This window comes from Malania oleifera, chromosome 8 (assembly GCF_029873635.1).
Source record: "Malania oleifera isolate guangnan ecotype guangnan chromosome 8, ASM2987363v1, whole genome shotgun sequence".
NCBI classification, from domain to species: domain Eukaryota; kingdom Viridiplantae; phylum Streptophyta; class Magnoliopsida; order Santalales; family Ximeniaceae; genus Malania; species Malania oleifera.
Window position 1 is genome coordinate 59,638,079 of NC_080424.1, and position 72,089 is coordinate 59,710,167.

At 36.5% G+C, this 72,089-nt stretch overlaps 1 protein-coding gene across 1 annotated transcript; it reads right to left on the reverse strand.

Moving 5' to 3' along the window:
• Positions 1 to 23,565: 23,565 nt before the first annotated feature.
• Positions 23,566 to 45,875, reverse strand: LOC131162381 (uncharacterized). Its single transcript, XM_058118800.1, has 10 exons — positions 45,784 to 45,875; positions 45,617 to 45,665; positions 43,988 to 44,138; positions 43,764 to 43,855; positions 43,610 to 43,652; positions 43,415 to 43,471; positions 43,228 to 43,282; positions 25,402 to 25,487; positions 24,332 to 25,297; positions 23,566 to 24,199 (listed from the first exon to the last, which is right to left on the reverse strand). Exons 3-10 carry the CDS (start codon positions 44,129 to 44,131, stop codon positions 24,083 to 24,085), a joined length of 1,560 nt encoding a protein of 519 aa, XP_057974783.1. The 5' UTR covers positions 44,132 to 44,138; positions 45,617 to 45,665; positions 45,784 to 45,875; the 3' UTR covers positions 23,566 to 24,082.
• Positions 45,876 to 72,089: the final 26,214 nt, after the last annotated feature.

The following is a 72,089-nucleotide window of genomic DNA, read 5'->3' on the forward strand; positions in this document are numbered from 1 at the left end:
ACGATAAAGCTTGACATATACCAGTATACCTTGCTCATCTTTGTCTAGTTTTGTGGAAGAGTTCATAGGTGTTTCTAGAATTTTACCATCTTTCCTATTGAATTTCTTAAGCAAGTCTCTTAACATATTTTGATTGGCAAATAAACATCCAATGTTTGGCTTGTTTCATCTGGAGTCCAAGGAAGAAATTTAGTTCACCCATTATGCTCATTTCAAATTTGTTTTGCATGCATTTGGCAAACTCATCACACAATTCATCATTTGTAGCTCCAAAGATAATATCACCAACATATATTTGTACAAGGAGCATGTGATCATTTTTAGATTTAATGAAAAGTATAGTGTCAACCTTTTCTCTGGTAAATCCATTTTCTAGAAGAAAACCATTGAACCTCTCATACCAAGCTTTAGGAGCTTGTTTCAATCCATACAAGGCTTTAGATAATCGATATACATGATTAGGATATTTATGGTTTTCAAATCTTGGGGGTTATTCTACATAGACCTCCTCATTTATGTAACCATTTAAAAAGGCACTTTTAACATCCATTTGATATAATTTAAAGTCTTTAAAAGTGGCATATGCAAGTAACATGCGAATGACTTCCATCCTAGCCACGGGAGCATATGTTTTCTCAAAGTCTATACCTTCCTCCTGATTATACCCCTGGGCTACTAACCTAGCTTTGTTTCTAATCACTACTCCATTTTCATCCTTTTTGTTTCTATAGACCCATTTGGTTCCAATAATTGTGTGATCTTCAAGTCAGGGAACTAAGGTCCAAACTTTGCTTCTCTTAAATTGATTCAGTTCTTCCTACATAGACATAACCCATGATTCATCCTCTATGGATTCATTTATATTTTTAAGTTCTTCCTAAGATAAGAATGCAAAATGACTCAACAAATTTCTCAAAAAAGAACGTGTAGCAACTCCAAGTGAGGGTTCACCTATGATTTTTTCTAAATGATGGTTCCTAACAAATTTTCAGTCTCTAGGTAGTTCCTGAACCTCACTTTCAACTTTACTATCCTCAATTGATTTATCTTTAATCTTTGAATTCTTATCTACATTATTCTCAATGGAAAGCTTCTCTAATCCTGTTTTAATTTCAATATCATCTTCATCAGATCTTCTAAAAAAAAGGATTAGACTCATCAAAGACTACATGGATAGACTCAATAATAGTCAATGTTCTTTTATTAAATACCTTGTAGGCCCTGTTGTCAAGTGAATAGCCTAGAAAAGTTCCTTCATCAGATTTCGAGTCAAACTTTCCTAGGTGTTCATTGTCCCTAAGCACAAAGCAATTACAGCCAAAGACATGAAAATAGGAGATGTTTGGTTATGGTCATTCCATAATTCATAGGGAGTTTTATTAAGAGAGGGCCTAATTAAAACTCTGTTCATTACGTAACAAGCAATGCTCACTGCTTCAGCTCAGAAATATTTGGGTAATTTATGTTTGTTTAGCATTGTTCTATCCATTTCTTGTAAGGACCTATTCTTTCTTTCAACGTCATTTTGCTATGGAGTCCTAGGTGCTGAGAAATTATGAGATATACCCTCTATGTCACAATAGTTTTCTATACCCTCATTTTTAAATTTTGTTCCCCTATCACTTCTAATGTGTGTTATTTTGTACCCCTTTTCATTTTGGATTTTTCAACAAAGTCTAGTAAATTGTTCACAAGTTTCATCTTTATGTGTAAGAAATAATACCCATGTGAACCTAGAATAATCATCCACAATTACAAATGCATATAATTTCCCTCCTAAACTCTGAACTTAATTGGGACCGAATAAATCTAAGTGCAACATTTGAAGTGGCCTAGTAGTAGAAATGATTTTCTTTTTCTTGAAACTAGATCTCGTTTTCTTATCCATTTGACATGCATCGTAGATTTTATCTTTCACAAATGGTGTTTTTGGTAAGCCTTTAACTAAATCCTTTTTGACTAGTTTCGACAGTAAATCCATACTAGCAAGCCCTAGTCGCCTATGCCACAACCAACTTGCCTCATTTATAGCAGAAAAACATGTCACACGTTGAGAGGCTAAGTTATCAAAGCTGGTGGTATATACATTATCATGACGATCAACAGTAAATAGAATTTTGTTATCAGATTTATTCTCAACAATGCATTTTTCATGTTCAAAAGACAACCTATAACCTTTATCACACAATTGACTTATACTCAGTAGGTTATGTTTTAGACCATCAACTAATAACACATTATCAATAACTAAGGAAGGTTCCTTACCAACCTTACCTACACCGATGATCTTGCCCTTGGAATTGTCTTCGAAGGTTACAAATCCTCCTTCTTTAGGTGCGATAGAGGCGAACTTAGCCTTGTCACTCGTCATGCGCCGTGAGCACCCGCTGTCCATGTACCACTTGTCCTTGGAGGAAGATGATCTCAGGCACACCTACAACAAATATTTAGGTAACTAATTCTAGTACCTAAATTTTCTTGGTTCCGTGGGGATTAGTACTTGATTCACCCTCGACTCTCCACACTTTCTTAATTTTCACATCTCTATTTTTAAATGGACAGTCAAATTGAATGTGGCCTTTTCTCTTACATTTGAAACATGTTACATGCCACAATGAGTTTTTAGGAAGGATGCGCAATTTTGATTCACGAACAAAATGTCCTAAATAAATATTTTTCTGCCTCTTTTTTTCAATTCCATTAAAACCGAGGCCTTCTTTATCAAGAGAATTTCTTTGGGCGCCGAGAAGTTTTTCAAAATTGTTTTGGCACTCTGTAAATTTATAGATAATTTTGGAGCTATCCTCCAATTTTATTTCAAGCTCTGCAATTTTATTTTTCTTTCAATGAAGCAGAATGAAAGTGCTTTCCAATTTCAGACAGTTTTGACCAATTTTTACATTTATTTTCCAAGATCTCATTCTTCTAAGTCATTTTATCAAGCTGTTTACAAACATAAAAAATATTCAAGTTGCAGTTCTTTATATGTAGGCATGATATCGTCATCGAAATCATTATTAGAATAATAGGATGATAAAGAGCAAGATGATTGTACCTCATCACTGTGTGCCATCAAGCACAAGTTAGGAACCTTAGTGTCGCTGGAGTCAGTGTCTGAATCACTACTGTTATGTTCATCCCAAGATGTGTCAGCTTTCATTGCTTTCTTTTTCGCATCCTTCTTCAATTGAGGACATTTTGGTCAAATATGGCCGACTTTGTTGCAGTTGTAGCATATAAGAGGATCTGATTTTTCCTTTTTCCTGCTTGACTCACCCTTTTCAGATGTTGAGCCTCAAAACTTTCTAGATAGTCTTCCGTTCTTTCTAAAGAACTTGCTGAATTTTTGGGTAAGCATAGCAATTGTGATGACCTACTTAATTTCCACATTTTTTTTTTCATAATATAATAAAATCCGGCCGATCATAATCCACCTGGACCCGTGGGTACCAGGGATACATCAGAACACATAACAGAAGCCTAAGCAGTAGGAAACATGCAATCATAATATCATAAATACAAAATCATCCATCACAATACCAGAGTTACTACAATCACTGTATTTATATACACACAGTACACAATCCAAAAGATATCTTAGGGTCATCCCACAAAATACATCCGACCCTATCAAAACACTTACCCTTCTGGAAGGGCAAATCAATAGTACTAGATCAGCGGGGCTTTACCCGCTCTCCTATCAGGGGCTTCTGAAATGTTTATAAAATTTTGGGATGAGACACCTCTCAATAAGGGAAATAAACTAATACTAGTATATGGAAACACGAGTGTTCCGTGTTATACATATACCATATAGAAACATATTTAGTAAAATGTCATGTCATATCTAGAAAAGACATATATATCAACATAGCATGACAGAACATACTGCATTTTCATAACCATATTTCATCTCATAAAATATAATACAAAAACATTCCTGATAGGTTAGCTAGTTGTTGTCATGCATTACCCCCACATGACTAGGTTGTGTGACCCGAAGGCGGGACCTGACAATGGTTGGCCGACCACTGCCAAGTCAAAAGTACAGTCTATAAGTTTGATGGGTCTGCCAGACCTGTCCGTACACCAGGGGCACTCACCCACTTCTTAAAAACCAAATCGACCATCCAATCTCACACCACTCCGTATAGTGGCGTTAACACAAATATCATGATCATGATCACCATGGACACATAGCAATGGTACCGTGCAAGTGCTAGCCTAGACCAAGCCAACCAGGTTCTAATATCATATAACATATACTGAAACTAAGATACATGGATATCTCATATCATTAATTATCAAATCAATCATATCATTTTGCATATATACGTATATCATGAAAATCATCGGCCCGTACGCTGGTATTTCACATTTTACCATAACTCCGCTCATATGCCGGCAAATCATATCTATAGCTCAGCCCGTACGCTGGCAAATCACATCCATAGCTCAGCCCGTACGTCAGAAAATCATATACATAGCTCAGCCTGTACGCTGGCAAATCATATCCATAGCTCGGCCCGTACGCTGGCAAATCATATCCATAGCTCGGCCCGTACGCCGGCAAATCATATACATAGCACGGCCTGTACGCCGGCAAAATATACACATAGCTTGGCTCGTATGCCGACAAATATATCAAAATCTTGGCCCATACGCCGGTTTTCCATTATAAAAATCCGTATCATTAACACATTCCCAGAAAACAGTTTTTCATTATAATTTCTACTTATGCCACACGAAATAGGTTTTTCATATATCTAACTATTGACCCTATGGGTTATACCCTGTTTTGATTATGAAAAATACTCTAGTATTTAATGGTTTGATGAGTTTGTGTGCAGGATCGATCAAACGTATCCTATGGTGCACGCACACGACACATGAAGTGAAGACCTGAAGACCCTATTTATGTTGTATTGTAATTTAATCATTTATTTGGGTCTATAATAGTAATTAGGAGAACATGGTCTGTAATAATTAATGTCTTACCTGCATGGTAGGATCGATAAGCTCAAGACCATAGATGGACCTTAAGGAACACCCTTTAGTCGACCGACACCGAACTTTTTCGGTGTCTTCAAATTGGACTTCAAGTGCCCCTAGGACACACACACTTTCACATATATTTTTTAGGCACTTCAATAGGGCTTATATGTTTTGAAAAGGGACCGAAATGCACACACGATGCACTTTCGGTCGACCAGCCAAGCCAGTTCATTTTGGCCTGGTCGACCGAGACACCCTGGGTCAAAGTTTGACCACCCGGTCGACCAGCAAAGGTAGTTCAAAAGACCCTGGTCGACCGAAACTCCCTTGGGTCAAAGTTTGACCACCCGGTCGACCAATAAAGGTAGTTCAAAAGGCCCTGGTCGACCGAAACTGGTAGTTCAAAAGGCCCTGGTTGACCGAAACCCTTCTAAGTCAAAATTTGACCATCTGGTCGACCGAACCCTTACAGTTCATTTGACCCCGGTCGATCGAACCATTTGGGAGTCAACATTTTGACCTCCTGATTGACCGACCACTTTTGTACTCCAACTACCTGGTCGACCGGAGGGTCCTTAGGAGAAATCCCAGTGGTCTGGTCGACCGAACCAACCAGTTCAAATTGGCCTGGTCGACCGAACCTCGGTAAAATTGGAAAATCACCTTTGGAAAGGCACTTTCGGTCGACCGACCATTTAGTTCAAAATCTTCCTGGTCGACCGAACCATATAAGACCTGGTCGACCGAAACATTTATGGTCGACCGGACCTCTCGGGTTGCCCCTTAATTTTTACCGTGGTTAATATTTTTAAATGGGGTTAACTTGGTTAAAATATAATAAAACTTTTCAAATAATTCCATATGTGTCCTTAACGGTTATATTTTAGGGGTAGTCTATATATACCCCCTCATTTGGAATAATTAGTAAGAGAATAGCAAATATAATTAGCCAAAATCCTCTCAATCTCAAAAAGCCCATATTTCATATTCAAGCTTTAAACTCCTACTCTTACTCATTTATTTTGCAAATACCTCCTTGTAAGAGTACTCTTGTGCTTATCTCACCTAACTTAAACTCTCTTTTGGTTGTTTTATTTGTGATCTATATTTTATAGAGAGTAAGCTACAAGTTCTCCTAGGGGGCTTCATAAATAAGCCTTCCATAGGAAGACTTCCTTGGGCTTCTGAGTTTTGCATTTTCATTGCGATACTCAAGAATTCATATTGAGTTTTGGTTGCGAAAAATATTTTACAAATCGTTTTTCAAATATCTCTTGTGATTTATCTTGAGAAAAATATTTTGAGATATTTGCTTGTGTGCTGAAGATCTTTGTTACTATACTTTTTGATTGAGAATATCTTCTTAATACAAAGATCAAATAAATAGTTTTGCAGACCATCTTTGAATATTTCTTATGGTTTATATTGAGAAATATTATTTGTTGAGATATTTGAAGTGTGCTTGTGATCTTTGTTTGTGCATTGTGACTGAAATATTATTTTGACACAAAGATCATACCATTTACACTCTCACGCACTGATTGTTATATTTGCATAAACGTTTGAGAGTAAACACTTAGACTACATCGAGCTTATCAAATCCTATCTTTTGGTAGTGTATTGATTATACTGTGCGTAACTGGGTACATATCTACTTTACACAAAAGCACAATCACTGTACCATTTGATTGTATTTCAAATCTATTGTATTTCCAGGCACGGGCCTGAAGAGGGAGACTAGCCCTAGAATAGTACCGGATTGGCTTAGACCCGGTTACGAAAGTTAGGTGCGTCGTCCTGTTAAGGCGTGTAGGTTGAGGTCAGCCCCTCTAATTGACTTGGTTAAGGTTGAGGTCAGCCCTGTATTAATTTGACCTGGTTGTAAATGGTGTTGCTCCACCCTTAAGTGAGCTATTAGTGAAATCCTCTGGCTTGCGAGTTAGAGGCGAGGACGTAGGCACTGTTGGCCGAACCTCGATAACATATCATGTGTGTTCATTTACATTTCCGCAATTTACTTACTGCATGTGTATGTTATATTGTGAATGATTAGGTTTACATTTGCATAAACAAACCCTAGGTTAAGTAATACTGTTTATCTGGTTTAACCTGGGTGATAAAATTTTAAATATCCAATTCACCCCCCCTCTTGGGATTGCACCAAAGCTAACACTAACATACCATCATTTTCAACAGTATTTCCTAAATATAAATCATATATAAATATGTTTATTTTTCCTGAAATCAAATGCTGTAACAATATACATATTTTCACAAAATTACTAGCTTAATTTATCCCCTTACCTGATTCCTAAAAAGCCCCTAAAACAAACAGCCCCACACCCGTAGAGTTCCCCGTTCAACACCCTAAAAACAACATTCCCTAGAACTAAAGTTCAATTTTTATATGTGTATTACGCTTTCTGCAACTGTCAAATAACCAAATACTGAGTAGAAAGCCTTGCCCTAGATTTTGGATGGTTTCCAACTCAACCCCACCGACGATCCGTTCCGACAGACTTGCAAAGAACTTTCCTAGGAGCGTCGTGGTGGCTTCAGATCGTCAAACTGGTGGAAATCCGGCCCAAACACTTAAAGAGAAGGAGGAGAAATCAAAGGATGAGAGAGAGAGAGAGAGAGAGAGAGACTCTGTGCAAAAAATGAACTGAAAAATCACATTTAACCCTATTTATACTGCGGGATTCGTCGACGAGCCACGTCACCTCGTCGACGAGTCCTGTTGAAAGTTCGTCGATGAACTTCAACCCTCGTCGACGAATTTTAGGCTTCCAAAAATCCTCTATCGATATCTTCTCGTCGATGAGATGGAACTTCATTGATGAGATCCTGAAGAACCCTCGTCCATGAAGCCCCTGTGTTCATCGACGAGGCTAGGAAAATTTCTCAAGATTATCCCATCCAAAATGCAACGTCGTCGATTGCCTCCTTCTGTTCTTGTTTCCAATTCCCTTTATTTTATTATTTAAATACCATTATTCTTTGGGTCGTTACAAGCATATCCTCTCCTGACTCTAGTTCAATGTATTCACTAGAACTATTAGTGGATGTTTTCAAAGCAGTTACTTTCCTTACTTTATTATGCTCATTCAATCTATCATTAATAGCCATCTCGTATGTAATGAGTGAGCCTATTAGTTCATCTAGATTCATTGCCTTTAGTCTCTACCCTTGGCTATAGCAATAGTCTTTACTTCCCAAATTGGTGGTAGTCCCCTAAGAACTTTTCTAATCATCTCATATGTGGGATAGGTTTTGCCGAGCGCATATAGTGAGTTAGTGATGTGCGTGAAACGAGTGTACATGCTCTGTATAGATTCATTAGAGTTCATCCTAAAGGCCTCATACTCACTAGCTAACATGTCAATCCTAATGTCCTTTACATCTTTAGTGTCCTCTTACGTAACTTCTAATTAGTCCCATATTTCCTTGGCAATGGTGCATGACATAACTTTGTTAAACTCATTAACATCAAGAGCGAAGTACAAAACATTCATGGTAATTGCATTAACATTAAGAACTTTCATGTCATCATCAGTGTATTCATCTTCCGTTTTAGGTACACTAATTGTAGAGACTCGAAGAATTATAGCAATTAAATAATAAAGGAAAATAGAGAAAAAGGATTTCCCAAAGGGAGCTCAACGGGGTCTCGCCAACGAGTATCCTTCTTAAGCACATCGATGAGGACATGTGTCTCGTTGACAAAGAGATACCGAGAGGGTGATTTCAGGGCCTGAAGTTCGTCGACGAAGGGTATGAGTTCATCGACGAGGGATTGTGGCTCGTCGATGAGGCCACGTGGACAACTCTCTATAAATAGGCCAAAACGCATTTTTGGCGAGCAAAACCGCATGTAGACTCTCTCTCTATAAAATTCATCTCGCTCACCTTCTCTCTTTGATTTTGGTTTCGATTCTAGCCGGATTAACAATCAGAAGCTGCCACGTTACTCCTGAGAAGATTCTCTACATTACTGCCAGATTAGAATTTTGATTTGGAGCACTTGGGCACCATCCCAAAATCAAGGTGAGTAGGTTATTTTGGTATTTTCAGAATTACCAGCTTTTTCTGAGCTAAGATTCTTTGTTAAATAGGTATATACTGGTGTTTTGTGGGGAAAATGTAAATTTTAGGGAGTTGAGCTGGGAACACCATAGGTCCGGTAAGGGGAATAAATTATAGCAGTCTTTTTAAGGAAATTATGGGTTGAGAAATATGTGAAAATGGTATATGATATTTTGCCTGAAATTTATTTACGATATAAGTATCAGATGAAATTTGTGTGGCATATGAATTATATTGTGAAATGTTTAAATTGAGTTAAATGAATTACCCTGTGAAATATGTGATATTGAAATGTGTATGCTATGAGATTTGAACTGTGGGAAAATGATGAAAGTGAAATATGCAAGAAATGTATTTTCTGAGAAAATGAGGAAAGGTGAAATATGAAAATGTATTTTCTGGAGTGGTTTTCTATTTATCATACACTTAGTTGATTGTTTCCAAAAGAAAGTAGTACTCAGAGATCCAAATAGAGTGACGGTTTCTTTCCAACTAACAAGCTCTCATGTTTGATATCTTGAATGCTTGTGGAAGGATGAAATTTGGCACATATTTGGGGTTTGTAACAGCAATGAAAGAAAATACCCAAGTTAATGAAACCCAAACTTCTTTACCCTTAGGTGATGAATTTCTAGATATTTTTCAGATGATTTATCAGGGCTACCTTCAAAGGGAGATTGAATTTAATATTGATTTGGTGTTGGAGCCTATGTCAGCTGCTTCATATAGAATGACATTAACTGAATTAAGGCAACCTAGGGTGCAACTAGAAGATATCTTTGACAAGGAAAGGAAAAAAATTTGAATGGAGTGAAGAACGTGGATGAGAGTTTTAGTAATTAAAACACCAATTAACAATAGTTCCAACAGTAACTCTTCCAAACAATGTGGATCGTTATGTTATATTTATAGATGCTTCCTTGAATTGATTGGGATGTGTATTGATGAAAGAGGAAAAGGTGGTTGCCTATGGATCATGACACTTAAAGCTTTAAATACCTCGCTATTGAGAAGGAATTTTATTTTGGAGCTAGAAATTGATAAAAGAGTGGTTACTAGGGATCCTAACTGTATTGCAATTTGGTTACTGAACTTTGTAGGTACCATTTTTGTTTTTAAAAAAAGACCCAGAATATATTATCTGTTAAGAGAGAAAGAGTATGTCGGTGTTAGATCTTTGGGGAACTGAAAATGAGGAGGTCATTATATTTTCCATCATGTATATTGCAACATACCATTGGCAGGAAATGAGGAGGTCATTATATTGTTTTATATGTAAACATGACCTAAGAAATGATGAAATCATTTTACTATTTATTATGTAAATTTATGTAAATGGGACTCTTTGTTGAGCCAGAGTTATGTTTAACAAATTTCGAGGACGAAATTTTTATAAGGGGGGAATGTAACGACCGCAAAAATAATATGTGAGTAAGTGTGATCCTATATATATATAATTTAATTTATTAATTAATTATTATTAATTAAATAATATAATATTATATAATAATATATTAATATAATATAATATTTTATATATATATATATATTCCTGAAGGATCTTCCTGATCCTTCTGGAATTAATTACCTGAGTAACCCCCCCTTTCACGAATTTCCTCTCTCTCTCTCTCTCTCCTCAACTCCTTCTCTCTCCTCAATTTTTCGGCGAAACCTGTGCTGATTGAAGAATGAAAAATATCTCTAAGTTCAAATTTCTGTCACAAACATTTTAACTGGAGTGGATTCGTCGTTGGGTCGTCGTAAGCACCACTCCAGGACTAAGGTAAGGAGAATAAATTACGTCAATTATTTTTAAAGATTAACCAATTAAATTGGAAAATAAGAATATATGGATATCAGGTTGGTTGTTATTTCAAAATCTAACCGGTTAAATAGGAGTATGTGAGCTTAGGGATGTTATAATAGTTGTTATTCCAAAGTTGAACCAATTAAACTAAAGTATATAAATACAGGGCTTTGTGCTCTGAACGCTGCAAGCATCGTTTTGGGATCCCTGCAGGCATATCTTCAGTAAACAGGTAAGGGGAATAAATTATGTCAGACATTTTAGAAATTAACTGATTAATTTAAAGCATGAGAATATGAAAATATTGTATATGATTTTCTGACTTATCAGGTATATGAAAATAGTGGTTTAGAATTATCATATATTTTTCTGGGCAATTGTTATATTATGAAATATTACTTAAAATTTGTGTGGCATGAGAAATGGTTTTGTTACTGTACAATAAACATGTGGGAATATTAAATGATGAAATGCGATTTATACTGCTTTATGGGAAATATTGAAAATATGATAAATATTGTGAAATGATGAAATATGATTTTATATTAAAATATATGATGACGGTTTTATACCGAAATACAGACATGATATTTTTGATACTAAAATATGTGATGACGGTATTATAACGGGGAATGAAATGATAGAAATGACAGTTTTTATACTGAGATGTGGAAATGAGAACCCTGATAGACCAGTGATGTACATGAGAGCACGATACCGTTGCTAGTGAATGAGTTAGTGCAACCACACTACTTGAGGAGAGTGTTGGTATTGGAAGTCAAATGAGCCTGCGGAAAGATATTGACCGCCTCTGGGTCCGGACCAGGCTGCAGTAGGCCAATCGTACTACAGATGCATACAGTTTGACTTAGCCTAGTAGGCCAACCATGGTTTAAGTCCCGCCTCCAGGCCGCACAACTCGGTCATGTGGGGTTATTACATGACGGTGATATAAGAATGTCCACTCAGATTGGTTCCTCATTACAAACATGATGATTCTACATTAATAGACATGTTGTGTTTCGTACACAGAGAAACTTATTGAGTACGAGCATTTTTTTTTTTTTAGAAAAATATATGATTGCAAATGTATATATATATGATTATGAGCACAATTTTCATGATTTCTCAGTTAAATTAATTATTAAATGAATGTGTTATAATACATTAAAATTCATGTTGCCACACACTGACATTAATTTATTCCTTCTTACTGGGAGATGTCTCACTCCATGATTATTCAATATTTTTCAGATGTCATATGGAGTATAACAGTGATCAGAGTAGCGCAGTGAAGCGTGGGTGGGATAGAAGGTTTTATTTAGAATAGATCTTTATTAAATTATGTTTTTGATGTATTTAGGATTTCAGGGGTGTTAATCATGATATTGAAAATGATATTGCCATATTGGGTTAATTAGTACTTTGGTAATTTGTATTTGAGGTCTTCCGTTGTATGAAAATATTAATACAGGTGGTATTAGAGTAGTGAAAATTTTGGGTCGTTATATGCCACATCTTGTCTCTAACTAGAGCTTTGGTTAAGGGGTTCATCTTCTTACATATCCAACATTTGTATCACCATTATTAATACGAGATTCTCACAATGTTGTGTTTTTTTCCCTTGACCAATTTGATTGTCTATTATGAAATGGTGGAGCCGCACCCCTTGACCACTTAAAAATAAAACATTTTGTTAAAAATAGTATAGTTTTAGAAAAAAAAAATCTCTTTATTTTAATAAAGATAGTATTGTAATCACATATGAGAAGTGATAGGAACCTTGGCTCGAATCCTTAAGCCACTACCTCTAACTTGAATTGCACAAACTTGAGGCACATATCACTATGCTTCCTTGTCATAATCAATAAATGGAAATGCATGAAATATTTCAATAATATATTTGGACTTGGAATGGAAACTTAAATTGTTTTATCCATGTATTGGACAAGAAATCAAATTTGTAGTATTTAAGACATTTGATGAAGAAGGCAACATAAGTATAGCAGGCTTTGCCTAAACTCCAATGAGGTATTGTTTTTTCTCCCTCTTCAAGCCTCACACTTTTGCCCTATAAAAGGTATCTCGCAAGGTTGAAGCCAAAACCATCCACAATCAAGATCTCCCCAATTTATGCCCAATATGGAATCATGATAGGCTCTCTCATGTGATATCTAATGTCCTTGTTAGAGTAACTTGCACTTCTATGTGGGACCTACATCTTCATAGAGGATCCATTCATATGGTAGTATTCTTAGGGTGTTTTGATGCAAAATGTAGTAGTCTTAGCCTAACTTCAGTGAAGTGCTATCCACTTTGACCCACTAGACCTAATGATTTTACCCCACAAAGACACATTACAAGGTTGTAGCCCAAATGGTCCTCATACTCCAAGATCTCTCTAATACATACTTGGTGTGCGATCATGACTATCAGATGGAGAGCGTGTCACAATGTCACATCAGTCGTGTGCTAGGGAATTTTGCCCATATAAGGATAATTTAGTTTACAATCTTGTGAGATGTCTTTTATGGGATGAAACCTTTAGGCCTAATGGGATAAAATGGATAATACTTCACTAGAGTCGGGTTTAAGACCATTAAAAAAAGGTTATGCACATTCACATAAATTTCACACATCATTACAGGTCTTAACCTCACAAATTCATATCCAATAATTTCTATAATATGCTTTTCTAGAAATCCAAAACTTTATATGATTGCATATAACAATACAACATATTTTTCCACATTACCTCTAGAAGCAAGCATGATTTGACAAGATAATAAAGAATGCATGATCAAGAGCCTTATGCATGCTTCTAGTCTCATTATTCATTCTAGGAACATCAATAAAAAAAAGTTCCAGAATTAGAAATATGCCATACTCAAGAAACATGCTTTTGTGGATTCATTTGCAATATGTATGATGATGGAAGCATTAACATACAATTAACTGAGAATCCTAGATACGGATTAATCATTTGCACATGACTAATATCAATTGAACATTATGAATTCAAGAACGAAATAGCATACATCATAAATTGAATATGCAAGAATGAGAAGTGCTTAAGTCCCCTTGGTTCTTCTCTCCTCTTCTATTTGATCTCTCTATTTGCTTCTTTAATCTCTCTTTTGACAATTAATTTACTTTAATTTGATGCACTTTCCTATCCTTAATGGTGTAATATATGGGTCATGGGGGATCGACGTTCGTACACCTCAACTAATAATGGCAATTAATAGGAAATGGTGATGAGAAATGAATCCATTAAATCATCGAAGTTGCAGCTAACTTGCTATTTATGTACATGTGATTAGATCACCTCCTCATTACCATTTGATTAGTCTATAGGATAAATCTAGGTCCAAAGAGTTAGTATTCTCAATTTGTACTATTAGAGTGAAGTTCAGGAGTGCAATTATGCTAGGGAAACGTATTATGCCTACATACCTCTTCAACGAACAATACCTAATTAGCTGATGATTAGATCAAGTTGAATCAAAATGACATTCAGTTAACTCCTATTATTGAAATTACTAGCCATTTTAGTATTGAATACCCATCCATTAGGAAGTCCTTTCAAGATTACAAAGTTTAATTCACCTCAATAAATCTCAAAAGGGTGCAATTGTGCCACTTTTGAACTGTATTAAGCTTTTCTGATGATTTAAATAAAATGACAATAAGAGGAAAAGAAAAAATCGTGAGTCTTTCTTTTAGCTCTTTTAACTAAAATTCAAACCTTTTGTTTTTGTTTCTATTTTTATTTTTAACAACAATAACAATAATAGCAAGTCTTAGAATATAATTTCCCCCCCTTTTTTTTTTCTTTCGTTAACAACAATAACAATCATAGTAATCTACAACTATATAAAACTACCTTTGGAAAAAAAGTTATTATCCTCCCTTGATCGATAGCAAAAAGAAGCAGACCATTCTTGAGGTTTCAAAATTCCACAAATCCTCCCGAATTTTAGCAAACAATTATGTGTCATTGGCTTATCTTTTGTCAAAAAATAGGAAGCTTGCATCTTTTGGTCAGACGTAAATAGGGCTCTATGAAAATTTTGAAACCTCATATGAGATTTGCATCTTTTTGAAAAATTTCAAGGAGATTCATGGAAGTTTTGGAATTTCAAAGAAGGTAAGCACCTTTCCAAATAACTTCTTGACATTTTCAAATTTCTTTAGATTTTAAAATGAAAAAAAATCAAAAAAGAAACTAAAATACAAGAAAATAGATTTATCAATCAAGCTAAGTCAAACAGACCCAAATAGACCAAGTTAAATTGGGCCAAGTCAACCCAATTATGCATGTCATAGGTTCCTCCTTCACTCCCCAATGTAGAATGTGTGTGTGTGTGTGTGTGTGTGTGTGTGTGAGAGAGAGAGAGAGAGAGAGAGAGGTACTTCATCAAAAGGAATTTTTGGCAATGGTCGCAATGGCACAGTAGCAGTGACATGGAAGAGGTGGCACGATGGCAATGATTGTTAACACCGGAGGAGTCCATTCATGTGCTTGATACACATGGGTGAGCACCAACTTGACCCAAAGGCTCAAGCTCACCCATGGGCTCCTCCGGTCCTAACAAGTGGTATCAGAGCCGACAGTTCGTAACTCTGGTGTGCAACATTGTGAAAAGTCGAGACGTGAAGTTAATTCTCTTGACGTGCTAATAGTTGGAGGACCAAGTGTGTGACTGAAGCCAATAAGGATCATCTAGGCTAGGGATGGATCAGAATAGGGTCAAGACGTGGGAGGTAAGATTGGTTCGGAGGCACATGGAATGCAATCTGAGACACGTAAGGCGCCAGTGGTAAGGCCCACTTGAGCAACTGTTGGGGAATTGAGCTTGACCCCATAAGGGAGATGGTTTCCATTCAAGGGGGAGCAGTTGGAACTCACAAGTGAGGGAGAAACTGTTGAGAATTCCACTTGTGAGTTTGTCCCACATTGAAAAATTTGAGTGGCTTGTGGGTGCTTATATACATGGTTGGGCCCAAAACCCTATAAGCTTAAGCTTTTAGGTCAAGTTGGTGTTCACCCATATGTATCAAGCTCACCCATGAGCTCCTCCGGTCATAACAATGATAATGGAAAGTGACTCTTGGGTAAAGGATTGGCAAGGGAGTATAAATATAGTTTGGAAGCAGTAGAAAATGGGATGCAAAGAATGGTATGAAAAATGGAATTCATTGAAAAAAAAAATGGTGAAAATATGGACTTAAGCAAGAGGAAGAAACACACATGGTGTGGACTAATATGTATACTTTGAGAAAATTTTGGTTTTGAAAATGATGATGCCATTTTATGTGTTGCCCATGCACAAGTGCATGCATGTGAATTTATTCTGTTCTTGATTTTTTTTCAAAAAAAAAATTTACTTTATCTTTTGAAAAGAAATTTTAACTCATGCATAATAAAATTACTAATGATTTCAAAATATATTCAAAGAGGCTTAAAAAATTCAAGAAAAACCCTAAAAATTGAAAAATTTTAGTTTTTCATGCGACAATCCTCGAACCACACTAGACCACCCTACAACACTAGAGGATAGAAAAAAGAAGGAATGCTATTAAAAAAAAAAAACACACAAGTAGAAAAGTGAAATAGATAGGAAAAACTCCTATTTATAAATTTTCCCTAGTCAAAATATGATATTAACAGCTGCCCCTCTTAACATGGTTACTACACATAATGTTAAAAAGTCCTCTTCCTTATATTTATGTTGTAAGAAATATATAATGACATGAATAATTATTTTGGATGAAGGGATAATTTAGCAAAGACATAAGATTATGCATGCATAGATGGGGCACAAAATGTGAATCAAGAAAGAGAGAACTGTAAGATCTAAACTTCACAAGGTTAAATGACAAAAGAAAACCATTTATGAGGATCCAATCAACTACAAGTTAAAAATAAAAACCGTTGGTATGATCCAATTAACTACATGAAGTTGGAGGAAAGAGGACCATCATTAAGGATCTAATCAATAACATTGAGGTTAAGCAATGAAAATTGTTGGTATAATCTAATAAATGGAACAACAAGGAGAGCATTGCTAGGGATAATCAACTACACGAGGTTGAAGGGAAGGAGATCATCAATAATATTGAGGTTAACGAATGAAAAAAAAAAACTGTAGGATTTAAACAACTATATCAAGTACATTTCTTACCAAAAAAAAATTTCTAAAAAAAATCTATATCAAGTGTTGTAATTGGTGTGATCCCAAGAGGGGGGTGAATTGGGTTTTAAAAATATTTTGGTTAAATTAAATATTTACGCCAATTCATCACATATCATATCACATTTTAATTATAATCGTGTATGTAAATTAATAAAACAATAAATGCAGACATACACATGAAACATATCTCATTTAAAATAGAGGTATGCATGCAAATAATTATAACAATAAATGAAAGCATACACATGCGGAAATCGAAGTGCAAAAATATAAATGAGATAGAAAGAGAGCGACACAAGATTTGTTATCAAGGTTCATCCAAACCAGCCTACGTCCCCACCTTAGACATAGCCCCGAAGGATTCCACTATCCCTGTTCACTTAAACGGGCGAAGCAGGAGCCGTTTACAACCTTTCCTTACGGGGCAAGGTAAACCCCAAGTCAGATTACAAGGTTGACCCCAACATACACACCTCTCCTTATGGAGCGAGGAATACCTCAGCTCAATTACCTGGCTGAGCCGAACTGGTCTCCCTTATAGGGCGGAGACTCCCTATTTCAATTACGGGCTAAACCCAACCGGTCTCTCTTACAGGGCAGAGACTCCCCAATTCAATTTACGGGTTGAACCCAACTGGTCTCCCTTACAGAGCAGAGACTCCCCAGTTCAATTAATGGGCTGAACCCAACCGGTATATTAAAACATTTCTGTACATAAAATATGCTTCTGAATACAAGTACATATGTACTACGTTAAAGCTCTAAAACATGCACTCTAATAAGACATGAAATGATGCTCGTAAGGGTGCTTGTCAAATAATATTTGCACAAATAAAATATATGGATATTAAAGGATTATTATGTTCTTCAACAAAGATTTTTGCAAATAAAAGTATTTGGAGATTCTGGAGTTTAAGTTCAAGAAAATATTTGCGCTATAAATAATTTCTCTCATAATATTTATCAAGAAAATAATCTGGAGAAACCCAAGTAATACTCTCAAAATGATTTTCAAAAGATAAATAATAAGTGAAAGTATATGCATGTAAATACAAATAAAACACCCAAAATAAAATACTCTCTTCAAAAATGATTTTGAAATAAATAAGTGAAAGAGAGTTGAGAGAGATTTGTTTAAAAGATTTTGCCCCAAAAGAATAATTTTAGCAGTAAAAATTGATTTGGGGGAACTTTGATTAACAAAGGTTTAGAGAGAATTTGGAGTTAATCAAAGTTCCTAATATGAGGTTATGAGGGGGTATTTATAGATTTTTCAAAAATTATGAGCGTTAGGGAAACAACCGGTATTTTTAAATTTTTTTAATTAAAAATTAATAACGTTTTAGCGCTGAAAATTTGAAATACCTGAGAGGTTCGGTCGACCCATATGAGGTTCGATCGACCGTACTAGGCAAGCTTGGTTGATCGAGCACAGGACCAGTCGGCTGTCCTCTCATAGTTGATTCAAATTTTCGAACTGGTTCAATTGACCAATGGGAAGGTCGGTCGATTGGCCAAAAGGGGATTCGAGCCCTTCAAGGGTTCGGTCGACCATCGATGTTTTGAACTAAAGATGCCGATTGGTCGTGGGCATTGGAAAGCAAAGATACATGCGATACATGCGTTAGTCAACTAGGGAGGATACATTCAAAAGAGCGTCGGTTGGCCGAGCCAAGTCAACTGTTGACTCCGGGTTGGTTCAGTCGACTAAGCTGATTAAAGCTCGAATTGTTCGGTCGACCAAGGGCATTAAAATTGATATTTTCTCCAAAAATCCAACGTCGGTCGACCGAAAGCTGTTCCAAAACCTTTGTTTGATTTTAGTTTTTATGAAAAGGGTTTTTGGTTAAACTCTAAGTGCCCTAAGGTCAGTCTATGGTCATTCTGAGTATTTCAACCATATCATGCAGATGCATGCATTATTACAGATCAAATAACAAAAATTAAATGCATATACAACTTAAATTAAGTGTCTTTTTCTTTTGCTCTCCTGGTGTCATGGAAAGCGCCTGAGGTTGTGGCCGTTTACGTCCCTTCTGGCTTCCATGTACTTTACCTCATATGTGTGCTGAATCATGAACCTGTTCAAAAATGCTAAATACACACATGAGATACAAGTACTTTGTCAGCATCAAAACAGGGATCGGACTAAAAAAGTTAACATCAAGTACATAAGAATAGAAATAAAACCATTAATAATATCCAATCAATAATTTATTTTTGGAGAAAAGAGGACCGTCATTGAGGATAATTGTAACGACCTGCTTAGATATTCATATAATAAAAGCAGAATAAATAGGATAGTCAACCCGAACCCGTGGGTAGTGGGGACACCTTTCATACACAACGGAACCTAGGCAGCAGTAAATGTAAATCACATTCATCAACCAATAATTACATAATACCAGAGTCTACTATATTCTCATAGATACTATATTTATATATACAATCTCCAAATATCAAAATAAATCTAGGATTTTATAACAAAAATCTCCTAATCCTATATCAGAACTTACCCTTCTAGCAAGGAAGCTCAACTCACTCAGCGGCAACCTTGACTAGCCGGTCTCTACGGGTTTCCTGAAATAGTTTAAACTTAGGGTGAGACACCTCTCAGTAAGGGTAGATAAATTAAAATCAGCTGTGTGGTAACATGAATATTTATGTTGTAATACATATACCGTACATTTCACATAGCATAAAGCATAAATCGTAATATGGTTAGATAAACATATAATTTCATACTTCCAAGTTATCATACTAATCATGTGTTATCTAATATAATCTATAATACTGAAAACTACTCAGGATGTATAACTAACTGATGTCATGTATTACCCCCCATGACGGGTTGTGCAGCTCGAAAGCGGGACCCGACAATGGCTGGCCGACCACTACCGAGTCAAAAATTTCTGTAAGTATGATAGGACCGCCACACCCTGGTCTGGACTGCTAGGTGGACGTCTACACTCTACACTAAAAGTCACATTGACTATCCATCTCTCACCCCCTCATGGGGTGGTTAGCACCAATCTGATCATAGATATCTGATCTATAAGCTACAGTACTGTGCTCCTGAAACTGAACTAAACTAACATCCAGGTTCTGATAACATATAGCACATAAACATATACTATTTATCGTAAATCAAATAATAACAAGTTCTGAATCTTATATTAACATAATAATTACGGCCTCGCGCCGAAAAATATGAATAAATACAGCCTTGCGCCAAAAACATGAATAAATACGGCCTTGTGCCGAATAACATGAGCAAATACGGTCTCGCGCCAAACATCAATTACGGTCTTGCGCCGAACATATCATTTATTCTGAAATCATAATTTACTGTGCTTATCATATTATTCTCGAAAATATTTGTAAACATGCTTATTTTGTAAATTTAACTTGACATGGTATAATATATATATATATATATATATATATAAAATAATATTCACGCCACACGAATTGAATGAAATCATATATTCTGTTCTGAAATCACATTTCCTGTACAATTGTAATATTTTCCCAAACTTACATTTTCTCAATTATACTTATATATAATCACATGCTTTCTGAAAATTACTCTATTATTAAATAATAGTAATTTCAATGGAAAATAACTATTTTAATTTATCCCCTTACCTGGCAACTAAAAAGCTCTTCTATAATATTGGTCTTACACCGGTAGGAAACCCTAAGCAGTACCCTGAAAATGATAATTCTCAGAACTAAACTTCAAAATTTATTTGAGTACATCATTTCCTTTAACTGTGGAAAGACTAAATTTCGAAGAAAAAGCCTTACCTCAACTCAAGGATGAATTTCAACGGAGTTCCACCGACGATCCGCTCCGGCAGATATGTAGAGAACTTCTCCAGGAGCGTCGTGGTGGCTTCAGATCTCGAATCGGTAGAAATCTGACCCAAAATCGAAGAGAGAAGGGTCAAGAACTGAAGGGAGGAGAGAGAGAGAGTTCTGCACCAAAAATTATGCTTAAAAATGAAGTTCGGGCTATTTATACACTAGCCTTCTTCATCAAGAAGGCTCCTCATCGACGAACTCTGTTCTTCGTCGACGAAATTCAAAGTTGCCCAAATACCCCTCTGGGTATCTTCTCATCGACAAAGCTCACCCTCGTCAACAAGACCCTATGTTATCCTCGTCGATGAATCCCCTGTATTCGTCGACGAGTCCTTGATCTAAATTCCTTGGTTATTACTCCCAAAGTGCAATGTCGTCGACGAATGCTCCTTCTGTTTCTGTTTCCATTTCTCTCCCTCTTTATTATTTAAATACCATTATTATTCGGGTCATTACAATAATCAACTAAATTGAGGTTAAGCAATGAATTGCTAGTAGGATCAAATTAACAAGATTGGGAACTAAAAGAAGATCAACCACGATATATATAGTACATATTTGAAATAGAGAACCATAAGTGGGGATCAAATTAAGTACACTGAGATTAGAGGTGAATTGTTCTAGGTTTTCAATTAACCACATAGGGATTGAAAGAAAATCATTTGTAGGATCGAGTCACCTACACAAAATTAAGAGAGAATTATCAATGAGGATGTGATCAACTATATCGAGACTAAGAGTGAATTGCTAAAAGGATCAAACCAATTTCACAAATATTTACAAGAAAACCATAATTGACATGATTCAATCAATTACACAAAGTTAAGTGATAAAAACATTAGTAAGGATCCAATCAATTGTGATGGGATTAAGGAATGGAAACCACCTGTAGGATCCAATCAACTACAAAAGGATTAAAAGAGAACCACCAATAGTCACTTATACGAGGTTGGGAAAGAGAATCATGAATGAGGATACAATCAACTGCAATGAGATTAAGGGACGAAGAGGGCAAAATCCAATTAACTACACAAGGATTAGAAGAGAACCATTGATAGGATCTAATCAACTACATGAGGCTAAAAAAGAGAATCACCAATGATGATCCAATCAAATGAATTGAGGTTAAAGGATAAATTATAGGTAGGATCTAATCAACTCTACAAGGATTAGAAGAGAACAAACAGTAAGGTCCAATCAACTACATACTATTAAAAAAAAAAAGAACCATCAATGAGGATCTAATCAATTACCCTGAGATTAGGGGATAAATTGTTAATAGGATCTAATCAATTGCATAGGGTAGGGAAAAAAAACATCCATGGGGATAAGAACAACTACATCAGTGTAATAGAGAGATAAAAAAAATTACCACTGGTAGGGATTGGAGTTTAGGGTAAGAAACTCTAGCTAGTGGGGACTAAATCCACTTAACTAGGGTTGAAGATAGGAATCAATGGCAAGGACTGAATCAAATTAGTATGTTTGCTACTGATTTATTTATTTGTTTTACTTGCCTTTGACAATTTTTCTATATTAACAAAAGTTTCTCTGATATGGGATAGCAGTTGACTAAATAGTAAATTACAAAAATCGATAATTTTTTTCATTACAACACCCAAGTTATTTGAACACTAAATTAAGATTAAGAATTTGTTACAACTAAATAAATTCATACTCATGTCGTATGACATTCGATTAAACGTGGCAAATTGGATTACTCAATCTCTCGTCATTAGGATTGAAGTCTCATTCCCTTTCCTCGGGGAAATTTTGATTAAACCAACATTGCAATCCTTACAAGTATAAATTATGTCAACTTTCAAGGTCCTTGTCTCATTTTGTTAGACTATTCAACATATTTTGCTCCATTTTGGTGGGATTTTGTTGGACAATGTAAACTACATTGGCATGCTTGGTTATTTTTATCAACTCCCAAATCTTTTAGTGGATGGAGTTTTTTATTTTCAACTACTTAGCAAAGCATCGTTGGCTAAGCAAGATTGGGGCATAGCCACCTCCTTGTCTACTTTTGCTGGAAGTGCCAAATCTAGTATCACCATATTCTGCTCATGGGTTTGGATAAGTGTAATTTATGTTAAGAGTTTCATATGAGCTGATACCACTCCATTGGGAAATGAATATTGACTCCCAAGTTCTAGTTTTTTTTAGTGCAAATTAGTCAATAGTGTTTGGATTCAAACATCCTGCTTCTGGTGGCATTATCAATTCTACCACTGATACATGGAATTTTAAGCTAATTTCTTCTTTATTTACTTAATAGATTGTTCATCATTGGCTACTGAGTTCCTACGAATTTCAAGGACCGTCTAATTTGAAAGACTAATTTATTACCCCATACATGTGGTGTTGCATCGCTAATATCTTATTAATATTACTCTTTGCTCCACTTATTTCCAATTTGGCAATTTACCCATTTAAATTGTGATCCAACTTCATTTAAGGAAACATTTTCTTTTTTAAAATAACTCAATATTCCAGTCTCTTGAAATTTATATTTTGTTGAGTTATTAAATGACACTATTTCTACTAAAACACCCTGGTGTTTGTAAGTGCACACAAAATTAGGTCAACTGAATAATCCAAGAGTTAATATAGAAAAACATGGTGCAATATTATAATGAATTCCATCTATATCCGGAATGGAAGTCCATGCTCCCAAACAGGTTGCTTTGGATAAATTGCATCAACTTTATACAAATTTGCTCCAAATCCAACAGGCTGAAATCAGTGTTTCGTGCGCATGTGAGAGAATTCTGGAGGCACAAACGTCCAGTTGAAACTTCTCCTTAAATGAAACAGTTAACCATATACATCTTGAAAAGAAAAGAAAAAAGTTAAAAAGAAAGCTGAGCACAAGATTGGACAGAATTCCTGATAAAGGTCAGCTTCTTGTAATGCCCCTGGCACATGACCCTCGCAACAGCAATGCCAAGCCCTGATCCAATGCCAGCATTGGACAAACAAAATAGGCAAGGATTCAAAAAAGAAATGAAAATTGCAAGGGTCTGAAAGATCTGTACCATGCAAATTAGCTGAAAGTTTCAAAAAAAAAAAAAAAGAAGTGAGAGAGATGCTTTCTAGGGATGCATATAGTGAAATTTGGCTAAATGTCTCCGTTTCTGTGGAATGGAGACCCTGAAGGTGCAATCAGGCCAAGGCTCTGCATGACTCTCATTCTCCGTGCAGTGGGTTCTTGAGATTTTCCTGATAGAGTTGTCACCTGAATGGGATGTTTCAATTTTACAGGTCAATATATCGTACTGCGTACAGGTTTCACAACAAAAATGATGCAAACAGTTGCTTAAAAACAAATAGAAAAAAAAGAAAAAGAACAAGCCATGCATATACTCACAGAGGTTGGGCTACTTCTCTCACATTCTATCTGCATTTTATCTTGCTTAGGGATTTTTCTTTTTGCTTCATTCCTAGAGACCTCGGGGCTATTTTGCTTGAGCTCATTTTGCTTTCCATCTCTTTTAGAGGTTTTCCCCTTTGCTTCCTCAATGCTTCGGCTATTTCGCTTGGTTTTCTTCTTCGCCTGGGTTTTGTTTATATCCTCCTCAATCTTTGGGTTACTTGGCTTACGTTTCTTCTGTGACCCGTCTTGCCCCGAAATTTTATTTTTCACTTCTGCATCGGCTTTTTGGCTTTTTGCCTTGCATTTATTCAGCACTGAATCTGATGCAGGGGCTTTTTTTTTGGCTGCCTTCCCAAGACTTGGGTGATCCCGCTTGGGTTTCTTTTCCATCCCATGCTCGGATTTGTTGTCCTCTGTTTGCTCATCAACATTTCCTCTATTTCTCTTTAAAACTCGCCTAGAAGTTTTGCTTTTCCTTTCCTCTTCTGTATCTCGGCTATTTTTCTTGGGCTTTTTCAACACCCTATCTCGATCAGAGGTTTTCCCTTTCAATACCTCATTGTCACCTAGATCACTTGACTTCAGTTTCTTCTGCACCCCATCCCGCTTAGATATTTTTCTTTTTTGATCCTCCTTTTTTGGTCCATTTGCTTGGAGTCTCTTCTGCTTCTGGTTTTGTCTGGAACTTCCATTTTCTGTTTCCTTTTTACCACTCGAGTCTTTTGGCTTGAGTCTCTTTTGCACTTTAAATTCTTTGGGTGTTTTTTTACCCTCTTTCTGGGCTCTTTTGGAAGACAGCCTTCCATTCTCTACTACTTGCGGAGCATTAGCAGCAAGTTTCCTTGAAGAAACAATTGTCTCAGAAACATTGCCCTCACCATTTTTAGCAAGGGAATTGATTTTCCATGCACTGGCTTCTCCAATCTGTACAGCTTTATGTCTTCCAGAGGCACCACCTGTCTGAAAACAGTTTTATATGTATTCCCTCTATAGTCAAAGACAAAATTATTAACAGGTACAAGCAGTTAAACTAAAGAGTTCTAAATAATCAGAACCAAACTCACTGAATTTGAGGCTTTTAATTTCTTCTCTTTCCCAACTCTATTTTGCTTCAACTTTTCACCATTAGAAGCCCCAACACTGGCTTTTTCTGCCCAAAGTAATATTTGAAAAAATATTAGAATTTTTGCACAAACTCTACAATTTATTAACGTTGTGTTGGGGGCATAGAATTCAGGCTTTCGATTTGGATTTGGATGGATTTGAACAAAATTCAATTCAATTTATATTACATTTTGTCCAAAATCCACACAAATCCAAATCCAAGACCTTTCCCAAACATAAGGCATGGTCATTACAAAATACAACTAGGATGCAAATAGTAGTAATAACTCGAGTTTAAACCTGTACATACAGGTACACAAATGCTCATTTTATTAGGTTCATTTCATACAAGCCGCTGCATTTGGCAATGGCCAAAACTATTAGACACAGAACATAACTAAATGTACTTAAGTTCTATAATATATATTGCAAACAATTATTAAAATAGTGAAGAAAATAGTAACTATATCATTATTTCTTAATAAAATAGCATAACTCAATTTTCTATACACAACTACAGTAAGGGGTGTGGAATTAGTAGGTTCAAACAATTTGGTCAATTAACTGAATTAACCAAAAAAATTCGGTTAACTATACATCATAACCGAACCAACCGATTTAGCCTTCTTACCCAACCCTTACCTGACCAAACTGAATTTTCGATTAATTCGGTTAACCGAATTTAACCAAACCAAATTACAATTAATTATGGGGAAAAAAATATGATTGTATGAAGTAGGGGTGAGCACAACGGACTGACGCAGTGGTCGCTGAAGTTTGGATTTTCTTGCGGAAGTTGGCTGGTTGGTGTGGTCGCTGACTCACTGGAGGGCGGCAATTGGTGTGGAGGCTCGCTAGAGCTGGATGGCTGGATGCTGGAGGGTGGAGGGCTTGGAGGCTCAAAGTATCGAAGACTCGATGGAGTGGTGGATGCTGGACGGCTGGACTGGAGGGTGGAAACCTGGAGGCTGGACTGCTGAAGGCTGGAAATTGGAAATTTGGAATGGCCGAATGAGAAGTTGGGAACCCTAATTCCCAAAGGCCAAGTGTGGAATTGTGGATTGTGGAATCTGTGGGGTGCAGAGTGACGGGTATTAACTGGGTTGGGTAAGCAAGTAACCTGTAACCGGTTAAGTTAACTGGGTTATTAGTTGAACTCTTAAAATGTTAACTATTAAACAGTAATTAAAGTATATATAAATTATATAATTTATATTTAATTATTAATTAATTATATAATTCAGATAAATCGGTTAACCAAAATTTAATTTCCCCATAACCGAACCAAAAACCAAAAAACAAAAAACCAATTTTACCCAAATATAAAACTGAACCGATTGAATTTGGTCCGTTATTTTGGTTAATTCGGTTTTCACCAAATTATGCAAACCCTAACTGCAGTACTTCGTATTTTTCCAAGAGTTTCAAGCAAATAAATAGCAGGGCAATCAATATGGAGACATGTTAAACACACGCATGAGGTCTGCCCAGAGTCATTTCCAATTTGAGCAAGAATTTTGTCCCACTGAAAATAAAAATAATTAGCCTATAACTATTTTCCAACCCCATTCTTTTATTAAAGCAACCATGGGACAAACTCCTTGTTGAAGAGTGCAGCATGGATAAGAAAATAGACCAAAAGCAGGAACATGTCTCTTCATACCTTTTTGCTGAAGATCCGTATAGCATTTCAATTTTATTTTGTTTTTTGCTTTGACTATAAATCTATGTTCAACTAATTAAATTTCCATATGACAATCTTGAATATCATACAAAAGAGACCTCACTTCTAGATGCCAAAACAATTTGACATTTTGACCAGTGGTAAAATAAAAATAAAAATAAAACAAATCCCCATTTTAAGCAGGTGACTTCAGCTAAACCACCATCCCCCAACACTTCACTTCCCTTGCATTTGTGGGGGATTTGGGGAAGGCAGGCAGAGAAAGGGGGAAGAAACTAAAAACCTCAGCCATCTAACAATATATTGTCATCGTACCTAGCAGCCATGTATGATTCTGCTTCAACAACAACCAAACCAAGCTGTACATTGAGTAGGTGATGTTGACTAAATAAACTTTAAAAACAGTCTTGTCGCACTGGGTGAGGTGGGCTATATGAATCCTTTCTACTAAACATTGAACTATTGGGTTATTTCCTTCCATGTGGAGGAAAGCCCAAGTGGGTTTTATTAAAGCCCAAAGCCTAACCCTTTAGTATGATAACCTAAAGGAAGTCATAAAAAAATAAGAGATGAGTGATTAGCCACAGCTTTCCTAAGAGAGAGAAAAACATAGGTTTTTTCTCATACTGCCCAGATTTCATCAAGACTCTGATCCCGCTTCGTCCGTAGTCCGAACAAGCTGAAATTTAGAGGAGAGGTTCACGACTCAAGGAGCTACAATCTGAACGGTGGAGATTGGATTTTGAGCTTGGGAGTTGGGATTTGTGCCCATGAATAGTAACCGTGATTTTGGTATATTCTCTCTAATTCTCTTTGTATTTACCAAGATTGATAATATCTTGATAAGATATATTTGTAACCTCTAATTGCGATTAGAGAAGACTTTGTGTACCCATTATTTGGTTGATAGTGGAGATTTCAACTAGACTAGGTCCCGTGGTTTTTTTTCCTCACACTGGGGAAGTTTTCCACGTAAAAAATTGCTTACGTTCTTGTGGCTTGGTGTGATTGATTTTTTTTTTTTTTTTTCATCACGTATAAAAATAGAGATACACTATATTTGCATGCATACAAGGAAAAGAATTATTCCGTTATAGTTGTTTGTTGATATCTTTCCCAACAAAGTGGTATCAAAGCCAGGTTGAACAATTGTCAGGTTGGCAGTTTGAGTTATGGAAACAAATACGAGTAGAATGATTAATCTCAATGATTCAAATTATCATATATGGAAAGAAAAAATGGAGGATCTTCTTTATGAGAAAGATTATTACCTACCAGTGTTTAATGCTGAAAAACTAGAAAAAACGTCTAATGTGGAATGGACTTTGTTACATCGACATGTGTGTGGGTATATCAGATAATGGGTAGATGATAATCCATATTAGTAGAGAGACAAATGCACGTTCTCTATGGAGTAAGCTTGAACAGCTATATGCTAGAAAGACTAGAAATAATAAGTTGTTTCTGATTAAAAAAATGACAGCTTTGAGGTACCAGGACGGGACTCCTTTATCTAATCACCTGAATACATTCCAAGGAATTATTAATCAATTCACCAGAATGGGTATTAAGTTTGAAGATGAGATACAAGGGTTACGGTTGCTTGGTTCATTACCGGACTCGTGGGAGAGGCACAAAACTTCATTGTCTAACTCCGCTCCAGAAGGTATAATCACAATGGATATGGCTAAGAGTTGTTTACTAAATGAAGAGATGAGAAGAAAAACATAGGGATCCTCTTCACAGTCAAAGATCTTGGTTACATAAAAGAGGGGGAGAAGTAAGAGCAGAGGTCCAAAGAACAGAGATGACAGCAGAAGCAGGTCCAACAAGTTTGCAAATGTTGAGTGTCATCACTGTGGGAAAAAAGGACACATCAAGAAATATTACGGACAATTGAAGAAAGAAAACAAGAATGAGAAAGGGAAGAGAACGAAGAATAGAGATGACAAAGATGGTGATGATAGAGTTGCTACCACCACTCCTGTAAACTTCCTCATTGTTTATGATAATGAGATGATAAATGTTGCATACCATGAGACCAGTTGGGTGATTGACAGTGGTGCCTCCATTCATGCTACATCTCGGAAGGATTTATTTACATCCTATAGATCTGGTGACTTTGGAACAATAAAGATGGGCAATGATGGCTTGGTTAAAGTCATTGGAATTGAGGATGTGTATCTGAAAACAAATAATGGCACGAGCTTAGTTCTCAAAGATGTGAAGCATATTCCTGACATTTGTTTGAATTTGATTTCTACAAGTAAACTTGATGACAAAGGGTATTGCAGCACTTTCTCTAAGGGTGCTATGGTTGTGGCTTGAGGCATAAAGCACTCTGCACTGTACGTTCTGCAAGCAAAGATCTCCAACAACATCTTAATGCAATGGAGGATAATGGTACAACAGAGTTGTGGCACAAGAGACTGGCTCACATGAGTGAGAAAGGATTAGCTCTACTAGGGAATAAAAGTCTACTATGTGGACTGAAAAGTACACTTCTGAAAAGGTGTACTCTTTGTTTGTTAGGGAAGCAAAGCAGAGTTTCCTTCAAGAATTCCCCTCATTCGAAAAAGTCAGAGATACTGGATTTGGTACATTCAGATGTGTGTGGCCCCTTGAAGATGATACACTTGGTGGTTCCAGATACTTTGTGACCTTCATAGATGATCATTCAAGGAAGTTGTGGGTATATACCTTGAATTCAAAAAACCAAGTGTTGACCGAGTTCAAGCAATTTCAAGCCCTAGTTGAGAGAGACTACGAAGAAACTAAGGTGCATCCGAACTGATAACGGTGGAAGGTATTTTGGTCGATTCGATGAGTATTGCAGACAGCAAGGTATTCGGCATCAAAAGACAACTCCGAAAACTCCTCAGTTAAATGGCATAGCAGAAAGAATGAACAAAACACTGGTTGAGAGAGTGAGATGTTTGCTTTCAAAAACTCAATTGCCAAAATCCTTTTGGGGGGAGGCATTGAGCATTGTTGCTCATGTGTTGAATCTTACACAGCATTTGTGCATATTCCAAAAGATGAAAGATCCAAACTTGATGAGAAAATGCGACAGTGCATATTCCTTGGCTACAATCAAGATGAGTTTGGATACAAGCTTTATGATCCAGTTGAGAAGAAAATTGTGAGAAGCAGAGATGTCGTGTTTGTACATATCATACGATTCATGATATTGAGAAGACAGAGAAACCTATGTCTCAACAGGGTGACAATTTGACTGATGTGGATCCAGTTCTTTTGAAGAATTTTCCATCTCAGGTTGAGAATGATGTTCAGGGTGACCACCAGGGTAGAGGTGATGTCAATGTTCCCTAACAGGTTCAGGGAGATGTTGAGACTAACGAGCAGTTGACAGTGCTAGAGATTCCACTAGAGATTCCATCCAGGAGGTCTGCCAGAGACCAACATCCTTCCACTCAATATTCAACAAAACAGTGTGTGTTATCGATTGACGGGGGAGAGCCCAAGTGTTTTGCAGAAGCCATGGAAGATGAATAGAAGACAGAGTGGGTTGAGGCCATGCAAGATGAGATGCAGTCATTGCATGATACCACACCTTTGAGTTAGTGAAGCTACCTAAAGGAAAAAGAGCTTTGGAGAACAAGTGGATTTACGAGAAGAAGCCAAATGAGTTCTCTTCACGGCCATGATACAAAGCTAGATTGGTTGTAAAAGGGTTCAGACAGAGAAAAGGTATTGACTTTGATGAGATCTTCTCTCCAATTGTAAATATGTCATCGATCCGTACAGTACTCGGCTTAGCAGCTAGTCTTGACTTGGAAATTGAGCAGATGGATGTGAAAACTACCTTCCTTCATGGTGATTTGAAGGAAGAGATTTATATGAAGCAGCTAGAGAGTTTCAGAGTGAAAGGGAAAGAGGATTATGTGTGCAAGCTAGAGAAAAGCCTAATGGTTTGAAACAAGCACTGAGACAGTGCTATAAGAAGTTTTAGTATGTAATGGGGGAGCAAGCCTACAAGAAGACAACTTCATATCACTGTGTATTTGTTCAAAAATTCTCTGATGATGATTTTATTTTTTTACTGCTTTATGTGGATGACATGCTCATTGTTAGCTGGAATGCTTCAAGGATTGACCAGTTGAAGAAACAATTGAGTAAGTCATTTGCTATGAAGGATTTGGGACCAACAAAGAAAATTCTTGACATAAGAATCAGCCGTTACAAGAGTGCCAAGAAGTTATATTTGTCCCAGGAGTACATTGAGAAAGCACTTCATAGGCTCAATATGGACAATGCTACAGTGGTTAGTTCTCCTCTTGCTACCCACTTTAGACTGAGTACAAAGGAATGTCCTTCTACAGATATGGAAAATGAAGACATGGAAAGAGTTCCTCCTCTTGCTACCCACTTTAGACTGAGTACAAAGGAATGTCCTTCTACAGATAAGGATCCTTACGCCTCAATAGTAGGAAATTTGATGTATGCAATGGTTTGCACAAGACCAGATATAACCTATGCAGTTGGTGTAGTTAGCCGATTCTTGTCAAATCTGGGAAGAGAGCATTGGAATGCACTGAAGTGGATCATGAGATATCTTCGAGGCACTTCCAGTTTGAGACTTGGTTTGGGAAACGGACAACCATTGTTAGTTGGCTACACAAATGCAGATATGGTAGGGGAAGTGGATACTCGTAAGTCTACTTCAGGTTATTTGACTTTTGCAGGTGGGATTGTAGCTTGGCAATCGAGACTTAGGAAATGTATTGCTCTTTCTACGACAAAGGCAGAGTTCATTGCAGCAACGAAAAAGACTAAAGAGTTGCTATGGGCAAAGAAGTTCTTGAGAGAACTTGGTTTCAAGTAGCAGAGGTATGCGTTGTTTTGTGATAGCCAGGGTGTTATTCATCTTGTTAAGAATTCCAGTTTCCATGCAAGATCGAAGCACATTGATATACGATACCATTGGATCAGAGATGCGTTGAATGATAAGTTACTGGAACTTGAGAAGATTCACACTGATGATAATGGTTTTGATATGTTGACAAAGACACTACCAAGGAAGAAGCTTAAAGTTTGTTGTTTGATCGCCGGGATGGCGATTCCCTCCACATAGTCGAAAAGGAGGAGATTTGTTGGGTTATTTCCTTCCAAGTAGAGGAAAGCCCAAGTGGGTTTTATTAAAGCCCAAAGCCCAGCCTATGAGTGTGATAACCTAAAGGAAGTCAAAAAAGAGAAGAGAGGAGTGATTAGCCGCAACTTTCCCAAGAGAGAGAGAAAAAAACGTAGGTTTTTTCTCATACTGCCCAAATTTCATCCAGACTCTGATCTCGCTTCGTCCGTGGTTCGATCGAGTTGAAGTTTGGAGGAGAGGTTCATGACTCAAGAAGCTACAATCTGAGTGGTGGAGATCGGATTTTGAGCTTGAGAGTTAGGATTTGTGCCCGTGAACAGTAACCGCAATTTTTTTATATTCTCTCCAATTCTCTTTATATTTTCCAAGATTGATGATATCTTGATGAGATATATTTGTGGCCTCCAATTTCGATTAGAGAAGACTTTGTGTACCCATTATTTGGTTGATAGTGGAGATTTCAACTGGACTAGGTCCTTTGGTTTTTCTTCCTCACACTGGAGAAGTTTTCCACGTAAAAAATTGCTTGTGTTCTTGTGGCTTGGTGTGATTGATAATTTTCTTATTATTTTCAGCACGTATAAAAGTAGAGATACACTATATTTGTTTGCATATAGAGAGAAAAATTATTCCGCTATGGTTGTTTGTTGATATCTCTCCCAACCTGAACTGCTACCAAATCTTTCATTACTACTGAAGCCCAAGTTATTCTAGGTCTTACCTTTCCCCTTCTACAATCTCTAGCACCAATTAAACCATTCTCTCACTCAAGAGAGTTATCTTATCTGCCTTACCCTATAACAAGTGCTACTACAAATTTCTTTTTAGTGCTACACCACTCATCCATCTCACAATTCTCATTTCATGTACATTTTTTTATATATAATTTGTTAGGGGTCCAACATTCCCATTCATGCAACAAAGCTGGTCTTACAACCATCCTATAAAATTTTCCTTCTAACCATTTATAAATCTATTTCAATTACTCACACTCATAACTGTCATTATTATAATTATTTAATCTTTAATAAATTTTAAGGAAAGAAAGAAATAAGAGAGCCTTCAAAGATACAACTACTCCGATTCAGGCTTGCAAAGACCAATGGATTTCTGTTGTCTCCACCTAGCTTAGTAGTTAAATTGTTCATGAACATAATGTAATCCTTGATGTTTGCAACACTATAAAGAGTGGTCAATGTTTTGTACCACAGGTTGGCATCCCCTTGATGCCTTGCTAATATAATTTTCTCTTTACTGATAAAAAAAAAATTTTGTAAGTATATGCAACAAAGAAAACCAAATTTCAACAAGCTCCTCTTTCTAAAAGTAACTTTACAGGTTGATATAAGAAAAATGTAAAGTTGAATCCATCTTATCCAAATGCACTTTGGAACTTATATATATATATATATAAAAGAAATGAGCCAGTTATGGATATAATGCAACTTGTTAAGCAAGCAATCCACCTTATAGCATCCACTACTTCATTATTCAAAACAACCGCCTTTCTATGATTACACCTTACATAGCATCCACTCTACTTCATTATTCAACCAAGCATCACCATACTCCAAAAGCAAGCAATGTATTGTCCAAAACTTTATTCAATCTATCTGCCAATACCTTAGCTAAAATCCTTTGCACCTTCATCATCAGACCAAAGGACCTAAAATCCTCACTTTAGATAATTTACGGAGTTATCCTTCTTGCGAACCAATATAATGAAGGTTAAATTAACACTTTTAATCACTAACCCATTAGCACAAAACTCTCTAAAAACCTCTATGGATCATCCTTGGTAATATCCCAGCAAACCTAAAAGAAATCTGAAGCAACTGCATATGTGCCCAAAGTCTTCTCCATTTCCATATTTAAAAATCCGTCACCTCATCTCCTCCTCAAAAGGTCTTTCTAGCCACTTTACCCTCTTCACAAAAATGAGAGACTGATCAAAGCTTTCCACCATAACTAGACAAACATATTCCTATGAGTATACTTCTTGAAAAAGGAGGAAATCTCATAAACAATCAAATCTGAATTCCTATCCAACTTCTCCACCCTCTTCATTCACCAACTCTTACATGAAGTTATATTAGTGACTATGAAACAACCTAGTATTACAAGAACTAAAATGTGGCCTGACACTTCAAAAGAAATAGACTTTTAATGCTCAGCTAGACAGCATCCATCTAAAGCCCCCATCCTCACAAGAGCTAAAACATGGTCTGCCACTTTCTTTATAGAATTAGACTTTTGATGCTCAATTAGACAACATTCCTCTAAAGCCTTATCCCTCAAAATTCAGTGATGTTCCCATATTGTTACTGCACAACAACAACAAGCCTTACATCCCACTAGGTGGGGTTAGCTACATGAATCCTTTCTTAAGTCACAACGGTTCGTGGTGGCGCTCCAGCAACATGAATCCTATTCCCCTAAAAAACCATTCCCTAAACTAAAAGCTGCCACTCCAACATCTAGTTGATCCCACAAGATCCCTTCGATCTATCTAGAAGAAGACTCACATTGTCATTAGATTTATAACCAAATGTCATTGAGGTTAGCGTTGCATAAAGTCACAGGACATAGGCCAGATGTTTTTACACAGCAAGCAATCACAACAACCCTTTTTTTTTAATTATATAGGAAGATGTATTAAATGAGCAATCATAAAAAAATTAAACAAATAGAAATAACAAAAAATAAAATAATTAAAAAGGGCCTTACTCACAAGCCACATAAGAAACCCACTTATAGCTCATTAAACACTTCAAATTTGCTAATTCATGGTTTCCCTTCTTCAATTTCCTTTTACTTCCATCCAAGCGAGCTTTGTTACCTCCAAGACCAGAAAACCACAAACATATCTCATCCATCAATTGTTATGGGGCTGTTTGGTATCACTATCAAAAATAAGAGAAACAAAAACCAAAAACCAGAAACAAAAACTAAAAACTAAAAGCCAACAACCCGTTTGGTTAACATTTATAAAACTAATACAAATTAAAAACATACTTAAAAAATGCTCATTTTCATCTTTAAATAAAAATATTATAAAAATATAATTAAAATAATAAAATTACAAATAATACACATTAAAAAAATTACTATAATAAAAATAAATTTTATTATAATTATTTTACATAATTGTTCTACTTTCATAATTTAATTCACAATAAAAATTTTATTGGATATGACAATTAAAAAATAGGAAAAGTACTTTGTAATTGGCTTTACTATTATCTTTTGAAATTTATGTATATTTTCTTTTAATTATATTTAAATTCATATGATCATTTAATTTTGATTTTAACTTAAAAGTGTATCAAAATGAATAATCTAATCCAAAAAAATTATTTCTGAATATTAAAATTTCTAACAATAGGTTGCCAAAACAATTGAAAACCATTAAATTTGGTTTTTAGTTTTTTGGCAAACAGCTGAAAATTGATAACAAAAACAAAAAACTGACAACAGAAACAAACGCATTTTTGCAATATGTTTTTTCGTGGAGGAGAAACAGAAACAAAAAACAAAAAACAGCAACGATACCAAACAGGCCTAAGCTTCTAAGTCCTTCCAATCAACCTCAAAAACTGGAGTGGACAAAACCCCATCCTTACACCGTTGCTCCATACCCAACCCATCCTCAATTATAAAAACACCCTATAAACCCGCCATATAAGATGGTGGCAAATAAGATGAATCCACAAGTAAAATCATATTCAAAATCATAGCCAAAATGAACTGAATCTCATTCAAAAGCAAACTGCCTTGTTCCACAAGTTCACTAATATCTGCCAATAGAAGGCCATAAAATATGCCTTGTTACTAGCTATTAATCTAGGTTGTATATACTTTCATAAATAGGAGAGGAGATTTAGCTTACCATGTACAGCTTCCTAACACTCTATGTAAATTAGTTGGCTTACCATATATAACTTCCTAAGATCACTCCATGTAATTAACATGTACAGATTTAAGTTACCTTGTATAACTGGCAGTCTTGCCAATATAATGAAAGACCTCAAAATAGAGGACAATTTGAACCATTCTATTATGGTATCAATGCCATTCTCTAAGAAATCTCAGTCCTAGTTTTCTCAGTCATAGCCTCAGTTTTTATCGAGAAATCAGATAATGTTTGTATCAAATTCACTGGCAAAAATTATGCTGCTTGAGAGTTTCAATTATAGACCTTTCTCAAGGGTAAAGAGTGTTGGGGACATATAGATGGCAGCAGCAATGGGGGATCTACTGCGAAAAGGTCTACGGCCGACAAGGCAGCTTGGGATGCCAAAGATAATCAAATCATGTTCTAGATTCTTGGTTCTATGGAGCCACTATGATTCTGATCAAGTCCTAATCTCAGCATTGTTCAAGACTCTTGCAACCGTCACAGTTGTTGTCTTCGTCGTCTTTGTCTTCGTCAAAATTGTCGTCTTCTTCGTCATCTTCATCTTCAAACTCTCACACGGCAACGGCATAATTTCCGTACAAACAAATTGATGCTTATGGATAACCCGCATCAATTTGAGGGGGGATGTCAATAGAAGGCCATAAATTATGCCTTGTTAATAGCTATTAATCTAGGTTGTATATGCTTTCATAAATAGGAGAGGAGATTTAGCTTACCATGTATAGCTTCCTAAAGTCACTCTATATAAATTAGCTGGCTTACCATATATAGCTTCCTAAGATCACTTTGTGTAATTAACATGTACATATTTAAGTTTCCTTGTATAACTGGCAGTCTTGCCTATATAATGAAAGACCTTCTCAAAAGAGAGGACAATTTGAACCATTCTGTTAATATCAACACTATCTTCATCCAACACGTCATCCTATTTGTCCTTCTCCTTGCCCTTGCTACTCCTCACAATTGTATCTCCCTTTTGAATATTATGGGAATTCAAAACACATAAATTACTTTCAGCATTGTTTAACATTTTTTACATTTTCTCATAAAAATTATTTGGCTCATTTACTCGGAACACATAAAACTTTCTCAAAATTCCTTCCATTACAAGAAGGATTATTCCCCTCATCAGCGGCAGCCAACCTCTGCAAATCATCCATATCACCTTCGTGACCCTTGGTACTCGCCCCTCTTCAACTAACACTGAGGGGCAAGATCAAACCCTCATCCTAGCAGCAAGCCTCCAGAACCAAAAGCACAGATGAAATAGTCGACTTCCCAAGGCTAACAAAGTTGCAACTACCACTGGTTAGATGCTGCCTGGATTCACCCTATCTATCCCCCTGTGCTGCACAGTGGAAGACTTGGAATCCCTTTCATGCAAGAAGGTGTAAAACCTGTTCTGCGAAAAGCGGGGAATAGAATTCTGAGCCTGGCAAGGAAGCCCATGTAGATCTAAAATTCTGAGCTTCAAGGGAAAGCTAGCTTTTATTCAAGATCAGCTGGGCTGCGAATTGGGCAAAGTCACCACTTAACATTTGGTCTTTTGTTCCATTCACTCAATCAGCCCAAGTCCTCCAATCCTAGATTACCAAATTGATAATCAGGCACCCCAACCCACTCCCTCCCATCCTCACTGCATTCCCATCCCCCAGCTAAACCCTGTTGCCTCTGTCATCAAAGCCTTAGTCCCACGCAGAGATTCTCGCTGACGATGGACAATCAGGCTTTTGCTGCAACAGCATCTGCTCCTTCGTCTGTGTCTGCTGCTTTGCCTGTTGCAGCATCTGCAGCGTTGCCTGTTGCTGCTGTGTCTGCATCACACAACCACATTTATCATAGATCCCATTCTTCTCCGCCAACACAGTGACGGTCTCTGTAAATCTTCACCGAGCACCATCCTTTCCATTTGGGAAAGCCATCACTGTCAAGCAGAATTCTTGCATGCATTTTCCCCATCCATCCCCCCTTTTGGTCCACTAGGAATGAACACTGAAAAACTTCCCTTTTTTATAGCACACTGAAAAATGTTGTCCTCTCCATCCCAGCCCTGTCTACATGAACTCCCAAGTTTAGTTAGTTGAATCGCCAACCAATACTTCACACTATCTAATGTAGTGCTTAAGAAGCCTCTTCCCAGCCTGCAAAATTCAAAGGTAAACCATTGGAGAACCATTTTTCCGCTTCCAAATGAAGCCTCGCCTATCAAATACACGTCGGATTGCACTCAAGTACAAACAGAAAATCTCCCTTACCTACTTTATCCATTCTCAATTGAAGGTTTTCTCTTCGATTTGGATGTATTGATAGCAATTCCCTCCTTTCATATTCTATGGCAGCCATGATGCCAAGGAGCAGTAATGAGAGAAGAGAGAGGAGAGCTTCGAATCAAACCTTGTGAAACCAATCCTAGAACATAATTCAAACCACATTGCTAACATATTTGTGCATTATTCGCGCATTTTTCAGCCCTCACCTTTTTACCAAAGCATGCACAACCATGCCCAAATTGAAGAATAACCAAGCAATCCTTTAAAACAGAAGATTTAATGTATTTTGTCTAACTTTGTTCAATGTAGAAGACATTCGTCAATAGGAAAAAGATTGTCATATCAATTTAAGATTTAGTGCATTGTGGAAAGAAGAAACATATTTCTTATGCTTCATCACTACTTGGACTAAAAAATTTAGAAATACAATTAAAACAAACGAGTAATGAATTAGAGATAGAAGTACATAAAATGAGCCTATATGCATGAAATATTTTTAAAATCATACTAGAACTGAAGCAGTCTCACAAAGTCACAGCCATGCACAATGACGTGGAGATTGAGAATGGAATTATCTACCCATCCTTTTGGAAAATACAACTAAACAAGCAAGGGCATGTATGAGGGTATTACATTGGCACATTAATTGATGGGGGCACATGATTTTGGTCACTGCAGATTACATAATGTAACAAGAAATTATGATTTTGGTATTCCTTAGTTCCAATGTTCACCACCTAGGAGGAGGGGGAGTGCTAAGAGTGGTGGGAGTCATGGGATAGGGACACAACATACATGGAATCACCCACCAACGAAATCGTGAGACACCCAAAAATTGATAGGGTGCGATTCATATTTTTGGAGACTTTGGAATGTTGAATTCATCCCAATAATATGTGCCATGAGCCTATGACAATCTTCATATCCAGTACCACAAAATTATTATGCTCCACATAATGCATATCACGGTCCCTATAGACCAAGTCATTACATAAGCCAACTCCACTCCCAACCAATATAGTTATGGATATGATCCAAGATATCGTTAAGAAGGAGAATCCGCACCTCGTTCATCACTTGGACGTCACCACCAATGGATTTTTGGGAGAAGCAGAGGATGATATAAATATGGGATTATTTAGTCATGCTAATCTACAGGAATAGGAGATGATTCTCAATCTCAAACACAAAGTGATCATAGAGATTTATATCTCTGGTTCACACTAGCCAATTTTAATAGTATTTCTAAAATTTGTGTCAATACAAAATTTGTGTCAATACATAAGAAATATAACTTTTTTGCAGACAGTGCACAAAAATTAATATTAAATTACTATGCCCATTAAAAAGTGTTTGTAGGTTGAATAAATTATCCACAATAAATTAAGTAGTATGTTTTAGAAAAAATCACATGATTATTCTTCAATTTAGGCATGGTTGAGCATTCTTAAAAAAATTAATGGCCACTGGGAGCACCTTTCACTGCATAATTTTCACTTTTGGTGCATCCTTCAACAATTGTGACCATCATACAACACTGCCCAAAACTGCATTTTTTAAACCATGGTATCATTGCATCAAAGCATTAGGTCTTCATTTTAGGCATGGTTGTGCGAAAACACTCACTGTTGCACACTTTCCAAAGCTCAACATCCAAACAACCAAAACTTTATGTAGAGTTAGGAGGGACAAAATCAAACCATTCCAACCCTGGTCATTTCTCTTTGATGAGTGTGGCATGTAGTTCAAGGGTTTACAGCTAAATGATAGAGCATAAACCCTAGTTCTAAGGTTTGTCTAAAGCGAGTTTCTTTCATCCGACTTCAGCTTCTTTTGAATGTGATTCCAAGCATGGTTCTAAATAGCCATAATTTTTCTTAAGCATGCACAACCTCGTCTATGTATTGGTCAAAATTGTCCAGCCCTTCTTTATAAGGTTTAAAATGTATTTTGAATCCCTTGAGTTACTAACATTGTTCCCTAGATGTAATAAATTTTATATTGGATTTTAAAATGTTGTTGACAAAAAAGGTAAGTTAGAAATCGCACAAATATGATAAGGGAGGGGCAGCTGACATGGTTTGAGCACCTATAACATAGGTCAAATAGTGCACGAGTGAGTGAGCTACTTCCTATCAGTGGCAATAGAAGGGACAGGGGTAGACCTAGAATAACTTGGAATGACATAATAACAATTTAATGCCAAAAAATTATTGGAGGAAACTGCCCTAGATCATGTAAACTGTAAATTAGCAGAAATGATTCAAGTAGCCAACCCCACCTAGTGGTATTAAAGATTCAGTTTGTTGTTGTTGTTGTACTTTTCATTATTTTATGTGTCCATAATCAACATATGACATTGATTAATCATATATGTGATAAATAAAAAATAATGAAAAAATGGATTACGCTTGCAAGGCATGTAAAGCACAAGAATAAATCAAACAAGTTTAATTGTTTTATCCGTTAAAGTCGTAAAAATCAAATAATTTAATATTAACAAGTTATATTATATAAATTATGCCATAAAATTACTGTATTATAATTATAATCATCAAAAAATAATTTATTAACTTGAAGATGAAAACTAGAAAACAAAAGAAAATTGAAGTTGAACAATATCGAAAATAAATATCAGCTTATGAACATTAACAAAATAAAATAAATTTAATCAACAAAAAGTTGTTAATATTTAATTTCTCAATAATGAATCAATCTATTGTGAATACTATGAAAAGAAAATAATTCTGTATTGTTGTCATCCTCCTTAGAAATTTCTCCTCTCCCTCCTCTTGACATTGTTCACATAGCCAATTGTGAATGATTTACAAAAGTAAAATGAGAGAAAATGAGAAAGACAAATAGAGAAATAATAATAACTGTGTCATAATAGTTTTGTAGGAAATGGTCCCATACAGCCCAGTAGCAGCCATTACGGCTGTGATTTCTACTCCCGCTTCTATTTAAAGTGAGCTTTTGACTGTTAGGCAGCTAAATTTATGGTGTTTATCTATGACTTGGTTTTTGGTTGCCATGTGTGCATTTGTGCAGCCATTCAGGTGTTACTGGTTGGAGCCTGCTGCTGTTAAATAAGGCTATGTGTGCTCCGCTGGAGTTTGTTTAAGGTTAATCTGTTAGGTTGTGAGCCAACAATGTACATCAAGCTTTAACAGAGTTCTTGTATTCTTTTCTTGCTTTATTGGCTATTGACTAGCTAGTTGTGGACTCTATGCAGTGTAATTGCGCTATTTCTTGGTGTGTAATTTCTGTTTAGTAATCCGTTTAGTGCTTGTAGATTGTTTTCTTGAAATAAGGATGGGACGTTCTAGTAAGTAATCATTTAGTTGTTGATTGGCTGACTTTCTGTGACTTAAGGTTCCTGTTTTGTTGTCTTGATGATTTGATTTGGTGGAAGTTTTGGGTGATGAGTTGATTGAGTGCAATCTTTCAAAATGCGCAGGCAAAGATGAAGGGCAAAAGCCTTAAGGCATTAAAGCATAAGCTTTTTTGAGAATTTTATTTTTTATATCTACACAAAATAAATTAACTATATATTTTTTAAATAAGGAAAATTAAAATATATATACATTTTTCAAAAAGTCTAATATGAATCACGCACTTGTTGGTTATTCTAAGCATACTATTATAAAACGATACAAATAAATCATGTTAAGAGAAAACCATAATATTACAAAGTTGAAATTGTGTTCAAGATCCATTAGGCAACCTTCAAAAGTTTTGGAAAGATTCAAGTTCAAGAGTTTTAGAGATCACTGAGATTAGAAATTCCTTAATCCTTTCTTACATACATCTGATTAAATTTCACTAACCTAATTTAAAAGCATGTTTGACTTAAAATGCACAAATTCAAAATACATATGCCGCAACCATGAAAGAACAAAAGGCACAACTTTTATGCAAAATCATCATAGTATACTATTCGAACATTTATTTTTGTAAATAGAAAATAAACCTTATTCAGAGAAAGAGAATATACAAGGAGTATAAGACATTATCCTAAGAAAAAAACAAAAATGCAAAAGAAAACCAGAACTAATTACAATTGAAAAATTAAACTCCACTCTTGGACAACATTTGTAAAATCTACAACCATGTCAAAACATTGATATGGTCAAAATGTCAAAAATCCAAATTCAAGTGTAAGGCAGGGGGACTTTGGTCAACCCATCAATCCACATTGATCAAAATATGATAAGAACGCTCAATGTTTTCTGTTATGGAATAAACATGTAGTGAAAGGAAAAGGGGGCAAAGGCCAAGGAAGAAATATAAAAGGAGAACAACGTGACGTGCACCATTCTAAACACAATACAATTTCAATGAAAACAAATATACCATCATTGAAAGACGTAGATATACATATATTACACACACATACACAAATAATTTTCTATAAGCCTTTCAGGCATCATCCAAAATAGGCCAAAAATAAAGAAAACAAAAAGCAGCCAAATCTCTCAGGCTACCAAACAATGACTAAACATTATCCACCAATATTTTAACCTATACATACAAAGCCTATTTAGGGTCAACCAGTTTCTTCATAATCCCATCTTACTGCATTCCCCTTATATAAATTATACAACTATGGAATTTTTGCTACATTTGTTTTCTGTAAATTTCCTTCACATGCAATTAATTTATTCCCAATATGTATAATCAAACACAACAACAACAACAAGCCTTAAGTCCCACTACGTGGGGTCTGCTACATGAATTTTTTTTTCCAATTCACCTATAACATAAATATAAAAAACTTTTATAAAAGAATTGACTAACCTTTAGATCTTGATCCTTGTCCCTTTGGTGTACTAGGTTTGAAGTGACGAATAACCTATAATCACAATAAAGTAAGAGGAGAAATTATCAACTACAGGTAACTAATCATCTATTTCCTAAAAGATGCAAATCTACCATGATAATAGCTTAGGTAGTAGAAATAAAGCAAACAAGGGTGAAAATTTACCTGATCCAGAGTTGTCTGAAAAATTTCCCTGTAACAACTGTTATTCTTCTTCAGCACCTGAGAATTCAAATTTACAGCATCATTAGACACAGAGTGAAGATCATACTGATAAATGGCTGGAGGAAAAAGTTTCAAAGAATATGTGTAAAATAAAGTCAAAGCAACACAGAAACTATTGTATGCATTAAAACTTGCATTCTCAAACTCAGAACGACATTCGATCGGATCTGCATATAAACTGCAAGAAAGAAATAGGCATACTTATATTAGATTTTGTACAGTTCTATACTTTATAATTGAACAAACAGATGAAAGCAAAGCAGTTGAGCAAGGGCAAAAGGCCACTGACTATTTATAACTTCCATAAAGTCGAACAAGAACTTCACCCACAGATCTATTACCAGGTTTATTGCTTCCGCTCACAGCATTCTCGTCAACAACCTACTAAACAAAGAACAAAGCTGCTTTCACAATATTTTAATAATCAAATACAATCTGTTGGTATGCAAACCCGTCATTCATGTTTCGAAATCCACAAGGTAACAGAAACTTGCAATTTGGACTTTAACACACCTGTGCAGGCCACCACAAACTATCATTAATCTTTACCCATATTAAGTCCCCTAAAACGACTTTGTGTTCTGATTGATTGGCTGGCCCTTTCTCCACATCTCCCTTGCCAACTTGACTTTTACTTGAAAGGCGTTTGCCTTTCATTGTTTATCTGTGCTTTGTATAATAAAAGATCTCAGACAAGCATAAAAAATAGTACAAAAAATCACATAGATAAAACAAGAAATCATATATTCCATTACAGTTCAGTTGTTTATGTTGTCCAAAGATGAGGTGAAAAGGCAACAATGCTTCTTTTCTAAGGCAGCTGAATGGATAATTTCTAGTCTTTTTAGACATAAATCAACTTTCCACTGCTCAGCAAGTGACTTCCACCAGATAACAGAGTTCTCTGGCAATTTTGTTTAAACACTGCTCAACTAAATATTTGAAAAGGATGATTTTATTTTTTCAGGATATTGAATACAGTTAAAAAAATACTTTTGTCATGGAAAAGTTATTAATATAAGGGAAAAAATGGTAAAAAGATCCCATATAGTTCAACTAAACTGGTTAGCAAATCATTGCAGTTGAGTTTAAGAATTTTAAGCTCATAAAAGCAAAGAACAACTCGTATTAAGCCAGCCATTCAATGTGAAACTGAAGTACAAGAAACCATAGGAGGAATACACATACACACACATAGAATGGCCTTATTTGTAATAGAAATAACTCCAAATGCCAAATAATGTTCATAAATAGTATTCCCAACATTGGATTAGCGGCTAATAAATAGTTTCATGATTTCAACAAACCAATATAACTCAAAATAATAACAAATAAACTAATACAATTAAGAAGAACGCATTTAAGCTATGAGTCTGCTAGGGACAACAGTTCAGAGCTTTCCAAGCAGTGACTTTCACAACAAAAACAGTGCCATAAAAAGCAAGAAAATCACATTGCAAGATAAAACTGTGCAATCCCTAAGCTTTTGCCTAAGTAAAATTTCATAATAGCATAGCAAAAAATAAAAATGGCATTGCTTATAGTACCCACATTCACTCTTTGGCCAGGAAGGCAGTAGCAGCAAACACAACAGGTGGAAAATAGTATATTACCAAACTTCCTAGTACATTATTAAAGGAAAAAAAAAATCTTAATACCAACAAAACCTTTTCTTCAGCTTTTGTTTTTCGAAGGTATCAAAATGCATAAAGACTGCATTTACGATGATTTATGACTCTGGTGATATCAAAAGAAGTGACGATACAGTTTTATGCACGGCAAAATCACAATCAAAAGATCTATTGTGGCTTCCTTCTTGAATCCAGCAGTAAATGTGACAAGAAGAAGAAGAAGAGCCTCGCTGTTCGTAGCAAAATAAATACCCAGCACGGAAAAATAGAAAAGTGACGCTCTAGTTTTTTTTTTTTTTTTGACGAGCGAACATTTTTCGAAGCAGTAGCAACTTTTTTTCACAAGAAGCAAGAACATCTCAAAACCCATGCAGCTCTAGATTATCGACGCAAACCCACAAATGCCCTAAAGTCAGCAAATGAAAGCAACAAAAGTATCCATCTGTGCATCAAAACCGAAATCAGCATCGACCAAAAAGAAATAACAACAGGAGGAAGCAATTGGTCTTACATGCAGGGAGGAAAAGAGGAGGTCGAGGGCTTCACCGAGACCCAGAAATCTGCAGAAAGAGGGCAGGAAGGAGAGATAAGACACGAGAGAGGAAAGAGAGGAGCGAGCGGAGAATCATTTAAGAGTAGAGAGTACAGCAAAGATTAAATAAATTTAAATTGACGAACAGTGGGAGGAGTGAGGAGTGAGTGGAGAAAGAGCTCTCAGCTTTTTTCGGTCCTTTGTCTCGATTGCCGATGCCGCAGCGGCTCTGTCCGATTTGAAGCATCTCTTATTATTTCGCCTTTTTAAAGTTTAAAATGTTGAAGGTGTGTTTGGCAATGGTAGGATGGATTTTGAGTTTCAAATTTAAATTTATATTTTTAAAATTAAATTTTGTCCTTTATTTAAATTAGTTTATTATGAATCTGTAAAATTTTATTATTGATTGGAAGAAATAATTATAGGAAAAATAAATAAGAATATAAGCTTGTTTTTAGTTTGTTTAGGGCATTAGTTATGAAAAAAAGTTGTATGAATGCTTTATTAGGCATTTAAAAAGTTGAGGTTTTTTATATTATTGTCAAAAATTATAAACATAAAATTTAGAAATAAATATCAAAAATGAAAAATTATTAATTTTTTTAATTAAGATTTGTAAAATTAAAATAAATCAAAAATTTAGCTATAAAATGTTCATTTTCATCTTTAAATTAAGTAATACTATACATATAAATGTAGTGACTCTAAAAAAATATTAAAAATTAAAAAATTAAAAATTAATTAATTAATAATTATTATTATTAATTAAATAATATAATGTTCACAAGAGTCGGGAGCCCCTTGACCATCCTAAGGAAAGCAACCAATCTAAGATCACATCTCCAACATAGGCCTTCTCATGGCCACTCAAACGAAGAATTCGGGTCTTTCAACCAATACTTTACCAAAGGAGATCAATGGGGACCGTACAACCTTTCTGATGTATAGGATCCTCTTTAAAGACAAGCACAGAGCATACTTGGTGTCATATCATGATCATCAGAGGTACCAATTACAGTTTCGTTAAACCTGAAGTTTGCCTTGCGCCAACACTGTGACTCGACAGGTTACGGGTATCCACTGTAAAGTAATCCCTCATAATATCATGGAAGATATTACAAGCTCATAGAAGTGGAAGATAGAAGCTCTTTGGACAAATAGTTTTTAGGGAAAGAGAGAACTTAGAAAACCATGGATAAAACACACAAAATTTTTATTTCTCAATATGTTCTAGCTCTAAGTCCAAGTCTAAGTCTAAGTCTAAGTCTAAGTATAAGTTTGTCTTACAAACGGGAAGATAATCCCTTATATAGAGGTCTAAGACCTCAAAGCTTACACGCAAAGCAAACATCTTACAGACATCTGAAAGTAACATAAAGTTGAGAGGGACATAAAGCAGCAACTACTTTTGACTTATTGACACAAAAAGAGACAACTGGAAAAAAGTGACAGCACATGGGCGGCTACATTTGTACGGGAGTGACCCACCACCTTTCAATCAAGTTGAAACTTTTGACCTTATCAACCAAACTTATTACATAAGCAAACATAAAGCGGCCCACCATTGTGGACTTTAAAGGCAAGCATCTTCCTAATAATTCATAAAGTAGGAAACATGTGGGGCTATATGCGATGTGATGGTGAGCGATTGAGGTTGATGTAATCCTCATCCGTGATTTCTCTATGGATTGGATGGTGGTAAGTTGGTGGATCAAACGGATAGTCATCGATCTCCATTGGATCATGTGAGTCCTGTAGAGCATCTTCGTAGGACAGTGGCTTAGGAGTTGGAATAACATCAGGGATGACATGAAGGATTTCATAACAGAACTTGAAATCATTCATCTCACAGAGATATTTGAGCAATGGTAGCTTGTATCTTGGCCACGAATTGGGGAAGTCATATAGGGTATCCCACTCATAGGACTGGTTCTAGGACCAAAGGAGATTTCTGTTGGAGTTGTAGAAATATGGTCTATGTAGGATGAAGATATTGTGGATGGTGGATGCAAGCTGTGGGTCGAGCTTCCAAACATTGTGGTTTCTCATGAGAGTGGTCAACTTCTTTCTCCAAGTGAGAAGAGGGTCGAACCATTGTAGGAAATTCCAAAGCAAGGAATCATGATTGGCTGGATCATGGAGGTGTGCGTAGACTTCTTGTAGAGGTATAAATACAACATGGACCTGTAAAACAGAAATATACCATATATATCATATATCATTAGTATTAAAATATGATGGTTTGATGATGTAAGGATTGAGATAAGGATAAGATGGAAAGATGGGGTGGTGTCCAAACTTATCAGCATAAGACCAGATGTGGGTCAGGGCAAAGGATATCAATTGAGCTGGGTTCAGTGTTTCTGAAAGGAATTCAGGCGGGAAAGTCATCTGAGTGTAAGCGCTTAGATGAAGGATATTTGTGGAAGGAAGAAGGAGGAGGAATAGGCCATGGGGATCAAAGGGATGGCCTGGTATTTTGAGACAAGAAGGGTAGTTTTCCGAGGGCGAGACAGCATATCAGCAAGAACATTGTGATTGCCTTTTATATGCTTCACAGAGAAGTCATACTGGAAAACCAATCTTTCAGTCTGAGAATCTGTGGATCATGGAGAATCTTGTTCCGGAATTCAAACATCTTGGGGAAGGATGAATTGTCCATTTCAATTGTAAAATGCTTTGATCTAACATAAAAGTCAAATTTCTGAATTCCATTTTTTACTCCAATAATCTCTTTGAATACAGTATGATAATGCTTTTGGGAATCTTTGAATTCTCTCCTAGCGTGTCCACAATAGGATTTCTTATTGTCCTTTTCTTCAAGAAGTAAGGCACCCCAATAATGGTCACTAGCGTCTGACTGTTGGATAAGATTTCCTGTGGACGGAATAGTCAGAGGCGGTGGATCCTTTGCAACTTTCTTGAGATGTCTGACAGCTTGTGACTGGTCAGGGCCCCATGGGGGCGGTGTCTTTTTCAAAAGTTGTGACAAGGCACTCGTAAAACGACTTGCATGTGGGATAAAATCTCTGATGTAATTAATGATGCCGAGAAATTGCTGGATTTCCTTGACAGAGAGATTATCATCAGGGAATTGTAATAATTGTTCAGCAAGATGAGGATCTGGACAGATGGTCCCATGAGATATTTTCATTCCTAAGAAATCAATCTCGTCTTGCCCAATCATATTTTTCTTTTCTGATAGCATTATCCCAAACTGTGATGCCAACTTGTGAAAATGTTCAAGAGGGTGATGATGATCTGCATGACTCTTAGAAAATAATAAGATATCATCAATGTAAATCAAGGTACTGTGAAAAATAGGATTGAAAATTCTGGTCATTGCCTTTTGAAATAGTGATGGTGCAATCTTCAGCCCGAAGGGTAAAACAGTCCATTGGAACTATTCATTTGGAATACAGAAGGCTATTTTGAATCTGTCATCCAGATGGATTCCAAGTTGCCAAAAAACTCCTTTTAGATCAAATTTGGAAAATATAATTGCTTCAGCAAGATGGATGAATTGTGTTATGGCCTTTGGAATAGAGAATTTATCATCCCTAATGAACGCATTTAATGGCTTGTAATCAATAACCAATCTTTTCTTTCCTCTGATCTTTTCTGATTTTTTTCAACATTAAACGCTTGGCATGCCCAAGAGGAACTGGTTGGCTTAATTAAACCTTATTGTAATAAAGAATGACATTCTTCCCTGACAAACTTAAGGTCTGATGGAGACATTCCCGGATGGGTGGCTTTGGTAGGACTGATATCTTCATTGAGCTTGAAGGGGATGTGAATGAAAAAGTGTGGGTTTTTCAAGAGGGGAAGGTTATGGATGAACTGATCATGACTTTCAACACATAATTTCAACAATTGTCTTTGAATGGGAAGGAAGTCAAAGGAGGAATGGGAAAGAGAATAGATCCTGTTTATCAGGGTAAAGGCTTTGAATTCTCTTTTGCACCGAATTCCTGTGGGAAGAATTCTCAGGGATTTTGAAAGACAGTAAACTGAAATTAGGAATAGCTTTCCAAGAGGGGGGGGTGAATTGGCTTTTAAAAATTTCTTTTGAAAGGTTTTAACTTCTTTTAATATTTAACCAATTCTTTGACTTGTTTATCTATTTTGTCAATCAAACAAGAACTTGGTTTCTTTTAAATAATCAACAAGACAACTAATAAAACATTCAATCTTCAACCACAGTTTGTTTGCCAAATATAAGTTCATTGCAGCACTGTTAGATTGATGGAAGATTCAAGATTCAGTACTTTCTGAAGTATAGACACAGTTCACTCAATCTCAAGCTTTATACCATTCAATCACAATATATTTATAGTATATGTAACTTTTAGCTTTTGTATTCTGTTCAACCCTGTGGTGAATGTGAGTTTGAACAAATCCTGGTATATATGAAATTGCTTCTTTAATATGATGTTCAATATAAAATCCAATTACTCTTTCCAAACTTTAGAATTCAAATAAACTCTTAAGTTAATTTATCTTTGGGATGTTTAATCAAGTAGTGTACTCCCATATGGTTTCCGCAAAGTATGGTTTAAACAACGTACTCCCTTTTGGTTTTCGCAACCCCAAATCAAAATTAAACCTTAAGTTTGTTTGATTTCCAAATATACATATTTTTTATGATTTTCAAATTTAAACCATCCACACAATTGAAATAAGTATTGAAAATTAAGAGTAAGGGAAAGAGAGAGTGAGACGGAGATTTTTACGAGGTTCGGCTTATACTCAACCTACATCATCGCCTTTGGTAAACCACCAAAGGATTACTAAACCTGTTCCTTTAACGGGTAGAACAATACCTTTACAACACTCCTTGGGTAAGGCTAGAGCCCGCCTTCTCCAAACGATATCCCCTCGTCCGATCACTCCTTACTAGGCTAGAGCCCGCCTCTCTAAGCAATATCCCCTTGCTTAGCCAACGATCTAAACAATCTTTGGAATCGTCAATCTACAAGAAATAAATCAAATGGATATATACAAGAAACTTGCTCCTTAAAGAGCTAGTTAGTACAGCAATTACAGCACAACTAATATACTTCAAAGTAAATTCAGAATATAAAATTCAGAATTGAAGCTCTAGAATTGTTTTCACCGTAGAGTTCTTTCAATAGATAAAAGAATTAGCAATTGAAGTACAAGATTGGTGAGATGATCAACAAGACTTCTCTTAACTTCGTGCAAGGATGTGAGCAATTAAAGCACTTTCAGAATTTCAGAATATGTGAGAAAGTAAGACAGCAGATATGATTTCTTAATGCTCTTCGTGTATTGAAATCAATGTGTCTTGGGGGTATTTATAGATGTAGAAAAGTTCCTTGCTTGTTCCCCAAGAATACTTAGAGTTGTTTCCAAATATTAAAATTATTTAAGTTTCCAAAAATTTGAATTTCAAAGATTATATCCGTTGGAAAATTTAAACATGCCGCGAGCTAGACGTTTGTCAAACTCTGGCAGTCGTCTGTCCATATGATAAAACTTAAAAACTCATGGATAGAGAGGTGGCAATCGTCTGTCCCTTGACTGGTAGTGTTTGTCACCAGAATATAGTTATAATAGTTACACACAGAGAGGTGGCAGTCGTCTGTCCTTAAGTGGGCAGTCGTCTGTCTATGAACACTTTAAATTTTTTCAATATACATAGAGTGGTGGACAGTCGTCTGGCAGATCACTCTCAGACTTCTTACCTGGCACTGGCAGTCGTCTGCCAAAACCTTGACAATCGTCTATCAGTCTTCTGTCTTCAGTTAAGCTTCACTAAATTGGCCAGTCATCTGTCCATTAACAGACAGTCGTCTGTCCATTAACAAACAGTCATCTGTCCAGGTAGTTTTTCTTCTTTAAGCCTTTTTTGATCTCTCTCTCTCTCTCTTTTATTTGAGTTTATTTTGGAATATTAACTTGTTTAACTTTAAAAAAAAAAACATGTTCCAAGGCTTAAGCTATGGTCTCTAAGTCTCTTTTTGCCTAATGAGCTTCAAAATGAACATTTCATATTTGAATAAACTTGAAATACTTACAAAGACTTTGACCTAAGCTATTTTGACATTTTCTTGGCTTTAAGGTCTCTTGATCTTCTTTATTGAACTTTTGATCTTCCAGACTTCTCTGAGCTTTTAATTTGGATCACATGTTGAATTTTGGCTTTTTATTATTGAATCCATGCCTCAAGCTTGATATAATTATCCTTTTCTAAACTACAAGCTCTCATGAACTCTTTATCCTTGCATTCTTCATTTAGTCCGAAAAATCACAACACTTAACCAAATATGTTAAGTTATACTTGTTTGTTAGCATCAAAATAGGATATTAAGCCTTGTAAGGTCAACATAAACATCCCACCCTAATAAAACATCTTTCTAAGGAAGTAGACTTCCAATGACATGAGTCCAAATGATGCAATTAGGGAGAAGTTTAATCCTAATTTTCCTTTTAGAAATTAGAGTGGTAGTGAAAATCTGATCATTCGTAGCTTTAAAGAATTGAGTGTGGGAAGACCAACAATATGATGGTAGGACTTTTGGATTAACCATGGTCTTATGGGATCCTGTATCAATGAATGCAACAGCTGGTATGGGTTTACCATATTTCTTAGGAAGGAGGTGGATTTGAATATGAGGACTTATCTGAGGACCTTCAGAGGAGAGAACAGGCTGGATTTTGAATATTTCCTCCAAATAAGAATCATCTTCTGAATCGGAGTTTTCTGAATCAGTAAGGACAAGGATTGTCTCTTCAGTCATTTCTTCTTGTTTTGAGAGAACAAATTCAGCATCTGCATCAAGATCTTCAGTCTATAACTGTTGAGCAAGTTTTGCAAATTTTGTTCTGTTCATCGAGCACTGTTTAGCATAGTGTCCTTTCTTCTTGCAGATGAAACATCGAGGAGATTTATCATGTCTTCGTTGATCCTTTTTCTTGAAGAATCTAAATTTCTTTCTCCTTTTGGAATTTTTCCTGAGCCGTTTGTCAGATCCATAGCCTTTGAAGTGTTTCTTCTTTCTAGGACTACAGATGCAATCCTTTTCTTTGCATTTGATTCGGAGATACGACTTCTTGCATTGTTTAGTGAACTTGTGGTTCTGTTTCATCATCTTTGAGAAAAGTTGATGAGTGTCACATAGTTTCTCAAGAGAGGCTAAAGCAAGCTGATGAATTTCTCCAAGAGAGATATCTCTAAGAGATCTTTGAAGAGCAGAGATCTTTCTTTGAAGTTTAGGTTGAATATCTTCTGGAAGAGAATTAATATAAACCTGTTTGAGGTTTTCATCATTCATTCCACCAAGAAGATAATAACCTATGGACATTCTCTGATAATGAAAATCAAAATCTTTTCTTTTTAACGAACAACAACACATCTCGAAGAATTTCTGTCTGACTTCATTGGCATGAGCATCAAGGTCTCCAATAAATTCATGATAAAGAACTCCAAAAGCTTGAGAAGGAGACTGTGATCTAATGAATGTTAATTGTTTGTAATCACCAAGACTTTGAAACCAATCTCTTAACATTCCAGTGAATCTAGAAACAAATTCAAGTAGAACAGTATCAAGATTGTTTCCTGGTTTAGAGAGTTGGAGGTCAATCCAAGTACCAAATTCTCCAATTCTATCTCTCCATTTTGTTGGTGAGAGACCTTCAAATGAGAACCAGGGACCGTTTTGAGGAACAGATTACTTTGGGACTAAGTCAGTTGGGGCTGATTCAACTTCAATAGGTTCTTCTACAATGGGAGTTGTTGTATCAGTCTATTCATTGAATTCCCGGGTTTTGGATTATCTTGGATCAGTTGGAGTTGCCATAAGCATGTATAAGAGATCTGTAATCTCATCATCTGATGTGGACAAGGTTTCTGATGATGCTTCTATATTGTTGTCATTTTCTTCAAAGGATGCTTCAAGGATTGTCAAAACATTGTCAACAAGCAGTGATGGTGGCTGATCCTGGGATGGAAAAGGTTGTTTGAACTTTTGGTCAACAAAAGTGGATTGGAGGATTCTGTTTTGGGTAAGACTGGGATCTCGAGGAAGTAGCTTTGTAAGGTAAGATGGAATTTCTTCTGAGGATTTCAGTAGTGGATTTGAAATGTTTAAAGTAATCTGGTAGGTAGGATGGAGATGGTGGTGAATGAGATGGAAAAGAGGAATAGGATGGGGTATATGGAAAGGATTTAGGGACATAAGAAACTGGAGGAGGATGATGGAGATCTCGTTTCATCTAAGATAACTAATCTTTGAGTCTGTTAATCTCTGACTCCTTCTAATTGAACATCGATCTAAAATATCCAGTATCAATATAATGTCTGAGTTCCGCATCAAGATTAGCAATCCTTCTTTTCAGGCCAATGTACATCTCTTTGAGTGTAGAATCAAAATGATCAAGTCTCTGATTTATCTAAGTGCTATGAGAAATAAGCTTGTAAACTTTATGATCGATGGAGGATAAGGTTGAATTCTGAGATCTAGAATTTTAAGCTTGCCAACTTAAGACTTGTTCTGCCTGTGAGGGAAGCTTTCTGGAGCCATCTGGTTGAACTTCAGTGGTTTGAACAAAGGGTCAAGAATAGATGTTTGATTATGGGTGTGATCTGGGTTCCAATGGTGGAAAGTGTTTGTCATATGGAGAAGCCATAAAACAAGGAATAGGTTGGGCTTGAATCTGGGTAGGTACCGGATTCTGGTAGGGAACTGGATCAGGTTCTTCTGGAGGAAGTAATCCTTCTTATTAAAGAATCTCAAGAGCTCTGTCATAGATCCATAGAGGCTTAGGTTTAGGATCTGGACGCCGGATCCTTATCCATAGGCTGTTTAAGTTATCAGGCTTTCTGTGAGTAAAGGGTTTACAGGATGGTTTGGTTTCCTTCTATCACAATCTGGATCACACATCATAGGATCAACATCCTAGATAAAGTGTCCTTTGATCTTGTTAGTGTAGATGGGAGATCCATCTATATTTACACTGTTAATGGGAATGTCATCTTTAGAAGTGACAGGCTTTATCATCAAGGATTGGAAGACCGGTGGTATGCTGGAGGAAGCACCATATTTTGGATCAAACACGGTTATCACGGTTCCGTCTACAGTCTCTAGAATTTTGGATCTGAAAGATGAATAGGTACTGACTGCTGGTGAAGTTGTTCATAGCTAGTAATCCATTCCAAAGGGATTAGCTGCTTCAATTCGTCTATGGGGATTTGCCGTGGTATCTGCAGAATGGTTGGCACTTCATCTTCTCTTTCAGTAGTGATTAGAATGGTGTTGTCAGACTGTCCCCGAAGGGGGAGATCAACAGTATGATCTTGTAGTCTATAAATAAGCTGGTGGTGAAGAGTAGCCATGTAAGTAGAAGATATCTGAGGAACACCAGTGATTTGAAGCTGAACCTTTATGCAGTTCTTCAAATTCTTATCACTTAAAGGAATATTGAAGTTTGGGAAAAAGATAAGGCAGACACTTCCAGCTTGAAGTGTAGTAAGAGAAGTTCCGATTGCAGCATGCTAATACTGGGTGTATGTGGTGTTGAGAAGAGTAATTCTTGCTGTAACAGGAAGTCCTTTTCTGCCATGCAGAGTGAGGAGAAGACGAACAACTCCAAAGTGAAGGTGAGTATAACCTTCTCTGATCCATTGATTGATCAGATCTTGGTCGAGCTCAAGATAAACATACTGGTCTTTGGAGGATGCTGGGATGAGACATTTATCAAGGGATGTGGTCTGAACGAATTCTTTGACTTGAGGTCTGTTATGGGATATGAGAAGAGTACGAACTTGGTTGGCTAAGGATTTCTTTTTTCTGAAAATATTGTAGGGATTTACAAGAGGAAGGGAGGTTTCCTAGATCTGGGTAGAATCAGGAAAATAAGAATATTCAACTAGGTTGGTAATCTTGGAAGAAGTGGTTCTTTTTATGGAAGGAGGAAGAGGGATGGAAGAAGAAAGTCTAGCTGGGGTAATTTCTGAACTTTGAGAGTGAGAATCCATGGGTGAAGTATTCCCTTAAACTATTTGTACCTCGTTCTTCTAAAAATCACTTCTATGATCTTAACTCTCCTGATCTTACCATACGAGAATCGGGAGCCCCTTGACCTTCCTAAGGAAAGCAACCAATCTACAACCACATCTCCAACACATGCCTTCCCATGGCCACTTAAACGAAGAACTTGGGTCTTTCAACCAATGCTTTACCAAAAGAGATCAACAGGGACCGTACAACCTTTCTGATGTGCAGGATCCTCTTTAGAGGCAAGCACAAAGCATACTTGGTGCCATGTCATAAACATCAGAGGTACTCATTACAGTTTCTTTAAACCTGAAGTTTGCCTTGCGCCAACACTATGACTCGGCAAGTTACAGGTATCCACTATAAAGTAATCCCTCATAATATCATGAAAGATATTACAAGCTCATAGAAGTGGAAGATAGAAGCTCTTTGGACAAATAGTCTTTAGGGAAACAGAGAACTTAGAAAGCCATGGATAAAACACACAAAGGATTTTTATTTCTTAGCATGTGCTAGCTCTAAGTCCAAGTCTAAATCTGTCTTACAAACGGGAAGACAGTCCTTTATATAGAGGTCTGAGACCCCAAAGCTTACACGCAAAGCAAACATCTTATAGACATCTGAGAGGGACATAAAGTTGAGAGGGACATAAAGTAGTAACTACTTTTGACTTATTGACACAAAAAGAGACAGTTGGGAAAAGGTGACAACACATGGGCGGCTGCATTTGTGCGGGAATGATCCACCACCTTTCAATCAAGCTGAAACTTTTGACCTTATCAACCAAACTTATTACATACGCAAACATAAAGCGGCCCACCATTGTAGACTTTAAAGGCAAGCATCTTCCTAATAATTCATAAAGTAGGAAACATGTGGGGCTATATGTGATGTGATGGTGAGAGATTGAGGTTGATGTAATCCTCATCCATGATTTCTCCATGGATTGGATGGTGGTAAGTTGGTAAATCAAACGGATAGTCATCGGTCTCCATTGGATCCTGTGAGTCCTGAAGAGCATCTTCGTAGGATGGTGACTTAGGAGCTGGAATAACATCAGGGATGGCATGAAGGATTTCAAAACAGAACTTGAAATCATTCATCTCATAGAGATATTTAAGCAATAGTAGCTTGTATCTTGGCCACAAACTGGGGGAGTCATAGAGGATATCCCACTCATAGGACTGGTTTTGGGACCAAAGGAGATTCCTGTTGGAGTTGTAGAAATACGGCCTATGTAGGATGGAGATATTATGGATGGTGGATGCAAGTTATGGGTCGAGCTTCCAAACATTGTGGTTTCCCATGAGAGTGGTCAGATTATTTCTCCAAGTGAGAAGAGGGTCGAACCATTGTAGGAAAGTCCAAAGCAAGGAATCATGATTGGCCAGATCATAGAGGTGTGCGTAGACTTCTTATAGAGGTATAAATACAGCATGGACCTGCAAAACAGAAATATACCCTATATACCATATATCATTAGTATTAAAAGATGATGGTTTGATGATGTAAGGATTGAGAAAGGGATAAGATGGAAAGATGAGGTGGTGTCCAATCTTATCAGCATAAGACCGGATATGGGTCAGGGCAAAGGATATCAACTGAGCTGGGTTGAGTGTTTCTGAAGGGAATTCAGGCGGGAAAGTCATCTGAGTGGAAGAACTTAGATAAAGGATATCTGTGGAAGAGAAGGAAGAGAAGGAAGAGGCCATGAGGATCAAAGGGATGGCCTGGTATTTTGAGATGAGAAGGGTAGTTTTTCGAGGGCGAGGCAGCATATCAGCAAGAACATTGTGGTTGCCTTTTATATGCTTCGTAGAGAAGTCATATCTGGAAAACCAATCTTTCAGTCTGAGAATTTGTGGATCAGGGAGAATCTTGTTCCGGAATTCAAGCATTTTGGGGAAGGAAGAATTGTCCATTTCAATTGTAAAATGCTTTGATTTAACATAAAAGTCAAAATTTTGAATTCCATTTTTTACTACTATAATCTCTTTGAAGACAGTGTGATAATGCTTCTGGGAATCTTTGAATTCTCCGCTAGCGTGTCCACAATAGGATTTCTTGTTATCATTTTCTTCAAGAAGTAAGGCACCCCAATAATGGTCACTAGCATATGACTGTAGGATAAGATTTCCTGTGGACGGAATAGTTAGAGGTCGTGGATCCTTTGCAGCTTTCTTGAGATGTTTGACAGCTTGTGACTAGTCAAGGCCCCATGGGGGCGGTTTCTTTTTCAAAAGCTATGACAAAGCACTGGTAAAACAACTTGCATGTGAGATAAAATCTTTGATGTAATTAATGATACTGAGAAATTGCTGGATTTCCTTGACAAAGAGATTATCATCAGGGAATTGTAATAATTGTTCAGCAAGATAAGGACCTGGGTAGATGATCCCATGAGATATTTTCATTCCCAAGAAATCAATCTCGCCTTGTCCAATCATGTTTTTCTTTGTTGATAGCATTATCCCGAACTGTGATGCCAGCTTGTGAAAATGTTCAAGAAGGTGGGAAGGTCAAGGGGCTCTCGACTCTCGTGTGGTATCATAGCCATGTTCTTTCTTGGAGACCAGGAGAGTTAAGATCATAGAAGTGATTTTTAGAAGAACGAGGTACAAATAGTTTAAGGGAATACTTCACCCATGGATTCTCACTCTCAAAGTTCAGAAATTACCCCAGCTAGACTTTCTTCTTCCATCCCTCTTCCTCATTCCATAAAAAGAACCACTTCTTCCAAGATTACCAACCTAGTTGAATATTCTTATATTCCTGATTCTGCTCAGATCCAGGAAACCTCCCTTCCTCTTGTAAATCCCTACAATATTTTCAGAAAAAAGAAATCCTTAGCCAACCAAGTTCGTACTCTTCTCATATCCCATAACAGACCTGAAGTCAAAGAATTCGTTCAGACCACATCCCTTAATAAATGTCTCATCCCAGCATCCTCCAAAGAACAGTATGTTGATCTTGAGCTCAACCAAGATTTGATCAATCAATGGATCAGAGAAGGTTATACTCACCTTCACTTTGGAGTTGTTCGTCTTCTCCTCACTCTGCATGGCAGAAAAGGACTTCCTGTTACAACAAGAATTACTCTTCTCAACACCACATACACCCAGTATTAGCATGCTGCAATCGGAACTTCTCTCACTACACTTCAAGCTAGAAGTGTCTGCCTCACCTTTTTCCCAAACTTCAATATTCCTTGAAGGGATAAGAATTTGAAGAACTGCATAAAGGTTCAGCTTCAAATCACTGGTGCTCCTCAGATATCTTCTGCTTACATGGCTACTTTTCACCACCAGCTTATTTATAGACTACAAGATCATACTGTTGATCTCCCCCTTCAGGGACAGTCTGATAACACCATTCTAATCACTGCTAAAAGAGAAGATGAAGTGCCAACCATTCTGCAGATACCACGGCAAATCCCCAGAGACGAATTGAAGCAGCTAATCCCTTTGGAATGGATTACCAGCTATGAACAACTTCACCAATAGTCGGTACCTATTCATTTTTCAGATCCAAAATTCTAGAGATTGCTAGAAGGAACCGTGAAAACCATGTTTGATCCAAAAGATGGTGCTTCCTCCAGCACACCACTGGTCTTCCAATCCTTGATGATAAAGCCTGTCACTTCTAAAGATGACATTCCCATTAATAGTGTAAATACAGATGTATCTCCCATCTACACTGACAAGATCAAAGGACACTTTATCTGGGATGTTGATCCTATGATGTGTGATCCAGATTGTGATTGTCACAAATCACACCAAAAGGAAACCAAACCATCCTGTAAACCCTTTCCTCACAGAAAGACTGATAACTCAGACAACCCATGGATAGGGATCCGGCGTCTAGATCCTAAACCTAAGCCTCTATGGATCTATGACAGAGCTCTTGAGATTATTTGACAAGAAGGATTACTTCCTCCAGAAGAACTTGATCCAGTTCCCTATCGGAATCCAATACATACCCAGATTCAAGCCCAACCTATTCCTTGTTTTATGGCTTCTCCATATGACAAACACTTTCCACCATTGGAACCCATATCACACCCAGAATCAAACATTCATTCTCGACCCTTTATTCAAACCACTGAAGTTCAACCAGATGGCTCAGAAAGCTTCCCTCACAGGCAGAACAAGTCTTAAATTGGCAAACTCAAAATGCCAGATCTCAGAATTCAACCTTATCCTCCATCGATCATAAAGTTGACAAGCTTATTTCTCATGGCACTTAGATAAATCAGAGACTTGATCATTTTGATTCTACACTCAAAGAGATGTACACTGGCCTGAAAAGAAGGATTGCTAATCTTGATGCGGAACTCAGACATTATATTGATACAGGATATTTTGGACCGATGTTCAATTAGAAGGAGTCAAAGATTAACAGACTCAAAGATCAGTTATCTCAGATGGAACGAGATCTCCATCATCCTCCTCCAGTTTCTTATGTCCCTAAATCCTTTCCATATACCCCATCCTATTCCTCTTTTCCATCTCATTCACCACCATCTCCATCCTACCTACCAAATTACTCTAAACATTTCAATTATAATATGTGTATATATATATTCCTTATATCCTAAAGCTTCTTTGCTTCAAGAATTTTAATTCATGAGAACAGAGACCCCCATTCCCCCACCGTCTCTCTCTCTCTCTCTCTCTCTCTCACTTTCTCTCTTTTTATCTCTCTCTCTCACTCTCTCTCCTCGATTTTTTTGATGAAATGTGCATCCATTAAAGAACGAAAAACATCTCTAGGTTCCAATTTCGGCCATCAACGTTTTAATCGAAGCGATTTCGTGGATTGGGTATCGTAGGCACGACTCCTGAGATAAGGTAAGGGGAATAAATTAAGTTAGACATTTTGAAAATTAACTGATTAATTTAAAGCATGAGATATGAAAATATTGTATATGATTTTCTAACTTACCAGACATATGAAAATAGTGGTTTTGGATTATCATATATTTTTCTGAACAATTATTATAGTATGTAATATTACTTAAAATTTGTGTGACATGAGAAATGGTTTTGTTACTATATAATAAACATGTGGGAATATTTTATGATGAAATGTGATTTGTACTGGTTTATGGGAAATATTAAAAATATGACAGATATTGTGAAATGATGAAATATGATTTTATATTAGAATATGTGATGACGGTTTTATATCGAAATACAGACTTGATATTTTTTTATACTAAGATATGTGATGACAGTATTATATAGGGAAATGAAATGACAATTTTTACACTGAGATGTGGAAATGAGAATCCTAATGGACCCGTGATGTACATGAGAGCACAGTACCGTTGCTAGTGAATGAGTTAGTGCAACCACACTGCTTAGGGAGAGTGTTGGTATTGGAAGTCGATTGGACCTATGGAGAGATGTTGACTGCCCCTGGGTTCGGATCAGGCTGCGGTAAGCCAATTGTACTAGAGACACGTACAGTTTGACTTAGCCTGGTAGGCCAACCATCGTTAAGTCCCGCTTTCAGGCTGCACAACCCGGTCATGTGGGGTTATTATATGACGGTGATATAAGAATTTCCACTCACATTGGTTCCTCATTACAGACCTGATGATTCTACATTAACAGACATGTTGTGTTTTGTACACATGAGCACGAGCAATTTTTTTGAGAAAAATATATGATTGCAAATGTATATATATGATTATGAGTACAATTTTCATGATTTTCCAGTTAAATTAATTATTAAATGAATGTGTTAAGATACATTAAAAGTCATGTTGCCACACACTAACAATAATTTATTTCGTTTTACTGAGAGGTGTCTCACTCCTATAATTTCTAACCTTTTAGGAAATCCAAGGAACCAAGCTTTGAGTCTCTGAGGCATGGTTGGATAGTGTTTTATTTTGGGAAAGTATTTGTAAGACACAAATATGTATATGAATGATAGTGTTTTATTTAGGGCAAGTATTTGTAAGACACAAATATGTATATGAATAGACTTCGTGTGTTCATGGATGTGTTATGAATGTTATATGGGGATTTATGTATGTAAGTATGATGACATTAGAACTGTGGTATTGTGATTGGGATTTATTTATAGTTATGCTTCTGCTGAGTTTTATAATATAAGTTAAGCACAGGTGATCTTGGAACCCACCTCAGGTAACAGGATGTTTTGGTTGTGGTATTAGAGATTATGTGTGCGGAATGGCACTCCGGTCCCCACTAGGTTTGGGGCATTATAGATATGATATCAGAGCTAGTATTTATAATGTTATAATTTTTAGGGTTGTTACAATTGTGGTATCAGAGCCTAGGTTGTTAGGTTCTATAGACTTCAGTGGATAACAATACTAGAGTATAGGGATGAATCTTGATGAGGGTAGGAAATGGGATAGATCAGGATTTTGGTAAGTCATTATTGGAGGTTAAAGAAGAATTTAGGGTTTTTCCTCATAGCCTAGAGGTAGGAATTCCATGACGGTTTCTATGATTTTCCTGAGACAACGGTTTTAGGAAAGTCATGGTAAATTATCGTCAGTTCTTGTTTTGGAGTGGTAAGGCTGAATCTTAAATTGGGATCATGGATGTAACTTGGTTGATTGTATGAAGATATTTTATGGTTTCTTAGTTAGACAAATGCATTAGTCATGTTATGATGTTAGGATTCTAAGGCCATATTCGTTCTATTTTTAGGATGGACCTTGGGAGTAGCAATGCGAATGCCGGTGGTGGTAACGATGCAGGGCCTTCTGGTGTGGGCGGTAGTGATTCTGATACGGTGTTGCATAGTTTCACCCAGCAAGTCATGGCAGAGATAGCGAGAAACTTAGGGGAACAGGGCTACCCACCAGATCACTAGGGTTCCACCATGGAGCAGTTCACCAAGATGAATCCCTCGGCTTTTCCAGGAAATGCCGACCCAATTATTGTAGAGAACTTGGTGCAGGAGATTGAGAAGATCCTGGCAGTACTATGTTGCACTATTGAGCAGAAAATTCTTTATGCTACATTCAAGTTGATGGGTTAGACCAAGCGATGGTGGTCAGAGGTGAAACTCTTGGAGGAGCAGAGTCCAGTACCCGTAGCACTGACTTGGGGCCACTTTAAGAAGATCTTTTTCGATCGGTACTTCCCCGCCTTCATTAGGGATGCTAAGGTAGAGGAGTTTCTAAATCTGACCCAGGGCCACTTGATAGTGTAGCAATATGCTGCCAAGTTCATGAAACTATATCGTTTCTCCCCATACATGATTCCAGATGAATTTAGAAAGGCGCAGAGGTTCGAGAGAGGCCTGAGATAGGAGATACATGAGCAGGTGGCAATGTTGCAGGTGCAGGATTTTTCAGAGTTGGTGGATAAAGCCATTGTAGCAAAGACAAGTCAGTAAAGAGACACAGAAGTACTAAGTTAGAGGAAGAAGCCCATGCCTCCTAGTTTTCAGGAGAGTGCCAGTCAAGGTTAGTGGAGGAGAAGTGATGTGGGCCAATAGCAAGTAGTGGGACACCGAGTCCCTTAAGGTAATCTAGCACCCCCTACTTGCCTTAGATGTAATAGAAGACATTCGGGGGAGTGTCGAGTTAGGGTGATTATTTGATATCAATGCGGTTAGGCCAATCACATGACGCGAGATTGTCGAGCACCAACAAGTAATGCTCCCGCTCCTAGACAATTTCGGGGAAACAACCAAGCACCTTGAGACAGCCAGCAAAGGAACATTGCTCAAGCGCGGGTTTACTTTCTCACACCATGGGACGTAGAGACTGCAGGAGATGTGGTGATAGGTATTATTATTATGTTTTCAATTAAAACTATTGTTTTGTTTTATTCAGGGGCAATGCGCTCGTTTGTTTCTCGGGAGTATATCAGACTGTGTGGGAAGAAACTCAAATACTAGATGCCGAATTATTTGTGGCCGCACTGACATGAGCAGTAGTGGTGTGTAGGAGGGTGCTTAAAGGTTATCCAGTGGATATTTAGGGAAGAATTCTACCAGCCGATCTCATAGTGCTTGATATGCACGAATTCAACATGATTCTAGGGATGGATTGGCTAGCTGCCAATTATGCCAATATTGACTATCATCAGAAAGAAGTAGTGTTTAGACCTCCAGGGGAGCAGGGGTATTTATTTTTTGGGTCATGCATGCACTCCTCACCACAAATATTGTCAGCTATTCAGGCAAAGAGGCTACTTCAGGAGAAATGCCAAGGGTATTTACCTTGTGTGAAGAAAGTGCCAAAAGGGGAATTAGATTTGGAAGATATCCCGATAGTGAGGGATTTTCCCGATGTGTTTCCAGAGGATTTGCTGGGGTTACCTCCCAAGCGTGAAGTTGATTTTGCTATCAACCTATCTCCGATAATAGCGCCGATCTCTAAGGCTCCGTACAAAATGGCTCCAGCGGAGTTAAAAGAATTAAAAGAATAGTTACAGAAGTTGTTGGATAAGGAATTCATCAGACCCAGTGTGTCCCCATAGGGCACACCAGTGTTGTTTGTTAAAAAGAAAGATGATATGATGAGAATGTGCATTGACTACTAGGAAATCAACAAGGTGACGATTAAGAATAAATACCCATTATCCTAAATTGATGATATGTTTGACAAGCCGCAGGAAACACAGGTTTTCTCTAAAATTGATCTCCGATCTAGATACCATCAGGTGAGGGTCAAGGCAGAGGATGTTTTAAAGACTGCGTTCCGAATTAGGTATGGTCATTATGAATTCTTAATTATGTCATTTGGACTGACTAATGCTCTTGTTGCATTTATGGACCTGATGAACAATGTCTTCCATCAGTATCTAGATCGGTTTGTAGTGGTGATTATTGGTGACATTTTGCTTTATTCAAAGAGCCACGTGGAGCATGAGAATCATTTAAGGATGGTATTTCAGGTACTTAGAGAAAGTAAGTTGTATGTTAAGTTCAAGAAATGTGAATTATGGTTGGAACAAGTGGCATTTCTGGGACACGTAGTATCTAGGGACGATATTTCAGTGGAACTGAGCAAGGTAGAGGTGGTAGTTGATTGGATGAGATCAAAGAATGTCCACGATGTGAGGAGTTTCTTGGGATTGACATGATATTACCACTGATTCGTAGAAGGTATTTCAAACTTATTAGGCCCTCTGACAAAGTTGACCAGGAAGGGTGTAAGATGTGAATGAATAGATGAATGTGAACAAAGTTTCCAAGAATTGAAACAACGACTCGTCATTGCTCCGATTATGACCGATTATGACCATCCCATCAGGAGATGGCAATTTGTGATTTACAGTGATATGTCTAGGAGAGGGCTTGGGTGCGTATTGATGCAACGAGGGAAGTTTATTGCATATGCTTCTCGGTAGTTCAAGGAATATAAGAAGAATTGCCCGACGCACGACTTGGAATTGGTAGCAATAGTTTTCGTGTTAAAAATCTGGAGGCACTACCTGTACATTGAAAGGTGTGAGATTTTCACATATCATAAAAGCATTAGGTACTTTTTCACGCAGAAGGAGCTGAATATGAGACATAGGAGGTGGCTAGATCTAATTAAGGACCATGACTACACTATCAGCTATCACCTAAGGTAAGCTAATGTGGTAGTTGATGCGTTAAGTCGGAAGTCAGGGAATGCATCAGTCTCAACAGTGGTAGCTCAACATCATATCAAGATGGATCTAGACAGATCTAGTGTGAAATTAGTAGAGGGAAATCAGCAGACACTCATCGCTAATCTGGTAATTCAATCCACTTTGCAAAAAAGAATTAAGGTCGCTCAGATGAAAGATTCAAATTTGGTGAAAATTGTGGATAAAGTGCGGAGTGGATTGAGGGCAGATTTTAATATCATAGATGATGGAGTTTTGAGGATTTGTACCAGATTATGTGTACTTTATGATCCTGAGATTAAAAGAACTATTATGGAAGAGGCAAATTGTTCTGTTTATACAGTGCATCCAGGAAGCACTAAAATGTATAGAGATCTGCGAGAATCTTTCTTGTGGAATAATATGAAGAAAGAAATTTCTCGATTCGTGGAGTAGTGTTTGACATGCTCGTAGGTGAAGGCTGAGCATCAGAGACCGGCAAGACCATTGCAACCACTTCAGATCCCCGAATGAAAGTGAGAGCACATTTCTATAGATTTTGTCATGCGGTTACCACCGGCACTCCATGAATAAAACGCCATATGGGTAGTCGTTGATTGTCTGATGAAGACTGCCCATTTTCTTCTAATCAAGGTTAAGTACTCCATGAATAGGTTAACCGAGTTGTATATCTAGGAGATAACTAGACTTTATAGAGTAACAGTGTCCATCATATCAGACTGGGACCCATGGTTCACATCTCAGTTATGGAAAAGCTTACAAAGAGTCTTGGGTTCCTAATTAACTTTTAGCACGACATTTCACCCCTAAACCGATGGACAGACAAAGAGGACCATATAGATACTAGAAGATATGTTGCGAGCTTGTGTGCTAGACTTTGGGGGCAGTTGGATTCAATACTTGACACTGGTGGAGTTTGATTACAATAATATTTATCAAGTCAGTATTGAAATGACACCGTATGAAGCATTATATGGTCGGATGTGCTGATCTCCATTGTATTGGGATGAGATTGGTGAATGACAGATTTTGAGGCTAGAAATTATACAATAGACTTAGGAGAAGATCAAACTCATTAGGGAAAGAATTAAAACAGCTCAGAGTCGATAGAAAAACTACACAGATATCCGTCGATGAGCATTGGAATTTGGTGTAAGAGATAATGTATTTTTGAATATTGCACCAAAGAAAGGAGTGATGAAATTCGGGAAGCAGGGTAAGCTAAGCCCTAGGTATATTGGACCATTCGAGATACTGGAAAGAGTTGGTCCAGTTGCCTATAGGTTAGCGCTACCCCCAGCACTATTTAGGATCCATATTGTGTTCCATGTATCTATCTTGAAAAAGTACATCTCGAATCCTTTGCACATGATAAGCTACAAGTTGTTGGAGCTTAGAAATACTTTATCTTAAGATGAGGTGCCGGTTCAAATCTTAGACCAAAAAGAGCAGGAATTACGCACCAAGAAGATCCCGTTGGTAAAAGTGCTTTGGCGTAATCACACAGTTGAGGATGTATCATGGGAACTAAAGGAGGAAATGCGCGAGAGGTACCCACACTTGTTCAGCGGGGCCCAATGTTAGACAGATGATGTAATAGTTCATGTAAGTATTATTTTGTATGTAAGCAGGATTTGTGCACGTTAGGTGGTTGAGTGTAATTAATTGTAAATCTAAATGTGATGGTTTTTCTGTTGAGTGGTTTTGGGAGAGTTTTTTTTGGGCTATTTGTAATCCCTCAGAACTATTTATGTAACCACAGTATTCTTCCGCCATAAGTGAGGGTTATTAATAAATTTGAGACGGGGCCGCTATGTGAGTGGCCGCCGGCTCTTTCTAGAGTCGGGCAAACAATTCAGGAATTTCCAGAGGAGATTGCAATAATTAATGGTTAGCAAATTTCGAGAACGAAATTTTTATAAGGAGGGGAGAATGTAGTGATTCAAAAAAAATTTAAAAATAAAAATATAAAATTAATTAATTAATAAATAAATAAATATTATTAATTAAATAATATAATGTAATATAATATATTAATATAATATTTTATATATATATATATATATATAATCCTTATATCCAGAATTTTAATTCCTAAGAATAGAGACCCCCATTCCCCCCACCGTCTCTCTTGTCTCTTTCACTCCTCAAACTCTCTCTATCTCTCTCTCTCCTCATTTTTTCGGTGCAACCTACGCCAATTGAAAAACGGAAAATATCTTTGGGTTCCAATTTCAGACATCAATGTTTTAATCGGGGAGATTTTGTGGTTTGGGCATCATAGACACCATTCCTGAGATAAGGTAAAGAGAATAAATTATGTTAGACATTTTGGAAATTAACTGATTAATTTAAAGCATGAGAATATGAAAATATTCTATATGATTTTCTGACTTATCAGGCACATTAAAATAGTGGTTTTGGATTATCATATATTTTTCTAGACAATTATTATAGTATGAAATATTACTTAAAATTTGTGTGGCATGAGAAATGGTTTTGTTACTATACAATAAACATGTGTGAATATATTATGATGAAATGTGATTTATACTGGTTTATGGGAAATATTGAAACTACAACAGATATTGTGAAAAGATAAATTATGATTTTATATTAGAATATATAATGACGGTTTTATACCAAAATACAGACATGATATTTTTGATACTGAGATATGTGATGACAATATTATATCGAGAAATGAAGTGACAATTTTTATACTGAGATGTGGAAATGAGAATCTTGATGGACCAGTGATGTATATGAGAGCACGGTACCATTGCTAGTGAATGAGTTAGTGCAACCACACTACTCGGGGAGAGTGTTGGTATTGAAAGTTGATTGGGCCTGCGGAGAGATGTTAACCGCCCCTAGGTCCAGAGCAGGCCACGGTAGGCCAATCGTACTAAAGACACGTACAATTTGACTTAGCCTGGTAGGCCAACCATAGTTAAGTCCCATTTTTGAGCCGCACAACTAGGTCATGTGGGGTTCATATATGACAGTGATATAAGAATGTCCACTTAAGTTGGTTCCTCATTATAGACATGATGATTCTACATTAACAATCATGTTGTGTTTCGTATAAAGAGAAACTTATTGAGCACGAGCAATTTTTTTGAGAAAAATATATGATTGCAAATGTATATATATATGGTTATGAGTACAATTTTCATGATTTCTCAGTTAAATTAATTATTAAATGAATGTGTTATGATACATTAAAACTCATGTTGTCACACACTGACAATAATTTATTTCGTCTTACTGAGAGGTGTTTTACTCCTATAATTTCTAACCTTTTACGAAATCCGAGGAACAAAGCTTAAAGTCTCTAAGGCAGGGTTGGATAGTGTTTTATTTAAGGTAAGTATTTGTGAGACACATATAAGTATATGAATAGACTTCGTGTGTAACGACCTAAAAATTTAAATCATTTCATATTATTTTTTTTTATAAACATATATGAGCTACTCCGATGCCCTTTCTATGAAAATCTCAGGCCTCAAAAGGACACTTGGGTATTCTTGTATACAGTAATCATACCTACGCAGCAAAAACATAAATTATACATCCATATATATCATACAATACCAGGAATCTGTATTTCTAAACTATAGCTACATAATACATCTCTCTCTCCAGTAATTACTACCCCAAAAATACAAAACCCTGCACCAACTTACCCTGAAACTAGGGTAACCGAGAAATCTCTATCCGCGAGCCTGATCTGCTTGCCTAACTGGATCACCTGGAAAATGTTAGAATAATAGGGTGAGACGATGCTCAGTAAGTGGAAATATGTTATTACTAGTGTGTGGCGACTAAGTTATATATATACTTTAAATAACACATGAGCTGTAATAAATGATAGATCTGTAAAACATATCTTACATTTTTTGCAGTTTAAAACATAACTGTATCGTCTGAGTTTTCTACTTTTCATACTGCTAATATCATACTATATTTATCAAATACTATAAAACTGTATACATATAAATAACTGTGCTTTATCCCTGTAACTCTGTATGTCATGATTCGACCTCTTATGACAGGGTTGTGAGGCTCGTAGGCGGGACTTAACCTGGTTGGCCCTCCAGGCAAGTCACTATACTCTACACTACCTCAACCTAGCTAAATTGCATCCACTCCTAGGCTCGAGACTGGCTGCTACCTCGTCAAACTAGCCCCCTCCACCCAGCGAACTGGGGAGCTGCATTCTCTCCGAGCACAGTTTGACGGTACCCACACACTATCCGAGATATGTGGTTGCACTCTATGTAAAGACCCGAAAAATTAAAATGATTAAAATAATTAGGAAAAAAATAATAAATAAAATAATAAATGAACAGATAAAAAGAATAGTATGAGAAAAAAAAAATAAAAAAAAAATATATATATATATATATGAAATAAAAGAAATTAGACTAATTATTAATTAGTTAATTAATTGAATATTATTTAATTGAATTAATAAATTAATTAAATGTTATTTAAATGAATTAATTAAGTATATTATATGATGGGTATATATATATATATATATATATATATAAGGATAGGGTATATATATGGTTAAAGTAATAAGTGTGTGTATATATATATATATATATATATATATAAAATATAAAATAATATAAAGATAGAATCAAATGAATTGGATTTCACTAATTCTTTCTCTCTAGATTCACGCCCGCCCTCTCTGCAAATTGTTTCTTGCGCTAGCTCCTCTCTGAGTTCGTCTGCAGTCTCCATCTCCGTCTCTCTCCTTCTCTCAATTTCTCGACGAGTTTGCGGCGGATCGGGAAACGGAAGGTGCCGTTGAATTCCTAGTTTCGCTGCCAACATTTCTATTGGAGCAGATTTTTCATGGGAATGACTTATATACTGCTCCTGGGGAAAGGTAATTTTTCCTTATTTTCTCAATTTCGCTGTTAACATGTGGTTAAATCGACGATCGGGTACCACCACGTGGTCCTAATCACTGTTGTCGTCATTTTGGCGTAAGTAAACTTCCAATTGGGGTTTTCTAGGCCCTCTTCCAAAGCAAGAGTGGGATTTGGAGAACCTGAAAAAAATGGTTATATTTTGCGGTTATTATTATTTATTTAGGAATTATGACCATCGAAAATATTTAAATAATATTTTATTTAGGAATAATTTATTGGAGTTAGGAATTTTTGATTCATGGTCTGGGTGAGCGTCACAGGTATTTTTCGGAGTCCCTGTTGGCGTAGTTCAAGAAACAAGGTAAGGGAAAAATATATATTAAATCATAATTTTTATAAATTTAATGAAAAATAAATTGTGCTATATGTACGTGTAAATTTTTCGATATGGGTTTAAAATGCCGACCATTTAAATCATGTTTTTCCGAATTTAGGATTGTTTATTAGATACGTATATGTGAAATTGAACTGATGAAAGTGAAATATTTTTCAGAATAATTATGCAAGAAATTAAAAGTATTTTTCTAGTATGTGAATGTTAAATATGTGTTGGCTTATTTTCAGGCAATGTATGAATTTTACTGTTAACTTGTGTGGCATGAGTAAATAAGAATGTTGTGTGGAAATATGTTATATGTATGAGATGCATGATATACAGGGAATGAACTGAGTATGAAAATGTTAAATGAAATATGCTGGGTAAAACAGCTGAAAGTGGTTGGGTAAATGTATAATAGTTGAAATATGCTGGGTAAAATAGCTAAAAGTGTTTGGGTAAATGTGTAACAGCTGAAATATGTTAGGTAAAACAGTTGAAAGTAGCTGGGTAAATGTGTAACAGCTAAAAAATGCTGGGTAAAACAACTGAAAAATTGCTGGGTAAAATAGCTGAAAGATGCTGGGTATGAAATGAAAAATGAAATGGAAATGAAATGTGAAATGTGAACAATGTAAAATGGGAAAGAGTCACTTAATGTGAAATGCAATGCAATGTTAAGCTATGAATATGAACAGATATGTATGATTGAATAATGATAGAAAGAATGATGTATTATGATATTAGAAGTATATATGTACGTAGAACATGTTACAATTGGGCGAGGCGTATCTTTTGCCTGAGGGCTTGCTGAGTAAGGCGAGTGCACTAGTAGCTACAGATGTGGCAATAGTCGCATAACATACTAGGGTGGAGGGAACCTACTTGTATGGGCGGATAGATTTCCCTATCCTTAGGGCCTCTGTCGGTAAACTTTTGTATGAACTGTGTGAATACGAGATCAATTTATCACTTGAGGGCATACTGAGTAAGGTGAGTGCCCTGGTATGCTTTAGTTGTGACCTTTGGATTGCCAAATGTATCAGAGCAAATGGGTGCTATTTGTATAGGCGGGTAATCACCCCTATCCTTGGGTAATCTCGTGGGTAAAATATCTTGCATGTGTTTGAATAGGATTAGAAAATGGTTTTAGAAATTATGTTAAGATTTGCAAATGTTAAATATTATGTTGATTATAAAATTATGTTGGCCACACACTGTTTTAATATATTGTTTCTTCCCTTACTGAGATGTGTCTCACCCGAATATGAATTTATCTTTTTCAGGATTTCTTCGAGATCGAGGCTAGAAAGCTCGAGATTTTTATAGCATTATTGGGAAATAGAAAAAGAAAAGGGTATATTTTTATGTTAATTTTGAGATGTATGTGTTATGTTTTATTTTTTGTATTTTAGGTCTTCTAGATATTATGAAAGGTTGTGAAACATACTGGTATTATGAATACTGAATAATGTTTGGAGATATGTATATATTTGAATACAAATGGATGATTAATTTGTTATGGTTGGTAGATGGATTTAGAAAACTCTGGTATTATATAATTGG

Coding starts and splice junctions, on each gene's coding strand:
- LOC131162381 (XM_058118800.1), bottom strand. CDS start 44,131: ATGAAAGGCAAACGCCTTTCAAGTAAAAGTCAAGTTGGCAAGGGAGAT. Junction 43,856..43,987: donor GTTTGTGGTGGCCTGCACAG/GTGTGTTAAAGT, acceptor TTTGTTTAGTAG/GTTGTTGACGAGAATGCTGT. Junction 43,653..43,763: donor CTTTATGGAAGTTATAAATA/GTCAGTGGCCTT, acceptor TCTTTCTTGCAG/TTTATATGCAGATCCGATCG.